This window comes from Panthera leo, chromosome C2 (genome assembly GCF_018350215.1).
Source record: "Panthera leo isolate Ple1 chromosome C2, P.leo_Ple1_pat1.1, whole genome shotgun sequence".
NCBI classification, from domain to species: Eukaryota; Metazoa; Chordata; class Mammalia; order Carnivora; family Felidae; genus Panthera; species Panthera leo.
This window is the reverse complement of record NC_056687.1, coordinates 119,141,819-119,213,907: the sequence shown is the minus strand read 5'-3', so window position 1 is coordinate 119,213,907 and position 72,089 is coordinate 119,141,819. Positions and strand designations below refer to the sequence as shown.

The 72,089-nt window shown below is 38.5% G+C and overlaps 1 long non-coding RNA gene across 1 annotated transcript; it reads right to left on the bottom strand.

Moving 5' to 3' along the window:
* Nucleotides 1–40,822: 40,822 nt before the first annotated feature.
* Nucleotides 40,823–42,077, bottom strand: LOC122198716. Its single transcript, XR_006193116.1, has 2 exons — nt 41,937–42,077; nt 40,823–41,332 (listed from the first exon to the last, which is right to left on the bottom strand). It is a non-coding gene; the product is annotated as an uncharacterized LOC122198716 (long non-coding RNA).
* Between the last annotated feature and the right edge of the window lie 30,012 nt (nt 42,078–72,089).

Below are 72,089 nucleotides of genomic sequence, written 5' to 3'. Positions count from 1 at the left end.
AGGGGAGAGATGACAACCTGGTTGATATGATGATGAGAAAAAATACTAGAAGCAACGGCCCTGAAACCAACATTACATGATGTGGGTATATAACACTCCTCAATGGTAAGAATGTCACTGTAGAATAATTAATGCCAAGGATCTTGAGAAAAATAAAACAAAATACAATCAATGTTTCAAAAGGAAATGTGTAATATTTTTAAGTGGCTAAGAAAAGCTTTGGTTATGAGAAATCTGACAGATTTCCTGTTAATGCTGAGTAAATAAGGATTTGCTATATATATATATATATATATATATATATATATGTACAGTTTGCTGTTTCTTCATAAAATGTATATCTCCTGGGGGAGAAGCTGTATATAATTTATGTTAAATTCATTCCCTTTTCAGCATTTTTTTTTACTTTCTGAAGCTAAATATGTTGGCAATAATCTTTCTGGGTCATATGCTTAGTAGGGTAAACAGTGCTTTAGAGCAGAGCCAATTATACCTTTGTGTGTAGGTTTGGGGTTTCTAACTTACAAGTCGTAAGGTTCCATGAGGTAGAAGCTAAAATGGTGAGAATTTTCTCTATTACTTTTCTCTTGACCACCTTACCCATGCAATTTCTCTTCCAAACATGGACCTCACTTGCATGTTCCAGATTCTTCTCAAGGCAGTAAATGATTGAACTTTGGCCGTTGACAAGGGAAAATGAAGTTAAAGTAATAGGGTGAAGATAATGTGAATCAGGTTGAAAACGATTTATTTAGCTATAAAATTGTTCCAGAATAGAATTAGTTTCTGGCTGTCTCAGAACACAAATTAATATCCCTTCAGCCAGCTGAGTCTGATTCTTTAGTGCCTGGCTTGGGCCTTTTTGAAACGGCAAGATTTCTCTTCAGATGTTGGAAGGTTTCTCTTTATTGTGTCCATAAGTATATTTACTAGTATCGCTCTTAGTTTTTTGTTTTTCTTCAAGAACAAATTTGAAAACGTTTGATCAAGCCCTTCTTTTCTCAGAAGAGTATATAATTTTTCTCCAAATGGTTTTGTAGATAAGAAGTGGAAATTTGATGTGTGTTCAAGGATGAGCATCATGGTATTATAATTCCCTGGGGTCTTAAGCCTCTTCTTGTTAAACTGAATGGCCCTGTATTGGAAAACACTGTCGAGGGATTCTCCAACCAGAGAAGCTCTGAAGCTTAGGCAGCTTGAAATTCTTTCAGCTGAATACTACATGCAGTTATCAAACATCCTCATAATGTGGTAACTACAGAAAAATAGCTGTAACCTGAGTTAGTAGTGTTGATTTCTCTTCTAGGTTGCCAGTAATCACTCATATTTCTCATCGGCAGTAACTTGTTCTCTATTATAGATAAGATACTGTGCTAATTGATTTGAAGAACGTCATAGCGTTATTTTTCACTCGTTCTGAAAGATCTTGGTTTCAAGTAGCCACTTTAGCTTCACAAAATGGATGTAAAAATTGTGTCTCCATTTTTGCTTGTGTTCAGAATGCAACATAATATTGTACTTTAACATGCTTAAAAAGAAATTACATTGTTGATTCAGAGTTGGTTTGTGAATAAGCTTGATATATGTAAATCCTCAAGAAGATTCACTTTCAACTTTTGACTGCTTCTCAAGGTTATCACAGTCTTTTGTAATTCTGAGACTGTGTAGGTTATATCCCTCTTCCCAATTAGTGTAATAATGAGGTTGGTGATATGAGGTCCCTGCTTGCATACCCTGTGAAGCTTTCCCATCAAAGAGGTAAGGAGTCATCTTATAAGCATTTATTTCCAAATTATGTTCTCAAGGCAGATAGCATTCAAGAGGGTACAGCTATAAATATACTGGGGCCATCAGTGGATAGGAATAAATTAGCCTTTTTAGAGGCCATGTTATTATACGCTTTTATTTTTTAATCTTCTAAGGATAAAGTCATGACTATCTGTGTTACTCAGGTAAAAGAACAGATTTTAGTTTATTAAAAAAAGTAGTGTCTGAGAAAGGGATGTTCTTGTACCCAGTAAATAATTGCTTAAGTAAAACTAGGTCTTGTAAAATTTGGCAGTACTTTGATAACGGCAGCGACTCACGCATATAGTCTCATGACACCACAACTAAATTTCAGTGAAACCTTTATCATGTAGACATGCAATCCTTCCTACAAATGATCTAAATTCGTGAAGTCTTACTGTATTTCATAACTAAGCTCTTAGATGTTTCAAAGAGACTAAAGAAGCCTATAAACTGGGCCAAGTCAAACATGAGTGGAATCTCATTCATCAATTGTAGAGGTATCTTTGAAGGATTGGTCTGGAAACATTTTCATGAAGAGATAGTAGTCATGGCATATTTCATTTTTGTTTAGGGGTTTTGGTGAGAACAACAAATAGTATGATCCTGGAAATTGATGGGCGTGTATTGAACGGACTGTAATTACTTTGGAAACGTACAATGGGCACACAATATCTTACCACAACACTTTAGCACATTTCCAATATTTGGTTATTTTTTATTCTAAGGCATTTTTCCAACTATCCTAGAAGAGTTTATGGGAGGTTTTAGCTTTTAGTTATTTACTCCTTTGGGGCAAAGTTTCATGATAAAACCAGCTGGAATGATTCTTCAACTAGAAGGAGGAAATGAAGGATGTTGCATTTGAATACACTATTCCATCATCTCTTCCATCATTTCCATTGCTATTGTTTGAATTGCTTATTTATCTGTAGCTACTTCCAAAAGGGAAAGAAAGAAAGAAAGATGGCAAAAATTGAGTCTACTGTATGATGTTGCCTGTAGCCTTAAACATCTGGTTTACATTTTCTGTCTGCTTCAGAATTTTACTGGCTCTTGTAAACATGATAGGAAAATTAAACCATGAATTTTAAAATAAGCCATTTCAGAATTAGACTGAAGAGGAAGAATGAAGTTGCAACAAAAAGAAAAAGGAGAATGACTTACCTCCTTCAGAGAAGAGAAGAAGACCTGACATTTCTTCCCCAAAGGAGCCTGTGCCTTCACTCAATGTGTTGGCCGCAGAGGCCCACACGCTTGCCTCTCTCTCACTTTGGAATGAAGCCGTGAGGGCAAGCAGTCCTAGCAGTGGTGTTACCTTCTTGCTGCCTTCTTTGGTTACCCCTAAGGAGAAGAGAGAGGGATCTGGAGAAACCTGAGGCATATTTAAGTTGGGGATACTAAAGCATACAGACAAAAAAGTGTTTTTGTCTTTTTTTAAACCTCTACACCTTATTTCACTCCTTACCTTACTAAACTTCTGCAGATCCGTTGTTGTGATACTGTGATTTTACGAAGTGGTACAAAATAATTTCCAATTTAGAAGCGCAGATCAAAAATCCTACCTCCCCCCCCGCCCCAAGCTCCAAAATATAAAAACCAGCCAACAAGCAAAAAAACAAGACAGTGGCAAACAGTCCTTTAAGGAAAAAGTATGTTGAGACTGGGCAAGGACTATCAGAGTCCAACCATGACAAAGGGAAGTACAGCATCTGCTGTTTCTGGATGAAAAGCTCTTTTTTGCAAAGGACTGATAATCATCTAAATTGCTTTAATGAATCATACTATGAGTTTGTGCCACATCTTCAGCAGCATACAACTCAATAAAATATCAACATGGGGACACATTTATTTATTTTCTTTCAAGAAGCACTTCTATTCGGAAATGCATTCAAGTTCCCAAAGGTTAGCAACATTTGGCTTAGCACAGTTTATATCCTTTCTGCACCAGAATTAATGAGCAGTTTTCTGCAATCTCCTCCAGGAATTTGGATATAGACATAATAGCTTGTCTGATTTCTTTTTTCTTTTTTAATTATCATGCCTTGTTTTGTTCTATTTCCTGACCTGGAAATCATGACTGGTCAAGACAATAGGTTTTGTCCATCAGAGCTTTTAATGATTTAGTTTGCCCACTTTGAGTCATAGACTGGTGAAGGCAGAGATGGAACAGCTCTGTTTATGGGCCAGGGCTTCTGAAATAATTCACTCTGACAGGGAGACCTTGGGTTCCAGTAAGCCTGGTTTTCTTCCTCACGAGGCTTATGAATGTTGCTTCAGAAATGGGTTGAGCAGTGCTTCTGGCTCCACTTTGGATCCCGTTAGTTTAATTTCCTTTATATTTTAGTAGGGCTGATAGATACAAAACACACTCATATTTTATCATCTCCTTTGACAGTCTCCGGGTGGTCCATCCTGCAGCACCACCTCTTGTTTCTCTTCTTATTCTGCCTTCTACTTTCCCTCTCCATTTTTCTTTATTTTCCCTTACTCAAGCAACTGACTACCTGAGCTCAAATATCAGTTCTGCCCATGAGATCTTGTGCAAAGATAGGCTTCCATTTCTTCATCTGTACAAAGGGGATGATAATAGCATCTCCTTTTAGAGGGGTATTGAGGGATTACTGATTTGGTACACATAAAGGATTTAGAATAACATGTGGTCCATTGTAAAAGTTGGCTGTGATGGGTGGGAATGGGGACGTGGAAAGTATAGGTGGTGTTTGGAGGCAATAGCTCTACCAGTTTTACTTACGAGCCTCCAGTCATGTTCATGAGAAGAGACTTTTAGGTGCTCTTATTGGGCTCTTTAAGGCTTATTCTGTGAAAGTACAGAACACTAGATGCATTGGCCAGGGGAAATCTACCAGTAGCTAAATAAATAATATGTAATACCAATAACAGGGGGAAGAGGCATGCCCATGAGCTGAGGAATGGCTAGTAATTTAGTACAACCTTTCTCAAGGTCAATTTGGCAATACATATTAAAAGACTTAAAGCGTGCATGCTTTTTGACATAGTAATTCTACTTTTGGGAATTGTTCCTGAGGACATAACTAAGGATGTGGGAAAGACTGAGCTCCAAGAATATTCAATGGAGTGCTCTTTTGAAAAAGCAAAAGTTGGAAATCACCTAACACTCCTTTGGTTAAGCAAATTATAGTTGTTTCAAACAATGGACCACTGTGCTGTAAAAAATATATTTATTAACATGGAAAGATGATTATGATATACTTGTAAATGAAAACAGCTTCAAAAGCATCAGGGTTTGATTTGCACACAGTGCGATGGGGAGGGGAGCTTAAATATTCTGGTGTTCCTCTTTGAGTGGGTAAGATTAGATGTGTTTTTAATTTTTTCTCTTTTGTCTACATATTGTGATTTGTGATAGTAGACAAGTTTTTCTTTTGCTATTTTAACTGAACTGTCAGATGAAAAAATAAATGCTCCAAAAGCCCAAATCTTATGCTTGATTTTTAGATGTTCTGAAAACATTCTCTCTGAGAGCACATTGCATGTAGTTCTTGGCTTCTAGAGATCTAAGTTCCAATCTAGCTTCTGAGACCAGTAGTGAAGGAGACTCTGTACAATTTTAAACAGTCCAGGTCTTCATTTCGTCATCTATGGAATGGCTACAGTGACAATAAAACTGTCCCCGTGAGGCTGTGTGGATCAGATAAGTCAATGAAGGTGAAAGTGTTTGAAGCCTGTACAAGCATCATTTGGAACTCATTACTAATCTCAAAGAGTAATTTGCTTAACCCTGATGAAGAGAGGAATAAGTTGTGATTGAACAGCCAAGATGATATGATCCTTTTCAGCCCAGTTTGTGCAGAACTATTGCTTTTCAGGATTCTTCAGATAATACCCTGTCATCTTGTGAGGAAGGTACTGAAGAACCCAATTGCTTAACAAACTGCCAATGTTAGCCAACAATTTAGTGAAAGTTCAGATTTCATAATACAAGCATAATCAGAGTGAGGAGACACTCAAGTCAGGATTTTCTAGGTATCGACTTAGCAATTCACTCACACTGGCAAGAATATGTGGCAAAGGAGGATATTCATACCACCAAAACCTCTTACATGTCTTGATATGGAGCTTTAATTACATTATGAAAGATAATTAGCTAATGCCAGAACAAACTCTTTGCCAGTGTTAGAGATGATACAACAGATGCTTCATTTCAAAAACTCTAAAACATACTATTTTTGCATTAAAAATAAGTCCAAAATGTAGCTTAAAAATAATAGCTAAAACATGTTTACTGCTTGTTTGCTATTTCCAAAGAATTGTGCTAAGTAACTCAAGTATATATCTTAATTACTGGTTCTCTGGTTTCTAGACCAGCAGCATCGGCATCATCTGGCAACTTGTTAGACATAAGTTTTTGCCCACCCTCACCAACGCCCCCCCCCCCCCGCTTTTTTTAAAATCAGAAATCTCAAGAAATCAGAACGTGTGGATCACTAATTCCTCTAGGTGATACTATTGCATGTTCAATTTGAGATCAACTGATTTAAATTAGCCTCATTCTAACATTTGAGGCTACAGTCACTATCCCTATTCTATAGCTGAGGAAACTGAAGCTTGGAGATTTTAAGCACCTTGCCCAAGGGCGTGTGGTCAATCCTTACTGGATCCAGGGCATGAGATCATGTCTCCCTGTTTCCAAAGCCAGTGAACATTACCACTCTGTAACCTGAAAATTCCTTGATTTTTCTTCTTCTTCTTCTTCAACCTAAGTGGTAGCATGAGCTGTGTTGAGATGAAGTGACTCAGAAAGGGCTGGGGTCTGGGATTCCAAACATTATCTTGCCCTAACACTGACACTTGGTTCCTTCCACAAGTGATTTCTGAGTAAGAAATTGGCCCAGGTGTCTAGGCCAGGTAAGGAATGCTGGCTTTGGCCTCAAACACCAGTGTCAATCTTTGGTTCTGTTGAGCTGGCCTGAATTATGTGGATCTACAAGGACTTTATTAGATTGATGGCAGCCTCAGCATCACAGCTAACACAAGGGGGTGATTTGGGGGAGAATCTCTTTGGCCCGTTTCCTTCTAAGCCCTCTCCCAGATCTCAGCTCTCTCCAACTTCTCACTCTTAATGGCAAGAGAAGGCAGACTTAAGGGAAAGCACATCAATGAATGGGGCAGAAAGTCCCTCTTCTCCAGAAAATGTGCACGTTTTCTAGTCCTGCACTTCTTTCTGCCGATTTTGTAGGATAAGACAGTTTTCAAGAAACCACTCTGAGGAGATTTCCAGAGGGAGAGAAACTGCTTCCATATAGCCCAGAGCTTAAACCTCTTTCTGTGAGCACCCACAGTTCAATACCCTTCACCCTACTTCGGTGTGCCTTCTCTTTTAGCATCTGACCTGTCTGGGCTTCACAGTGGAGCCAAGAGAAAACTTGGGCTCCATCCAGAGGTCACCGGGATGGTGGTCACAAGGTCATCGCTACTATTGCCAGAAGCAGGTAGCAAACTTCTATTTCAAAGTTTATGTTTAGGGAATTAGGAACATTTTTGTTTGGAAGAAGACTTGATAGAGGAGGCTATAGTCGTTTTAAAAGATTTTGTCTTTCAGTTACCATAAATGTTTCCAAAAACCTGATTTGAATGAAGAGGAGGATTTTTTATCCTTTGGAATTAAAATCAACCACTCATCTCTCTCATGGATGTTCTTTCAAGGAACAACTCAGAATAGCTGTGGTATATTTTGTGGTCTTCCTAGCATCCATTTTCCTCTCCCTCTTTCTTAACACAACCCTGCTTTTACTCAGTTTCTCTGTGTGGGCAGGTGTTTGAGCCATTACACGTGTCCATGCCAGGGGTAAATCATGATTGATACAGTCTTAACTACAAATTAGGATCACCTAGGGGAATTTAAACATCTCAGTGTTCAGGCCCCACCCTACTTTAATTAAAACAGGATGTCTAGGGGCGCCTGGGTGGCGCAGTCGGTTAAGCGTCCGACTTCAGCCAGGTCACGATCTCGCGGTCCGTGAGTTCGAGCCCCGCGTCAGGCTCTGGGCTGATGGCTCGGAGCCTGGAGCCTGTTTCCGATTTTGTGTCTCCCTCTCTCTCTGCCCCTCCCCCGTTCATGCTCTGTCTCTCTCTGTCCCAAAAATAAAAAAAAATGTTGAAAAAAAAATTAAAAAAAAAATAAAATGCTTTAAAAAAAAACAGGATGTCTGGTGGTGGGCTTTCTCTGTTTCTAACGAGCAGTCAGGATTTGTTGAGCTAGTCACAGGGTGATCCACCTGCCAGTGATTGGTGCTGTGCTGGTGATAAAATTCTAGCAATGAGACAGTGAGGCAAATGTAGCTGAGAGTTTGTTGAAAAGTTTCCCCTACATTTTTACAAAAGAGGTTTATAAGAAGAAACACCTTTTCTAACTCGGGGTGGCTTTATGTTTGCTTTGATACCTGGAACTCTCACAGCCATCTTGAAACCATGAAGTGCCCAGCCTAAGAGGACAAGCTGATGTGCTGTGGGTGGCATTGAGGAAGAGTCTTTATTCTTGATGATATTGCCCTAGAGCCATGCTATCTTCAGATTTATCTGTATGTGCAATAATACATACCCTTTGGATTGTAAGGTATTTTCCGTTGGTTTTTTTATTGCCTGTGGCCAGAAACATTATGATCAATTTACCTGTCTTTTGTGGACTTAGCAGTAGTACTAATGCTGATGTAATGTATGGTTTTAGTCAAAGCCTAGGCCGAGACAGCTGATTACACAGCAATTAGGGCAGTTTTCGTTTCAGGAGATGGATGGCCTTGGGTGAGGGGAAGGTATAATTATAATCATCTAGGGGGATTTTACAAAAAGAGACATATATCCCATCAGAGCTCTTTGGAAGGGGAGATAGATTGGACTCATAGGGGGTGAATACTATAGGCAAAAGGAGAACTTGGGAAATATTTTGAAAAATTCCCTGATTTAGATATATTTTTACATGCTTATCGTCTGAGACATATTAGCTTAAGAAATACTAATTATTTGAACTAGAAGAGTCTTTAAATTTCAACTCTCTTGTAAGCCAGACCACAAGAAATACCTAGTTTGTATTATGGTCTAGAAATAATTAGATTGTGTTAAACTGATCCTGTCCCATCAACCTCCTTTACAGAGCAGTGATTTAACAAACATTCACAAATATCTATGTACTTGGTTATAAATATGTACTTTGTACAGTTTCCTGTCTCCAAGAATTTCTAGGATTCTTTAAGATACTCAGTGTCTCTTTACAAATCTAATTCTCTTTTTGCATTACTATGGCACCCAGAAAGCCAGATCCCCACAGCCAATGTCACCATGGCAGAATTGCCACAATGGCTGGCTGGAGCTTGGTTCCCTGTAACTAGGTTACTTTTGGTTTCACTGGGGTGTCATTGTGGCCCAGCACTGTTCTCAGTCTTTACAATACTCTAGCAATTTAATCAGCTTTCGTGAATGTAGAAGGAAAGCTTTCTCCTTCTATATTATGCTGTTAGGGTTTGCCACAGTGGGGTGTTTTGGTCATAAACTGTAGAGTTTAGTAAGAGAGTACTTTTAGCTCATGCATACAACCCTGTCTCTTGAGTGTCTCTAGGGTTGTTGGCTGAGGACAGGTTTTCATGGCCAGAAACCACCACTTCCCTTGGACATGTCTGCCTTGGCTGGGGACTGAGAGCCAGGTTTCTTTCTCCCTTAGAGCAAGTTTTCTTTCAATGCTTTCATAGACCTTGTCTACAGTCTGGCGTAGGTTCAGCCCCTTCTGGTCCATTAGACTGGTTGCTGTGTCTGAACATCAGTGGAAGGCTTGTTATTTCCCTCCAGGAAGTTTTCTTGTGGAAGGCTCTTTCCCCCTCTTTTGAAGGTTTTCTAACCCTCCATGCACATCAGTAGACACAGTTGGGTAAGTGTAGGATGAGTGTGTCTAACTTGGCACACCCAAAGCCATTACAGTACCTGCTCTGCCAAGACACCACACTATTGGATTTGCAGAATCAGGATATTGTTGGTCCATTATGCTGTTCAGTGTTGTGTGTATGAAGACGTCATGTGCATTTTTTCATAAGGCTAGGAATACTTCTGTTGTCTTTGATTCAGTAAGCATTTACTGCGTGTCCATTTGCTAGGTCCTAAGGTATATGTTGGTGACGCAAAGTTGAATGAGGGATGGATCTTGCCCTCCGAAAATTCGTGCTGCAGCTTGGAGGCAATTAGAGGATTGTTGAGGAAATGCTGTGATAGGGCACTCGAACTTGTTTTCGTTATTGCCTGGAAACTGCCTCTTCGACTGCCTCTTATTTTGGAAGTCCCCTGCAGCTCACAGCTCAGGCCCATTGTCCGTTCCCTGAGTGGAGCTCCAGGTGAAGCAGGCCGCCACCACCCCTTACCCTCCCGTATAGCCTCATGTGTTATTAACCCGCCGTTATGCCTCCGTGTTTTATTTTTCTGCTAGTACTCACCATTATCTGAAATTATCCTGCCCGTTTATTTGTAATCTAAACTCTTTGAGAGCAGAAGCTGTCTGTCTTGTACACTGCTAAATCCTCAGTGCGTATAAATGTGTTCTGAATAAAATCATGAATGAAATCACACAAATGCACCTACACCCTCTTGGAGGAATTAGGAGAGTCTTGTTAAAGCTGGAGATGCCTGAGCTGAATTTTTAAACACAGAGACAGGAAAAGAGGAGTCTAGGAGGGCAGGCGGGTAGAGAGAGCAGCATGTAAAGGCTCTCCAGGAGCCGCACGAGGTCCAGCATTGTGGGGAGCTGAAGCACACAGTACTAGGGTGGGGGAGGCTGGCCAAGCATCCAGGAACCACATCATCAAACAGTAAGGTCTTACACCAGGGCGCTGAAAGTGGCCACGTTTATATTTCAGAAAAATCAAGTTATTTCTCCAACTGGGGTTTGTAAGACACAGCTTCTTGGGTTTCTCCACCATACGGATCTGAAATTTCTGCCTGGGAATCAGGAGTATGGGGGTGGGGGCGGGGGTGGGGTGGGGTCAAGGTTAGGGGAATCGGTTACCTTTCTTGAGTTTTTTCTCTGCCTTGGTTCTTTTGTATTTTAATTATCTTCCTAACTATCCTCCTGGCTCAAAGAATGCAGGGGCCCTGGCATATTCATCTTTGTCTGACCAAGGTCTAACAGTGCTTTGCAAATCGGTACTTAATAAAGCTGTGTAAATAAATGTCTGCAGATAGGTACTTAATAAAGCTGTGTGAATAAATGTCATGTTTAGAGTTCAGTTTTGCTTTTGCCTATGGTAAACATCCGCACCTGGGTTTTTCCAGGTACCGGTTGGATTCATTGGCTTTTGTTTGTGGTTAACAGTTGTAGTTTTATTGGATCTGTGCAAACTGCCTCACCTTTAAAGTGAAATCTTAAAAAAAAAAAAAAGAAAAAAAGAAAAGCTGGATAGCATGCTGGATGGCATTTTATTTCCTTTAGAAAAGCTCTCCCAGCTTTTCTGTCACCAACACAGGGTAGTGGACGTGGTGTTGCCTTCAAAAGCAGATAGTCCTGTCGTTAAATCATGGTTCTGACATGAACCCGTGATGGCAAAAAAATGGTAAACAATTGCACTACTCTGAGCTTTGGTTTCCTCCTCTACAAGATGGAGGCAATTAAACTGTTTGATATATAGGGTTGTTGTGATCAGAGGGGATCATAGATGAAAGCTTTGCACCCTGCCACATGATGAGCATCCATGAACGCCAATTTCCAAATTTGACTTTCCTCCATGAAAATTGAGAAAGTAAAACATCACCTGTAAGTGGTGTTCCAAGGGAAAAAACTTCATCCTCTGGTAACTCAAATTTGTGAATTTCTTGCTGAATTCCTTGAGGAGTTTCACTAGATGGTCTTCCAAACCTCCCTGACTACTTGCTTCTGTCAACACGTGGGTGAAATATGAGTGTGCAAAGTGTCATTGTTGGTGAGAAGAGTGATCGCCTATAGAGAGCATAATTCTCTCTGAATCCTGAGGATCGAATGTGAGCTGTTGCCTCCCATTTGTAATTCTGCATTGTACATGAGCATCAGATAGGAAAGCAAGCATTCTGCTTAAGACTGCAGAAGTCACAGAGTTTGTTTAATGATTATTACAGCTTGCTTTGTAATTATGATTGCATGGGCAATCCTGCACAATCCAGGGAACTTTTGGAAAGTAGTGACAGTAATTTACGGCCATGTGGTTTTGTCTGGATGCTTAAGTACTTGGTCTGTGGCCTGCTTGCATGCTCCATTGCCTGCCTGATGGACCCATTCCCCACCTGCACTATGTTTCCCCGTCTTGATGGATCATTGTGGAATGAATACTGAGATTGTGTGAAAGACAAAGCAAAGGGAATGCATGTTGGGAAAGGGAGATTGGATCTGCAAAAATTCCCGTCACTGTATTTTTAGCTTTTCATCAATGAAAGTCCCTGTTTTTATTTCATTTTTTAAGACTATGGAATATAGTTAGTGCAAATTACATACCTTGGTGGATGTCTAAGTTTTAAAAGAACATGGAAAATTCCTGTGGGCTTCAGGTGAACTTCTGTGAATGTTGCCTTTTAACTGTGTATTTTTAAATAATTGAAAACTAATTTGGCTGAATTTTGATGGCTTATGGTTACTTGTAAGCATGTTTTATTCATGATGACAAGCTCTTTCAAAAAAGTAAAGTTGAAGTCAAATTCAGATTTTTGGAGAAAGGCAGGAATGATAAAGTTAAGAGAAAACAGTAATTGAGCATCTAGTTTCTGTCTATTGCTTTTGAAAATGTGCCACATCCTGAAAGGAAATTCTTATGTGTGCTATGGTCTCTAAAAGGAAAATGAAGATGTTGGTTAAATTCTTCAATAAGCCGGTCCCAAAGAATTTCCTTTGAAGTTGTTTTATATGCTTTTCTACTGAAAAACTTTAAGATAAGTTATAACTCTGCTTTGTGCTTTGAAAATAAATTCAGCACATTAATTGTATTTATGGGAGAAAGTAGTAAATGTCCCAGAATGAATACACAGCCGTAATTTACTTGGAGGGAGCTGCTACTGCCCATAAACTTCTCCTACTTGCCTCTTCTGGTTTATGACATCAGCCAGCCTCACAAATGAATCACTGCTTTGTGCTCCATCAGGTCCCTGCTCTATGTAAATTTCTACTGAATGCTTATCAAATAGGATTATTACTTATTACATATTTTCTTTGCTAATTTTCCAGGAGATTAAATTTAGTCTATATTTTAAAGGGAGGATCTTGGTTTATCTGCACCGCGTATCTGTTTGGACTGAGAAACACTTGCACACCACCGGCAGAATAAGGGGTGGAGGTCAGGGATCTCTTTGTGTCAGGAGTTGGGAATTCATTACCTAAAAACCTCACCTACAGGGAACAGGACTGGGGACATGGGCTTGGTCTAATATGTAGCTGTGTCTTTGCCATCAGATGACAGAAGTGACTCTAAAGCATTAGAGTGTGTGATGCTAGTCTAGTGGTTGTGTATGCACACTTGAGTTCTAGGGGTGAAATGGCATGTGAGTAAAACAAAACAAAACCGAGCTATCTTTATACACAAAATCTCGGTGGCATGTTGGGAGCAAAAGGCAGCTTTTCTTTGGGGTCAGGATAATAGACGTAACAGTTAAGGTGGAGGGAGGCAGATACCACTTTGGCGAGAGGTGCTCCTGGCTGGGGTGAACTGAAGCTCCAGGTAACCCAGGTGAGATGTAGCGAGGACTCTGGGGCCACAGTGGCAGCATCAGTACTGGAAGGAGATCTGGGTCCTGGTCCCATTAAAGCCGTTCTCTAATCATGTGAAAAGAAATGATAAAGGAAGCATAAGACCTGTGAGAAGCCATCAATGAGAAAGTACAGAGATTTTAGATTCTTAAATACACTTTTGATGAAAATGAAATGTACTAACGTCAAGAAGTGAGTACAACAAAATAAACTGGAGGAAAGTGGAAATCACTAAATAGAAGAGTTAAAAAGATGGGAAACTTCCAGAAAGATGTTAAAAACCAGAACCTAGTGCTTTGAAAATAATCATTAAAAGATATCCTTTTGACAAGTTCCACAGAAAGTTAGAGAACATGAGCAATGAAAAGTAACTGTAGAAATTAAAGCAATTAAAATTATAAAAGAATTCTATGAAAAGCTTTACACATGCAATTTGAAAACCTAGGTTAAACACGGCTTTTTTTAAAAGTTAACATTAGCTCAAGTAGAGCCAAAACACTGATACAGACCAGTGCTATTGAAAAACTTGCAATAGTGACTGAAATCTGTTCCTATATTTGGCACTAACGCAAATTAATTTTCCAGGAAAGGTCTAATAACCAACAAAGACCATATGATTTCCATATGAGATAAAAATTTTGTAGAAATGAACAAAACAGGAGACTTCCACACTCACTGAATGAGCTAAGAGTTATCCTGATTCTAAAACCTAAGGAAAATAATACAGAAAGGATATTATAGTGTGTTATTTTTTTTAGTAATTTTGAGTTTATACTTGACAACTAATTACTAGGTTTGTAAGGGGCTATTGAAAGCTAAGTTTAGGGGCATCTGGTGGGTCAGTCAGCTAAGCATCCAACTTCTGCTCAGGTCATGATCTCATGGTTCCTGGGGTTGAGCCCTGCATCAGGCTCTGTGCTGACAGTTCAGGGCCTGGAACCTGCTTCAGATTCTGTGTCTCCCTCTCTCTCTGCCCCTCCCCCACTCATGCTCTGTCTGTATCTTTCAAAAATGAATAATGTTAAAAAAATTAAAAAGCTAAGTTTACCTAGTACATTTAAAAAGTTCATTTTCTGAAACATTTATGTATATTTTCCCAAAATATACCTGGTTTGCCATCAGTGTTTACTCTTGAACAGGGTCAAGTCAGGGGAGGAGGCATCTGAAAGCAAGCAAGGGTGAATGAAGCTCAAGTTGCCTGACAGAACAAGTATATTTCATGAAATTACAAAAAGACTGAGAAAAATGTATATAAGCACAGGAAAACAAGAAAGTGTCATACACAAGCTGCAAATTTCTGAATGAGAAAGATCAGATGTATGGACAAAAATAAGATGAAATTACAGTCCAAATACATAGGAGAATATTGCTCTACCAATAGGTTAGCTCTAGGAGGTATAAGCCAAGAGTAAATGGATTTAAAAATTCAAGAGAATCAACTGATTAACTCTTGGATTTAATTTTCAAAAGTTTCAGTAAATTTGCCAGATCAATTTACAAAATAATTTATTTTCTTATACACCAGTGATAATAGTTCAAAACGTAATAGAGTAAATGATACTGTTAAAAGCAGCATAATACAATACAAATTACAATTCTAAATACCGAGAAATAAACTTTATAAAATTTAAGAACTTTATGAAAAAAATATGAACCTTTACTGAGAGACCTAAAAGAAAATCTGAATTTAATGAGCAAAACATAGAAAAATTAAAATAGCATTATAGAATTTTGAAAGGATGGTCTCTCCCAACCTAACAAGAAAAAGAAAACAAACAAAATCATCTTTTTTTTTGGATCCATAAAGAAAGTCAAGAATGAGAGGATGTAAATGAGGTTTCAGGGCAACTAACCAGCCAGAAATTTAAAGAAAGACCTCCCAAGGAGTCAGATGACAATACTATTTCACTTGTAGAACAGAAGGAAAGCAGGTTCACCATTAAGGAGAAAGAGTAATCTGATAATGGGACAATTGGTTATCCATATACAAAAAAATGAATTTTGGTTCATGTTATGGACTGAATTGTGGCACACTTCCCATACCCCAATTCAAATGTTGGAGTCCTAATCTCTGTAACTTTAGGATATGACTGTGGCTGGAGAAAGGGCCTTAAAAGAGGTTATCATGTTATAATGAGGCCATTAGGGTAGGCCCTAATCCAATCTGACTGGTGTGCTTGTAAGAAGAAATTAGAATACAGAGAGAGACCAGGGATATATGCTCATAGAGGAAAGACGACCTGCAAGGTAAGGATAGAGGTCTCAGAAGAAACAAAACCTGCTGATGCCTTGATATTGGACTTCTTGCCTCCAGAACTGTGAGAACCTGAATATTTGTTGTTTGACCACCCAGTCTGTAGTACTTTGTTCTGGAAGTCTCCAGGCAAACTGACCTTCATAACTCAAAATAGGTCATAGATTTAAATAGAAAACCTAAATTATAAAACTTCCAGAATAAAATATAAGAGAACCTTTATGACCCTGGGTTAGGCAAAGATTTCTTAGATAAGACCCAAAAAGCATAATTCATTTAAAGAACAAATTCATCATCTGGGCTTCATCAAAATGAAGAACCTCTGGTCATTTAAAGCTAGTGTTTATAGAGTACAAAGACAAGCTACAGACTGGGAGAAAAATACATGCATCTATTAAAGAACCTGTTTCTAGACCATATAAATAATTTTCAAAAGACAATAATTAGAAAACAACCTCATCAAAAATGGGGACAAGACTTGAGCAGGTCCTTCACCCAAGAAAATGTAAGAATGGCAAACCCTTGAAAAGATGCTTAGCATCATTTGCTGTATGGGAAAGTCAAACTAAGACCACCGTGTTGTATCACCCCACATGTATTAGAATGGCTAAGGAAACAAAACAGCTAAAAAATCCAATAATACCAAGTGCTGAGGAGGGTGAGGAGCAATTGGAACTCTCACGTGCTGCTGGTGAGCATGAAAACATAGCACAGTCCCTTTGGAAAATAATTTAGTAGTTTCTTGAAAGTTACACCCAGTTTACCATATAATTTAACCTTTCCACTCCTAGGAATTTACCTAGAATACATGAAGACTTGTGTTGATCCAACAGTCTTATAGTGAGTATTCCTAGTGGTTTCATTATCACCCAAATTGAAGACTACTCAAATGTCCTTCAAGTGGTACATGGTAAAATAAGACATGGTGCATCCATATGCTAGAACACCACTCAGCAGTGCAAAAGGACCATGAACTGACACCATCAACTACATGAGGTGATTCCCAAGTGTACTATGCTAAGTGAAAGATGCTAGACTCAAAGGCTACGGAGTATAAAATGCCATTTATAGGACTTTGTGCAAGAGGTAAAACTATAGGAGCAGAAAAAACATCAGTAGTTGCCAGAGTCTGGGTATTGGGCCAAGGGTTGACAAAAGGGACACCGGGGGATTTCTTTGGGAGACAAAACTGTTCTGTATTTTGGTTGTGGTATTTGTATCATGACTTCATGCCTTTGTCAAAACCTGTGTACTAAAAATAAAATGAATTTTGTTGCCTGTAAATAATATCTCAATAAGCCTGGCTTTAAAAGATAGCATTTGAAGAAAATAGGATAATAATCTGATTAATTTAGGGAAGGGAAAGTCTTCCTAAGCAAGACACAAAGACTGCAGATTTGGTTATGTAAAGATTCAGACTTCTACATAACAAAATGCACTAAAAATAAAATTAAGAAAAACTAGGGTTATAATGGAAAAACATTTACAACATGTTTAACAGACAACAGGTTTTTATCTAGAATAGCTAAACTGTTTCTACAAAGCAGTAAGAAAAATACAAATTGCCCAGTTGAAAAAAATGTCTCCCAACATGAATTTCAGTTCACAGAAGCATAATAATGCAATGAAGATGTGCGAACCTATATTGTTAACCAGGAAGAAACAAATTAACAAATGAGTTCCTTTGCATACCTTAGCTTGGCCCTGGAAACAGGTAGTGAGGTTGAAGGGCGAGCGGGTGGGGTACTCTTACACACTGGTCAGAGCATTAAAATGCTCTGGGAAGACATTGGGAAGGCAATCTTACAATGTCTATTAAAAGTTTAAAGAAACATACCATTGACCCAGCAAGTCCTTTACTAAAATTCTACTTCAAGCATTTATTTTTAAAAGATTTCACCATACCTTTAAGAGTAAAAATTTGGAAATGGCTCACATGACTGTCAATGGAAGTGTTACATAATATACCTAAATATAGTGTATCTGTATTTATACAGACAATTCAAAGACAGGATAAAGGTGTATGTGTTTACATAGAAATCTCTGCAGGTCATATTGTTAAGGGAAAGAATATATAGACTTTCATCTGATTCACATCAAAAACTTTAAAAAGGGGTGTGCGTATGTGTGTGTGCATGATATAAATAAAACGAGGCTAATCTAACTTCATTAGAGGTTACTGCTATCTGTGAGGATCAGGTAAATGTTCTAGGTTTCTGTGTTTGAATTGTGACATTGAGGAAATACTTATAAATTATGTAATTTGAGAAAAGAAACAAAATCGGAAAAATAAAATGTGTAGTATACAGAGTACTGTGCTGCATCATGCCTGTGTTTTGAAATGCTTCATTTAAAAAATGTATAATTGTTCAAATATTTTGGTCTGGTAGTGTTTGAGTTGTGATCACTTAAAGCATCACAAGTTATTACCAAGAATGTCTGCTTCCAGCCTGCCATTGTTTGCACCCTTGTGTAGTAAACAGTTTGTCTCTATAAGAAATTATTTCTCCCCTCTCTTGGGACTTTTCATCAGGCAATGCAGACACTCACATTGGGATATGTGATAAATACAATAGTATGTAGCTAGCTCCTGATAATACCTCTATTACTACAAGGAAAATTCACAGCCAGATTTGAGCTCGTGGGTTTCCTTTTTCCATCAGAGTGAAACAGAGAAGGGAATATGACATGCTCGTATATAATAACTCTTTACGATATAGACAGCCCGTCACGTAGGATTTGAAGCACTTTGCATGTCAGTATTTTGCTTCTTTAGTGTCAGTCACTACGCAGTTCAGGCTTCCATCTGATGGGAAGATTTCACTATTAATCTCAACCACCTCCTTACTCTGCTCAGAAATGTTCTGTCAATCAGTCATCACGTCTCCTTATTTTCTTGAAGGATGGTGTTATTAAACAACTTGCCTTAGGCCACAGAAGATATTGGTTGTAAAGCCTAGACAGAAATACCAATTCCTAGTTTAGTACTTGTGTCAACAAGTCTTGCTACCTTAAAGGAGCCTTTTTCTTCTGTAGATTTAAGTTCAGCTTTGCTACTGAAAGTATTATACATTTTGCAATTCTACAGCAAGTTTTTACCTGCCTGTTTTATAAAGACTCTTGGGGTTAAGAGATTCTTTCCGTCCAGGGAGTCAAAGAGCTAGGTTCTGATTTCTGAATACTAAACTCAGTGTTGGTAGCTACTGGGGCTGTTGCAAATATCATGCTGTCTTTCCTCTTCCAAGTACATGGAAGGGTTGTATGGCTGCTCTCAATTACAGTTATGTATAGTCAGCTGACTTGCCGTAGCCTTTAGCAGGTGAAGAAAGTGACCTATGTCCCTCCAGAGGACAGCTTTAAGAGCCAGTATGTTCCTTGCTACACCTTTCCTCCATCAGAGTGATAGGTGCTGTTGCAGATGGTGGCTGTTCTATCAGTCTCAGTCTTAGAGGGAGCACAGCATGAGGCAGTGCCCCATGTGTGATAACATGTGATGTAGGTGAGGAAAAGACCCACAAACCTATGTTGGAAGCCACTGGAGATGTTTATGACTGCAGCATTCACTACCTCATTGTGACTAATGGCATTTTCCTAATAACGTAATTTTTCCCTAATCTAAACTTAAAAGTTTCATAGTGGGCATTGTGAGCTTAAAAAATGTATGTTGTTGCCCTTAATAATTTTTGGCTTATATATTGGTGTAATAGAATTATGGGTTGAGCGTTCGACTTCGGCTCAGGTCATGATCTCACCTTTGGTGAGTTCAAGCCCAGTGTTGGGCTCTGTGCTGACAGTTCAGAGCCTGGAACCTGCTTCAGATTCTGTGTCTCTGTCTCTCTCTCTGCCTTCCCCGACTGGTGCTCTGCCTCTCTCTCTCTCTCTCTCAAAAATAAATAAACATTAAAAAAAAATCTTAATGATGGCGAGTTTGTTTTTGTTAGCATTTATTTATTTTTTAACAATTTATTTTTTTAAAAAGTTAACCCATGCTTCTAAAATATATGTTTTAACAAGCTCCTATTTAAAGTAACAGTTTTCATTTCAGTTTCCTGATACATATTTAAGAGTTGTAACGAGGACTTCTCCTATCAAGAAATAAAACTAGTCTTTATTGTATTGGCATACATTTCTTTTAAAGGTTGAAGTTGTGACCTTTTATTTTTTTATGGACTCCTAGGGAAAGCTGACTGGGAATTACTGTAGGCATCTTTTTTATTATTCCTTATCTGGGAATTCTAATGGTCCCATGATATCCTCTTTGCTACTGCTAATGGTAATAGTGATCATTCATTGAAGGTCTATGTTCCAAGCTTAATGTTTGGTTCTTGATATAGTGTTTCAGTGAATCCTCATGGTAACTATGCAAGGTAGATGACAAAATGAGACTCAGAGAGGTTAAGTAATTGCAGTGATTCAGATGTGTTAGGAAAAGACTCCCAGCTAAAAAACTTAAAAGGAATATTGAGATAAGTGAGAAACCAGAATGGTATCCTGGAATCCATCTGAAGGAAATTGTTTTAAGAAGAAGAAATGTTTGACTGTGCAAGACATTGCTGATAGTTCAAGTAAGATGAAGACTAAAACTTGACCATTAAATTTGGCAACATAGGGGTCATTGTGACCTTGACAAGAGAAGCCTTGTGGTGGTAGGACAAATCTGCTTGGAATGGGTTAAGAGGGAAGAGGGGGGAGATAAATTAGATTGCAAATACAGAAAACTCTCTCAAGGAGTTTTTCTGTAGCCAGAAATATAGAAACAGGATAGTAGATGGAGAGAAAAGCCATCAGGGAAAGTTTTTCTTTTTTTTTTTCTTTTTTCTCCTCCTCCTCCTCCTCCTCCTCCTCCTCCTTCTCCTCCTTCTTTTTCTTTAGAACAGTTTAACATCAGAGAAATAATAATATGAGTGTATGCTCAGGAATGATCCAGTAGAGTGGGGATGAAGGACAGAGGAGGAGAATTGCTAGAGTGGTGCCCTCGAGCAGGTGAGAAGTGGCATCTAATGTACACTGAACGCCCTGACCTTTGACATGAGTTTGGTGAGCTCATCCTCTTTAACTTTTGGGAAGGTAAGTATGTGTTCCTGTGTGCTGGGTAGATGTGGAAAAGGGTGAGTGAGCTTTGAGCAGTTCTATTTTCTTCGTAATGTAGAAAGCAAGGCCCACTGTGAGGGACAATGGGGAAAGATGTGTTAGAAATTTGAGAGGAGAGGGTGTAACCCCTTTGTCTCTGGGAGTGAGGAGAGCAGACACAGGCAGAGGACATCAGCCGTGAGCAGTGGTGTGTGATGCATTGCAACAACATGGGATTCAGAGATTTTAGGGAAGACAGGGAGAGAATGGCCTGGAACAAGTGCCAAAGAAAACACTCATACCTTCTCTAAACATTGGGATTCAAGGACTGGGGAGAAATAACCGCCTTCGCATGTGAGAGATGCATGGTTTATAGTGTTTTCTGAAAGATGAGGTTTAGGATAGACACACCAAGGGATGGAGAAGGCTAGGGGAAGGCTGGTGCAATGAACACCTGGGGCCTCCTGTTGACCTTTGGAGGTGGAAGGCAGGAGGTGGGTGTTGGCAGGCATTTTCTTTTGTGTGAGACTTACTCAGGAGCCCAGTAATGGGCAAGCCTCACTCAGAAACCCCGATACCTAAGTGTGTAAAGAAATGTTCAACTTTACTTTAACCTCACATTTTCAAGAAATTAAATCATAACAATGAATTCTTCTTTGTTCCATTAGATTCACAAAAATTAGAAGTTAGATATCATATGTTTGAGAAAATGGGAAGAAATGGGACATTTCATGCCCCAGTGGTATGATGGAAAATTGTTGACATCATTCTCAAAAGCAATCTGGCAGTAATTAGAAAAATTAACATACTCCTGCCAATCCTAGCAATCCAATTCTAGGATGCATCTGTCAGGGAAAAGTTTTTACTAGTCCGTGAGGGGACGTGTAGGAAGATGTTCACTACACCACTGGCTGTAGGAGCAAAAGTTGGAGGCAATCTAGACCTACTCACAAAGGATGTGGATAACAAAAATGTAGTATATGCACATGATGGACCTTGACATATCAGAAGATAGGAGGATGTTGGGGTGCCTGGGTAGCTCATTCCGTTAAGCACCTAACTTCAGCTCAGGTCATGATCTCATGGCTCGTGAGTTCAAGCCCCATATTGGGCTATGTGCTGACAGCTTAGAGCCTGGAACCTGCTTCAGATTCTGTGTCTCCCTCTCTCTCTGTCCCTCCCCAACTTGTGCTCTGTCTCTCAACATTAAATAAACATTAAAAAATTTTAAGAAGATAGAGGATGAATTAGACCCAGCACATGGATATGTTTTAAAAGTGTAGTGTTGAGTTGGAAAAGAACTGTTGAAATTTATAGTGCAGTTTAACACATATAAATTAAGTGTCACACACAAGAATACTATCTGTTTCAGGAGATGTTTATACAATAAGGATGTGAATTAAATATATTGCAGCGGTGACCAAGGTGGAGAAGAGGGTTGGGGTTGGAGGTGAAAGGGGAACAAATGCATTAAAATAAAGGAGGAGAGGAGTTTGCAAAGATGATAGCAAGCTAGAAAGGAAGGAGTCTGATTAACTCAACTCTGTACACCTGAAATTTTAAAAAAGAAAAAATCAAAGATCAATCCTTTGTGCTTTAGTTTTTGTTAATAAATTTGTCATTTTGCTAGCCTTTCTGCAAAGGTAAAGACTTTATCAAGTGCTCTAATACTTTCAGACACTGAATACATGTTAACTTAATAGACCTAGCAGAGAAAAAAGGTGAGCTGATTGAGCTTAAGCACTTCTTGCTACTTCCATACTTCCAAGATATTTTTGAATTAAGAGTTTATATCAACACCAAAGTATAAGCAGGTAAGATGATGAGCAATTTAAGACTAAGGACGTTATTATCTAGTCTCCAATACAGTACTAACCAAGATAAATACTTAATAACTGGTTCCTGAACAAAAGTGGATTTTGTACGTTGAGGAAGTAATAACTAATAGCAATGTTTTCAAATGCCAGAGAATTAAATCTTTTGTATGATGTTTTATATGTATATGTGTGTGTGTGTGTGTGTGTGTGTGTGTGTATATATATATATATATATATATATATATATATATACATACATATACGAGGCTACCAAGATACTATATATATATATATATATATATATATATATATATATATATATATGAGGCTTCCAAGATAGCATGAGCCAATCACTGAGTTGTAGGGTTATTGGCTTCTTGTACAAGAAAAGTGTGTCCCATGGAGCTCGTATTTCTAATTAGTACTGCTCCGTTGTACACCTGCAGTAAAAACTACTGTAAAACTTGAGTAGGTTCTGTTTAGTAATTTAGTATTTCACCTATGAATCATGATAAATGAAATGTTGATCCAGTTGCCAAATCTTAAAACCATGTTTATCTGGACTGCAAAACACAAAAACAGTTTTAGGTAAATACATTTTAGGCGTGACACTATATCACACAATAATTTCTTGATTTTTTTTCTTATGAATAGGGCTGTACAGTATCTGCTTTTCTAACCATCCCTGCCCCCATTTTTTAATGGCATTGCATCTTAGTCTCACGTGTAAATCATACGTTGGCTATTGTCCAAAAGTAATACACTACTGACTCTTGCTGGAGACCCAGTCTATACCTACCTGCAGAGAATTCTATAGCCCTGGGAGGAGTCTGTAGAAAGACTGGGAAGCTAGACATTACAAGACTGGAGACCAAATGCCAGAGAAGCTGAAATCACTTTTGTTTGAAAAAGACATTTTATTTTATTTTATTTTATTTTATTTTATTTTATTTTATTTTATTTTATTTTTTAATTTAATTTAATTTTTTTATTTTATTTATTGTGTTTTGTTTTATTTTATTATTTTATTTTATTTAAAAAAAATTATTTAAGAGAGAGAGAGAAAGAGAGCACGAGCTGGGGAGGGGCAGAGAGGGAGGCACTGAATCTGAAGCAAGCTCCAGGCTCTGAACTGTCAGCCCAGAGCCCGATGCGGGGCTTGAGCTCCAAAACTGTGAGATCTTGACCTTAGACAAAGTTGGCCGCTTAACTGAGCCACCAAGGTGCCACTTATTTATCTTATTTTATTTATTTTTAACATTTATTCATTTTTGAGACAGAGAGAGAGACAGAGCGCAAGCAGGGGAAGCGCAGAGTTAGAGGAGACACAGAATCCAAAGCAGGCTCTGATCTGTCAGCACAGAGCCTGACGTGAGGCTCAAAATCACAAACTGTGAGATCATGACCTGAGCCGAAGTTGGGTGCTCAGCCGACTGAGCCACCCAGCGCCCCTGAAAAAGACTTGCATTTTAAACAGAGATAATTTTTTTTTTGGGTTTTTTTTTTGAGGGGGGGGGGTTGGTGGGCAGGAGGAAGAGGGGGTTGGCAGTGCTTGCTGGGTGGCTTATGCCTATGCACTAGGAGCATGCCTATACACACAAGTTTGAGCATTGCTTTTTAACTTTATGCAGGTTTAGGGATCCAATCTAAGGTTGAGGGAAGGTGAGACCAGATAGGAAGTTCCTTAACTGCAGTATCTCCTGACCTTAGAAAGGAAGGGGGAGTCCTTTATAGACAGACTGAGTTCAGTGGTCAGTTTTCAGCTGAGACATGGAAAAAAGCATGATTGTCCTTACCTAGAAAAAGCGGAAATTTAGCCAGCTGGTCCCTAAGTCCAAAAAGGACTTGTAGCAAGCCATTTTATGGTGTCATGATTTCAGATAACATTAAAAATGAGAATTAGTTTAAGCCACCAATAGACTGTAATATTTTGTAACTTGAATATATTATACTTATTAGGCCATCTTTCTATTGTTGGATTTTAGATTATGTTCATAAAGATAGTACTACAATCATTATTTCTCTTAGGTAGATTTCTTTGCTGATGTCAGTAGAAGAAAACGTTGATGGTCTGTGTATATATGGTCAGATTATACTCGAAAAATTTCCAATTTATCTTTTCACACTAGGTTTTTGCTTGTTTGTTTGTTTTCCCTTGGCTAGCCTTGTTACTTCATTTTGCTTTATTATTATTTTAAGTTTTTAAATTTTAATTCCATTATAATTAATATACAGTGTTATATTAGTTTCCGTTGTACAATATAGTGATTTAGCAATTCTGTACATTACTCAGTGCTCATCCTGATAAGGGTACTCTTAACCACCATCGCCTGATTCACCCAGCCCCCCACCTACTTCCCTCTGGTGACCACCAGTTCATTCTTTATCGTTAAGAGTCTGTTTCTTGATTTGTCTCTTTTTTTTCCTTTGTCCATTCGTTTTGTTTCTTAAATTCCACATATGAGTAAAATCCTGTGGTGTTTGTCTTTTTTCTGACTGGCATATTTCACTTAGCATTATCTTCTTGAGCTCGATCCATGTTGCTATAAATGGCAAGATTTCATTCTTTTTTATGGCTGAATAATATTCCATTATTACACATCTTTATCTATTCATCTATTGATGGGCTGCTTCTATAATGTGGCTATTGGAAATAATGCTGCAATAAACATATGGGTGCATATATCCTTTCGAATTCATGTTTTTGTACTCTTTGGGTAAATATTCAGTAGTGCAATTACTGGTTTATAAGGTAGTTTTATTTGTAACTTTTTGAAGAACCTCCACATTCTTTTCCACATGGCTGCACCAGTTTACATTCTCACCAACAGTGCACGAGGATTCTTTTTTTCTCCACATCCTTGCCAACACTTGTTTCTTGCTTTTCACACTATTTTCACACTATTTTAGAAGACAATTATTCTCAACTACATTTCAACAACATGTATCTTTTTTGGTACTTTTGTCTATTGGAAAAATGTTGACAAATTCTTTTGATATTTTTTGAAGAATGCAATTGACCAATTTTTACATGCTTTTTGGGATTATGAACAAGGCAAAGAATTTGAAGAAATACGTATGAATTGCTTTCATTTCAATATTGCCATTCTGTAGTGGTGTATTTGTATTTTTGTTGCTATCTGTGCTATTAATATTTTATAACTACCAATATACCATATTTGGCAAATAGTTTATGTGCATTGTTTTTTTTTAATGGTAGTTCTGCAAATGAATATATATTATTACATTTTTGAAATTACAAAAGCAGTATGTGTACTTATAACATGTCGGATAATATAGAGATCTTTTTCCCTGGCTCACATGCTCACAATGCCACTAGTTCAAAAGATAACCAATATTAACAGCTTGATATGTAGTCTTCTACACATTCTGTATGTCTAGACAAGCATATGTACACATGTTTTTTTCTTAAAGTGTAATCATAAAAAAACAATTTTATGCTTATTTTAGAAAACTTAGTAAGATAAAAAATATATTACTCAGAAATAGGGGCACCTGGTGGCTCAGTCAGCTGAGTATCCGACTTCTACTCAGGTCATGATCTCATGGTTTGTGAGTTCGAGCCCCGCGTCGGGCTCTGTGATGATAGCTCAGAGCCTGGAGCCTGCTTTGGATTCTGTGTCTTCCTCTCTCTCTACCCCTCCGCCATTCGTGTTCTGTCTCCCTCAAAAACTAAATAAACAGGAAAAAAAAATTTAAATATATTACTCAGAAATAATCAAAGTTGCTATATTTATTTCATCTTTGTTATGATTTAGAAAGGTCTAATAATTGTAAATTAATAATACAAGTGGTACTTTAAAATTAAATACTACAAAGCCATTAAAAAGTCATATAAATATTTTCTTTTTAATTATCTGCAACATTGTTTTAATAGTTTATATATAACATAAATATTTCTAAGCCATTCCCTATTAGACTTTTTTTTTAAATTGAGGTATAGTTGACACATAATGTTTTCATTAGCTTCAGGTGTGCAACATAGGGATTCCAGAAGTTATGAGACATTTTTGTAATCCTAGAATATGTAACAAAGGTAATAGGAGCACTTGTGTCTTATTACTTTTAATGGGAAAATCTCTAGTCTTAATTGACATTGAGAATCAAAAAAAAAATACTTCCATTATTTCATATGCTATTGACTAGTGGTTTTAGATGTTCTTTATCATGCTCTATAATTACTTCCTATTTCCACTTCCTAAGTTCTTGATGTCTAGTTAAAACAAAAGGTTTAGTGAAGGATTTTTTAAATGCTCTAACTCTATCTGTTGAACTGATCAATTGCTTTATTTTTTTTAAGTGATCTATTTTCTCTAACAGGTTTTCCAATTTTAAGCCTACTTGTATTTGAAACTTTCATTAAATTCAAATTATTTTACCACAGCACATCATCTGAAGACTCTAAGGTCCCACTAGATCTCATTATAAGTTAAAACTTTAACTGCTGGTAAAAAATAGTGAGTACAGATATTAGAACTCCTATTTACGATGAACTGGTGAACTCCCGCTGTGCTTTGTACAGGATCCCTCTCCCTCCACAGCCGTCCAGGTTCAGAAAGTGATGCCAGCCAGAAACCTGGAGTGATTGGAGGACTCCTCTCATTTGTTTTTCTCTCAGGGATCACAAGTCCTGCCTTGTATAAGGCCCAATATCTATAGATCTATAAAGATCTATAAATCTATATAGATTGTCTAATTTTTTAGTTTTTTTTTTTTTTTTTGGTGGTGAGGCAAGTTGGTTTAAATTACTACATTATGGTCAGAAGTGGAAATCTCACAGATATGAACTTAAAGCAAGATGTAGATGAGTTGGATGTATCAATACTACTTTTATTTTTATTGAATATTCTGTTTGGACAATTGTTAGGAGGACTAGGTACATGTTCTATGTGGTACCCAAGATGAAAAGCTTTTCATAGTTCTAGATTGATCATTGTGCTGTCTTTAAAAATTTTTTCTTAAAATATTTATTTACTTATTTTGAGACAGAGAGAGAGAGAGAGCAAACAGGGGAGGGGCAGAGAGAGCTAGAGAAAGAGAGAGAGAGAGAGAAAGAGAGAATGAGAGAGAGAATGAATCCCAAGCAGGCTCCACGCTGTCAGTGCAGAGTCCCATTCAGGGCTCAATGTCACAGACCATGAGATCATGACCTGAGCTGAAATTAAGAGTCGGACGTTTAACCAGCTGGTCCACCCAGGTGCTTCAATCATTATACTGTCTTTAATCAGAAATGATCTTAAGATGCAGACTATTACCTAGTTATTACATAAAGGAGCAACTTACCATCAATTAAATATAAATTGAAATAATCTGTTGCACTCTTACTAGTATTGAATCAAGATTGATCCAAATAATAGGTTGAGTTCAGGTGGTTATAGTAAGGATAAGTTTTTGAGCTCAGTTATAGTGATGAGATCTTTGGGGTAATGTTATTCTTAATATTTAAGAGGCATACATATCTTTAAGAGGCACGCACTGAGGTTATTCCATGGATGAGAATAACTAGTCACAAAAGAACACACAAGTCATGTGGGCTAAAAAAAAAAAAAAAAAAAAAAAAAGTGAAATTCTTTTCCTTATGTTAGAAGATCCAGATGACAGAGTCTTTACTGAGAACCTGTCCAAGGCCAATTATAAGAAAAACAGTTGTTACTAGGCTGGCATTTCTACTGTTGACGGACTACTTGTTTGTGATGAGAACAAATGTGGCTGTTGACAAAAATGACAAATCTCAAGTAATAACTAAAGCAAGGAGGTTTTGTATTAACTGACAACTCAGAATATTTACACTGTATTTTTTTGTGAGAGTTTAATCATGAACTGACAACAACCTCGTCTCAGCCTGTGTCACCTGAGGAATCTGGAATTTGAGAAAATTTATAGACACGTTCACCATTTCACTCTTTAAAATTACCCCCTATCTTAATTTAAGTCCTGAGACTGTGAGGCTCTGGAATACCTTATTCACCTTCCCTCCCAGATGCTTTCATTAAATTTTACTTTAACTTTATGCTTGCTGTTTTTACGAAGGGTGGTCTGAGTGGGACTCTTGTAATTGCATAATTTTATAATCGCATAATTGAAGTGATGTGTTACTTGGTGTGTCTTCTGTAGGGTTTCACGTTGTAAATTCCTGCTTGAGTCTTGTTCCAGGAAGTAGCACAGACTGCGGAGACAAATGTGTGTACTTTGCTTGTCAGATAATGAAAAGAATGCAGTTCTGCATGTTCCCCTTTGTGTTCTGACTTGGCAGGAAACGGGAAGCTCAGTTCCATGCCCAACTCTAACTGCCACTTCAAGCAAAGGGTAGGGGTGCCTGGGTGGCTCAGTCAGTTAAGTGTGTGACTTTGCCTCGGGTTATTGTCTTAGAGTTCGTGGGTTCGAGCCCCGCATTGGGCTCTGCAGTGACAGCTCAGAGCTGGAGTCTGCTTCGGATTCTGTGTTTCCCTTTCTCTCTGCCCTTCACCCATTCACGTGCTCTCTCTCAAAAATAAATAAACATTAAAAAATTTTTTTTTTAAAAAAAGCAAAGGATAATACCTACTTGCCTTTTACTTAATGAGTATGCTTAAAACCATTTTGTTCCTATCTACTCTATTATTTTATGTTTACGCTGTAAGACAGTTTAAATGTTTTTGGAAGAATGTGGTATACATCTGAAATTAAAAAGGGAAGGTAAGAAGGGAGAGGTGTCCAGAGCATGTGGTCTGGAGTGGTCACAGGCTAACAAGAGAAAATGATAAGAGAAAGTGAATTTAGGAATTAGGGCACGTGCACAAGAATTACATTTAGCAAAAACCACGAAGCTATTAGGAATGGAGCAGGGATCTTGGGATTTGGCCACTTTACTGGATCAGTGTATCAATGAAAAGGTAACCAGATTTCAGGGATGTGCAAAATGAGATGTTAAGAAACAAAGCTCAAGGAACTAGATTGTCTATTTAATTAAGACATGAAGTATGCAAGGAACAAGAGTTGTGAAATACCGTAGCTGTGTCGTTTGTGAGCCAGGGATCTGATTTAGAGAAGAGCAGGAACGTACCATTGTGTATTTTACTTCAATTTCTCATTATCTTGTGCTAAGTATGCCATGTGCTGTTGCCTAAAGCACTTGTACTCCTCTGACTTAATTTTCTTTTAAAGTTTTTATATTTAGGTTATTAAGAAAATCTATTGGTTCCTAGGGTGAATTTATTTTTACAGACTTTGGTGTCATTTTCCAGAGAAAAAGTAACTTGCTAGTGTTTCTAGTCTTTTCATATATGACTAGTTTTTGTTTTATCAGTGCATTTTTTAACCCTTGAGTAAATCTTGGAGATCAGCAGCAGGCAAATCATAAAAAAAAGTGTGCTACAAAGTCCCACAAAGGTGGAGACCATGTATATTGGCTTTACTCCAATATCTACCACGATGCCTGGCTCATTGGACACTTGAGTGAGTCAGTGGATGGCCATATGAACGAGTAGCTTCATGTCAAGAGTCTGTGGCTCAGAGGACAACTGGTATGTGAAGGAGCAGTATCTAAGCACCTATAGGGGATTGGCAACACTATTTCCTCAATCTACTGGTAGTATAACTTTAGGAGTATTGGTCTTATGATGAGGCTTCTGTTTTGGACTAGTGAACCACACCATTCCTGCTGCTTCTGACACTGGACACAGGATTCTGTTAGACACAGGATACACTTGGGAGTATCTTTATGTTCGCACAAGCGTGCTTGGAGTCTCTCCAGAGTGGTTCACATTTGGGTAGTCGAGATCGCTTAGTTCCTGTCATGACTTAGACAAGGGGTTGACTTCTCAGGATTTGCTACTTGTGGATTAAGCAAATGTGTATTGTATATACAGAGACCAGTGCTCTAGGCTCAGATCTGGCCCCTCTTAGCTGAGCGCAGGTCATTCCAGCTTTCTGAGTTTCAGATTGCTCTTCTATTAAAACAAGGAGGCTGCTTTTCTGATGTGTTTTCTAGCTCCAAAGTTTTGTGATTCGATTTCAGGAACCACGTCTGCAATATTTCAGATACTCCCCTGTACAGGGTCCACTCATTCCTTGCTGAACTGAGAAACCACCTGTTATTAGCCACTTTCTTTTTTGGAGAATTAGGCCATATCAGGCCTCTGTTTGTCCTTGGCCCTTATTCTAGGGCACAGATTCTCAGATTTCTAGTGCTTTAGGTGTAAGAGCTGAGCCTTCCATTCTGAGGCAGGTAGTTGTAGTGAGTTCATAACTTAGTTTACTGAGACAAGTACATACCTAACAGAATTGTCACCTACTTGTTTATGAGATTACTATGTCTGCCAGCTGGGTACAAGCTGAAGAGAGCAAACCTGCATTTCATCACCTCTGCAACACAGAAAGTACTTTTGTTGTTTTTAAATTTTTCTAGGTTCCAACACACAACTGTGAGAGAAAAATGTTATGCACAATTGGGTTTAAAAAATTAGGCAAGAAAAAGAATGACTCCTCTGTTCTTGATGATTCCAAGCAAAGTGTATATTTTTGGAAAGAAGGAAGGAAGTTTTCGTTTGTTTTGTTTCTTACTGACTTCTCATGACATTCATTCTGAGCTATTCATTATAATAGAAGAATGAATTTAAAGTGAAACCAATTTTAATAATTTTCATTCCCAGCCTTCAATATCTAATAACCTCTACCTACTTCTCTCCATGTCTTTCGAGTCCTTCTCTCGCTTGAGATTAAGAGGATAAAATTGTCCCTCTGGGCAGAGGGAATGGAGAATCCAAGACTGGAGGGAGGGCAGCTGATGAGGAAGTGATTGTGGTTGTGTTAACCCACGCAGGTGATAAGACTGAGTGAAGGCAGGTTCAATAGGAACAGGAGGGAGGTAGTTTTGAGAAATGCCAATCAAGCAGAAGGTCTAAGCTGAATGACAAGAAGAAATCCAGAAAGACTGTATCTTTTGGTTTGGAGGGCCAGTGGATAGTGGTGACACCAGCTATTGAGAGAGGAAAGCAGAAAGATGGTTTGAGCTGTCTAAAGCATCCAAATGGTGATGTCTAAGAGATAGTTTATTATGTAGATTTGTTGCTAAAAGAGATTTGCAGGACTGTGAGCATGATATTATTGTTTCTATTTTTAAAGTTGGGTAACTGAGCTAAAGAGGTTAATTCACTTAGGAAAGTAAATTTACAAGAGATGATAGATTGGCATTCTGTCCTTGCTTTAAACATCTGGAGTGAGTCTTTAAAACAAAGGTGGTGGGAATCTTCTGAGAAAGCAAAAGCTTTTCTCTGAAAAATCTATATCAGAGTATCTTCCTGTCATCAAAGGAAACGGTGTTTGAGAAAAATGAAAGTCTGGAAGAAGTGTTGATTCTAATATATCCTGACCTTTCCCCTGCCTCCCCAACTTTCTCTTTCAAAATGGGTACTAACTGCCCTAGAGTCAACACACGTGCAACAAACATGGGCTTCGGACAGGATCTGGGAGCCACACAGACCTCAGTGGCTCTGGGGTTTGCTGATTCTACTTCCTATCAAATAAACCATTTCATTTGATGCTGTGGTTCCTGTGGTTGCCATTCAGGTAGGGGGTTGAGAGAGTTTACAAGCAAAGCAGTGAACTCTTTCTCTTCTAGCACTGTTGGAAGCCAGATGCCTTCATTCTGTTCTCTTTTTCTTCCCCACACTCCTCCCTCACAGCCTTTTTATTCCTCTTCCACTCAACACCAGATCTGCTCCAGCCCCACCACTGATCTCTTAACTCTCTTAGTTACTAGCTTTCTACCTGTCTGCTCTTGGTTCCGGCTTACCCTAGAGGTAGTGGGAACCCATGTACCACCTAAGCCCCATCTTGACTTAGTAAGCTAACAAGCCACTTGTAAACAGAGATGGTCCTCCAGAGATTCCTATTCTCACCCTGAGAACAATCCTATATTTTCCCCAGGCCCTAGCCCGTGCACACCAGGACTTGCATACCAGGACAGCCCGACACATGATATAACATCTGCTCACTGCCATTATACATCCTCTTTATGAGATGGTTAAAGCAACTTTTAAAACGAATTTTCCCAAATGTTTTTCTTTGATTCTTAGTTCTTGGCTCTAAATTTTAGTTGTGCCACCAGCATAGTCTCAGTAACTTTTTTTCATTTGAAGCCATTTTATTCCATTACCTACACTTTAATGCTTTGCAACTGCCATGAAAATTTTATAGACTAATTTTTAAAAGTACCACAAAAGTGAATTAGAGGCAGTATATCTTACAATATCAGAATACAACAGTATTACTCTGTATTTTCAGATCTCCTTGAATCTGATTGATCCCATGGGGCTTTATGGAATACATAGTAAATGTAGCCTGGCTTGAAATTTTTGGTGCCCATGCTGGCATTTCTCGTTAGTACCTTACCAAGGGTTTTAGTAACTATATGAAATGGGAGGCTCATTAATGCATATAAAATAAGTCAAAAGCGCCCATTTTCAATGGATAAGTTTGGGATAGATTCTCTTAGCACTGGAACATCTGTGAGAGCATGGTACTGGTTAAGGCGAATGAGGACAAGCCTCACACTACTAAAAGGTACAGTGCAAAATTTGTCAGGTAGGAAATGGATGAGGCAAGAGGTGGAGGAAATTCATTCCAGTGCCTTTCCAGTAATGTACGTCTTTTCTTCCAAGATAAATCCCCAGGCTTTTATTTGCTTATTTTTGATTTATTTCCACTGCAGAATTTTTCAGATAATGCTAGTCTTTTGCTGTAATCAGGCCTGTGACAAAACTTCAACAGTCCTTATGCAGCATTGTCCTGTTTGCATAGGATCAACTGGGCTTTAGCAAATACTGTCCTTCAGTGATGTGGGCGGAAATGATCTGGCAGGAGCTATGGTGATAGGGAAGGTTCTATCTAGGACATCTCATTCCCAGTTCATTGTGCGACCCATCAAGTGCCATTTCCTCTCCACTTAACAAATACTGTTCTGTATTGTTCTAATCTTCTTTATTCCATTGAACTAATATGTCTATTCTTTTGTGAAAGTCATGCATGGCATGAAAATGTTTGACTGTGATTAAAAATTGTTAACCTTCACTTTTACTATAAATAATGATTTGCAAATCTGGTATTTGCAAATGACTTAAATAGGCCTGCTCTAGTCTCCTAACTTTTATACCCCTCTCCCTTTCCTTAGCTTTTGGTTCAGATAGGGATTTAAGAAGAAGACATTGTAAATTGGAATAAAAAGTATAAAGGAAGATAAGGTTACTCTAAAATGTACATACAGCAGAACAACCAGGAGGGCTTGTTCAAATACAAATTGTTGCACCGCCCCCAGCCCTTTTACTTCTGGAGTTTCTGATCCAGTAAGGTGGAATGGGGTGGAGAATTTGTATTTCTATCAGGTTCCTAGGTAAGCTGATACTGTGCCATAGTTTGGAAACCACTGCTCTTTTTGTGTTGAATTGACATTTTTCTCTTAATCCCTTGCTTTTCTATGCCATGTATTTTGTCTTTTTCTATCCACTTAATGCAGTCTCTTTAAATGGATAGTGGCCTCCATGATCATGCATATCAGGAAAACAGCAAAACCTACCCATCCTTAGCCATTTACAGGTAGGCCTTCACAGGTTCTTTGTCTAGCCCCTCAACATGCACTCACATCCCCCGTTTGGCTCCAGAGTTGGGCTTCCACTGTGTCCCTTGTCTTCTTGATGATTCCTTGCTGAAGAATTATCTTGGGTTGACCCAGAAACTCTCCTTAAAATCAAAATCCAATATTTTTACCCTTTTATCTTACACAAAATAGTGGATATGAGACACCTGGTCGTTTTCCATTTCCTCCTCTGAAATACAGCACATGGAATAGAATTGACTAATGAATAGGCTGGAAGCCTGGATGGGTCTACCCGTCCATCTTTCTTAAGGGAAGAGTACTGAATTTTTTATTTATCTCTTTAGTTTCTTTTTTTCCTGCATTTATACTTAAACACAGGTGGCTGTAGTCAATAGGGAACTAGAAAAGCAAATGTAGGGAAAGAAAAGTAAGCAAACCTGTTACCCAGGTACAATAGTCTTGCTGACCTCAGGCTTTTGGTTCACACTATAGTTTGTGTGCACTACAAAGCCTTCATGACATATAATAAATAATTATGATTGCTGTAATTTATAGAAGGTTTTATTTTAATTTTTTTAACGTTAATTTATTTTTGAGACAGAGAGAGACAGAGCATGAACGGGGAGGGGCAGAGAAAGGGAGACACAGAATCGGAAGCAGGCTCCAGGCTCTGAGCCATCAGCCCAGAGCCCCACGCGGGGCTCGAACTCACGGACCGCGAGACTGTGACCTGAGCTGACGTCGGATGCTTAACCGACTGAGCCACCCAGACGCCCCTAGAAGGTTTTAATAAATGCCAGGAGTAGACTAACACTTCTGTGCCTTCACTCTTATACCTGACAGCATGCCATGCAGGTCTCACTGTATTCTCCAAGGAGGAAAGTGAATGTTAGAAATTTAAATAGTTTGCTCAAAATCCCTCAATTGAGTAATTGACAGTGCTGGTATTTGTACTCAGATCTCATGCCCTCAACTCCTCGAGTCCATCTCGTGCAGTCAGCAGGATACTTTAAAAAAGAAAATTACTTTGAGAAGGGAAAATAATTTTGCTGTGGGAAGCTAGTGACAGCTCGTGTAAAGTGATCTGGTAACAATAGTAATGGTGAGAATAACAATACATATAATACATATTTATAACATTTACAGTAGCTGTATTCCAGGCTATGTGCTCTATGTGACTTGTCTCATTTAATCTTTAGAACAACAGTGTGATACAGGCGCTACTACTGTCCCTACAGTGCTTTCTAGGCTTAATGACCCTTATGTGCATTTCAGTGTGATCAGTTTGCTTTTTGACATCATCCAAGTTTCATAAACCTCCTTGGGCTCAAGTTCCTCACCTGTAAAATAAAGTGGTTGGATGACAGGTGGTTTTCATGCTACCAGCTCCACTATTCTCTAATAATGTGATGTCGAGGCTGTCTTATGAATTTTGTCTGCAATTCCAAATTCTTTCTTGCTCTTTTCCTCCTTTCAAATCTTTTCCTCTAGATGAGCAGGGGATGAGAGACATTCTTATTATTTTATGATAAACTTGTACTCCAACAAGTCTCCTGTAAGCTTTTAATTAAGAAAATAAAGCATGCTCATGAAAAAATAAATAGTACAGAATTCTGGAATGTAGACATCCCCTCTCTATTTCTGTCATGCTCCCCATCTCCTACCCAGAAGAAGTTACTTTTAAGTTTATAGATTCTTTAAAATTCTGCATAACAAAATCAATTTCCAAACTTTCTCTCTCATAGATAGCCAGATTTCCTTGTATCTGAGGTGTGAGTAAAACATAAAAACATTCTGAATAGTGGTACGTATGTGGATTTTGTAGACATGAGTGACCATGTATAAAAGAAAAAAAGCATCAAAACCTGATCAGGTCTAGTCACTGGGAACATGTTGAATTTGTCACACACAAAAATGGCTTCAGTGTCTCCCACAAGTTTATAGGTGCTTTCACAGCCTTCTGGGAGTGGGGGGCAGTGGAAGCACCTTATCATACTGGTTGCCCAGCCCCACCCAGTGGGGTAGGGTGAAAACAGCAGTAATGGTGGCCAAGAGTGCGGACCCCAGGGCCAGACCACCTGGATTTGGATCGCAGCACTGACCCTATTTGAAATGTTGCCTCTTTTTGCCTTGGTTTCCCCATGTGTAAGGTTGCTTTGAGTACTAAGTAAATTAATATTTGTCAAGAATTTCAAACAGTGCCTAGAATATCGTAAACATTACGTAAATAAAACAATGCAGAATCCCTTTCTACAGTCATTCTCTTACTCCTGAGAGTTTATCTTGTTCACAGTTGTTCCTGAATGTCTAGCGTAGAGTTTGGCAAATTTTAATTACTCAATTCATATTTTTGAATGAATAATGGTTGAATATTTCCAGAGTTAGGGATCGGAACTCTACAAATAAACTCATTTCCTAGTTGGATAGCTCTAGATAATAGAAAATATTTTCCTTTACTAAGTCAAAAGCTGTGTCACCTCTAATTTCTACTGATTATTCCTGGTTCCAAATTCTGCAGCAACTCACTGTGCCTCCTGCCCGTTGAATTGGTGGCATCTCTTAACATATTTTGAAGATCGTGTGCATGCTCTTTCTCTTTTTAGAGTGAAGCATTCCTCAGTGATTATTCTATAGGTTCATGTCTGGCTGTGTTCATGGACAGTATGCTGTTTGAGCTTCATAGGTATACATAGAGCGCTCAGAAGAATTACATGCAGTAATGCCTGTGCAAGCAGTTAGCTCAGGACTTGCTACAAAGTAGGCCACTTAAGAATTTTAATGGTGTTGGGGTGTGTGGGTGGCTCAGTGAGTTAAACCTGTTACTCTTGATCTCAGGGTCGGGAGTTCAAGCCCTGTGTCAGTTCAGTTTGTCATCAAATGTGGCTCCTATTCTTTAACAGACCTTAGATCAGGCCCTGATCATTTTTTACCTCGATGATTGTGTGTATTTCCCTCCTTCCAATCTTTCCTCTATATTGCTACAAGAATTAAAATTCCTAAGTAGATTTTATCATATTACTGGCCTTCTTAGAAATCTCTGGTGGTATCTATGCTTAAAAAGAAGAAAGTCATTTTTGCTTAACCAGATACATGACTAGCTTTTTAAGCTATCTTCCTGGCCTCATTATGTGGCCATTTTTCCCCTTATATTGTGTGCTCCTAGTCAGACAGGTAGGCGGGACAGATGCTTTTGTGTCTTTGGATCTTTGCACATGCAGTTTTTTGTAACCTAGAATGCCTTCTACTCTCTGCTTTGTAATAACCTTTTACCTTACCAAATCCTTCCTAATATTTTGTATTTGATTCACATACCTCCCTCCTCTATAAAGCCATCCCTGAGTCTTCCAGACAAAATTCATCATTTGTTTTTTTTGTATTGACTTAATGCATGTTTATACCTCTTTGGGTATATAATGCATTGCATTTTAGCTATTCATTTATGTGTAATTATAGTTGTTAATCACATTTTATTTAGTATCTTATAGTTAAAAATGTTTCTACTTCTATTTGGTCTTCATAGTATGTAAATCAGAATTCCTATTTTATGTATAAATAAAGTTGGAGGCAAAGGAGTCTCTGAATATGGTAACACCTCAATAATTTAGATGGCATTTCCTTAGACTTAACATGTAGGAAGCATTATCCTAAGTGTCTTGCAGGTAGTGAATCATTTAATTCCTTACCATAGCCCCATAAGGTTGCTACCAATACTCTATTTCATTGATTTTTAAGATCTATCTTGTTCAGTTAGCTGTTGCTGCATAATAAAACTCCCCCAAATGTAATGATCTAAAATAATAAGTACTCTTGCTCATGAACATATAGAATGTTTTTGCGGATCTAGGTGGGCTCAGATAGTTTTATAAAAGCTTGTTCATGCATCTGTGGTTCACTGGTGGGTAGGTTGGATGCTGAGTAATCTAGCAAGACCTTGGGTAGATTGCATTGGCTTTATTCCACATGATCTCTCCACTTCCTAGCAAGTTTTGGGGGGGGGTGTGGACGGTAATTTTCCTAGTAATAGTGGAGTTCCAGGACCAAGTGGAAGCGTGCAAGGCCTCTTGAGCGTCAGTTTGCAAATAGGCACATCATTTGTCTGTCGTATTGTATTGGCCCAAATAGGTCATAGGGCAAGCAGAGTTTCAGGTGTTGGAGAAATAGACTTCTTGGGGGGAGGGGCTGCAAAGACATGCTGCAAAAGATGTGGTCTGAGGGAAAGAAAGACTTGGTGCCATATTTACAATGAGCTGCCATGTGCCTTTTTTTTTCTGCATTGTAACATCTCTGAAATTGGTCTTATTATCATTGCTGGCTTCAGCCTGGGTTTCCATCAAATTCTTGCAGATACAATTTGTGTTTGCTTCTGCCCGTCACCTGGATCATGACCAACCTAAGGCCACTTTCAATTAAATTCTTTTTTGAGGTTTTTCAGACCATACGGCTAGGATGAATTCAGCCTGCATGGACACGAACTTCCTGTTTATATAGCAGGGAACATATTTCTTCCCTTTGTACTCTATGTCATAGTGGAGGCATGCAAGTTTTCTGGCACTTTTCTCTGTGTGTCATGTCTTTTTCTCATTTTCCTTACATTGAAGTCCTGACCCTTTGACAGGTTCACTTTACACTGGATCTTCCTTTCAGCTCTCTGCTTTGGGTGTTTTTCTTTTGTAGTAGTGTATCAAATACTGGTGTGTTTCACAATGAAAGACATCTTAGATAAAATATGCCATATCCCTACTATAAAGATGAGAAATTTGAACCACGATGAGTTTAATTAAGTTGCCAAAGGCCTAGCTGTTAAATAGTAGAAAAATTAAAGCCAAATACTGTGGTATAGGACCCCTCCTACTAACCACTGCCACTATTCAATATATCAACTGAATATTTAGCTTTAAAAATGCATTATAGCTTAGAAATTTCCATATATTGTGCCTTTTATCACCAATTGTCTTGACAATTCTGACAGTAGACAGGGGTTACATAATTTAATATATATGTATGTGTATAAAAGATCAAATATAAATAATATGCTTTGTCTTTCAGGCAATACACATTATTTTATTAGTGACCTAACTTTATGAAGTTAATATTATATGTAGTTCAAGATCTGAAGTAAGTCTATTAAGAGAGACTTTCCAGCAGCTTCTAAAAAAATATTTCCGCAGTCATACTATTATAATTAGCTTTATCTCCATCCTCATATATTACTGAATCTCCCCAAGACTATAAGGCTCATCATTACCTTTTGTCTGATAAATGTGTCCACCTACTAAATTATTCACTGTTAAGAATAGAGGCCACATAATTATTTGAGTCATTCAAATTCTTTAATTCAAATAATTCATGTACAATAGACAACTAACAAATATTAATGAAAACATAATGAATTAAATCCCCAATAACAAGAACATTTTTATCTGTGAAAAAGCTATGATTTTGAAATTTAATATTCAGTTTTTTAATTTTGCAAAGAATTACCTTGTTGCCCAAAGCTGTTGTTTTTTTTTTCATCTAGCTTTACAGTTTAGAAATATTAAACACTTTTTTAAAATTTCATACAAGTTGAGATAAGCTCTGAAATATTTGCCAATAAAGAACCCCAAGTTTTTCTCAGGCTGCAAAGCAGCAATGGGACATTAAATATTTAAAAACTCTACAAAGTTTTCTCTCTGAGCTGCCAACCTTTTCTAAAGAAATGTATTAAAAGAATTCCCTCCAGTCTCCATAAGATACCTACATTTCATGAATACAGGTAATACCTTTCCCTCTTTGCTGTAAATAAATCTAAAATTTCTTCTTACTGAAACTCCTAAAAGTAAACATATGATGTTTTTCTCATCAAGCTATAAGGAGGTCCCTAAATAGATTTTCACCACCTACAAATAGCCAGACTTTGGTTATTGGAAAGTGCCGTGTGTTTCTCAGTCTGGCACCTTGGTATGTGGGTTTTTAGTTTTCTTCCAGTTGGAGATGTGTGGTGTCAGACTGTAATACTAATAAATAAGACAAATAGTTCAGAATCTTTGTAATTTCTTAAGAGGTTTTCTGGGCATATTTAATTTAACAGAACTGGGGGTTGACATATCCATATTTCATTTTGGGTAAATAAAGCAGTGATCTTCTAATAAATAAACATTTTTCAATTATTTTTTGACTAAGATTCTCTCTGAAATGCTATATTTTACCAATTTTGGTCTCACTTTTTTCCTGCTAGCCCTTTACTTGGTATTTTTCTTCTTTCTCATCTTTTTTTTTTCTTTTTACACTGCATTATGTTCAAAGAGATTTTGTCTTTCTCAAAGCGTGACTAAAATGTTAAATATTTAGCTGTTATTCTTCATAATTATTTGGTTGCTATCATACTATGCGTTTCTCTTTTCAAGTCAGCTTTTCAGGCATCTGTTGCCTTTAAAGTTTCATTTACTTTCAGCATAATTCCTTGAAAATTATTTCTGCTCAGCAAATTATTGGTGGATATCATAACACTAGAAAAAGGATAGTAACTAACTTTTTACTTAGTAGTGTTTTAAATGCTTTATTTGCTTCAAAATAATACAGTTAAGCCAATGAAAATGTACAATGCTTTTTAGTTTTAATGACTAAATGAAGAAAAATCTTAGATAAAACACATTACACTAAGAGTAGGTTTGTTGTGTTGATTTGGAATTTACAGAACTATTACAGTGTAGAGAGACTCTGAAAGCGTGTTTTGCTTAACCTGGTCAGAAATGGAATGAAATTAAGTCTGTGTGATGGTCTCCAGTGATGGCTGACATCAGTTCCTTCGGTCTCCATACATACATGCCACCCTCCATCCAAAAGTAGAGTGTAATTCTTTTTCCTGTAATTCTGCACTGGCCATCTGACTGCTCTGATAAATAAAATGTGGCATACGTGGCATTCTAGGTCTTCTGGGTCCAAGCCATAAGTGGACTGGGGGCTTCCTATTTCCTCCTGTTTGGAATCCAGTGGCCATGCTCTGATGAAGCCCGAGTAGCCATGTAGATAGGTCCACATGGAGAAGTACCAGGGGCTGTGCCTTTCAGCTCCACCTGAGCTCCCAGATGGTGGTCAGCACCAATTTCCTGTTGCATGAATAATGTATGAATAAGCCCTTTTGGACCTCGCACCCATCTCATATGAAGCACAAAACACACCCAGTCAACATGCGTGTGTAGGGTTATATAACTGGTGTTAGTATGTAACTCTGAATAAGAGGAAAGGTTAAGAATAGGTCAGATAATGGAGATGAGATCTGAAGGATCAGGGAAATGGTACCAGGGAGAGCAAGGCAACTTCAGCATTCTAAACTCTGAAGTGTTGAGATTCTCATGGTGAATTGGGGGGCCGTTTTACCATGTTTCTAAAAGTAATGTCCTTACCATACCCTCAGGACTCAGGGTATGTTTATAATCTAAAAAGGCTGTATTATTTTTAGCCAACAAATACACTGAAAAGTCAGAAAGGAGTGGCTAATCTCAGTAATTTTTGTGCATGCAAAGTATACTAGGGATGGATCGGGGGTCAGGTCACTTTCATGCTATTCATACCACTCTCCTGCCTTATCAGGGCATTGATCTCCTCTCCTTTCCTCCTTTAGCATTAATTCTGTTCTGTCTTGTGTCCCTCACCCGCCTGGTTCCAGACAGTGTTCCTGATGCTCTTATTGGGAGAAGAAAGGTTGAGTACCTTAATGTCCTCTGTCTCCAGGACAATCTTGAATTGTACTGCCAGTTTTAATGCCAGTATTGCTTAGCATTTTAAGGGTTGTTATGCGAAAATATTGAGTCTCTTTTTTCTTTCTCAATTGCTTTACAGAAGGCAGTCTTACTTTTCTTTGCATTGTGTATTCTGTATCCTAGGCAACCCCTCTTTGCCACTACTCCCCTCCCCCATACCTCACAACCTGTCACAAAAAGACAGCCTCAGATTCTGAATCAGAGGGTCTTTTTGTTGATTTTTTTTTTTCCAGAATATTTTCAGTCCCTCCACTTTCCTGATGAAATTAGTCTGCTTGTAGAGATTGGAACCCCTTCCCCACCAGCCCCAAAACGAAAAATGATTTTATTTCTGTTACTGAGATACCAGCAAGGCTTTCCTAAATTACTTTCATGCAATTCAGAGTGACTCATCTTACTGGCTAGAGACATTGCTGGATTGATGGAATTTTTCCTTTATTAAAATGTTACCACAAATTCTCAATATTCTGAAGGATCTGCAGGAGAATTTTCAGGGGCATTAGACTGGTATGCGGGTATTCTCTCCAGGTCAGGGTAAAACCTCTACTCACCTGACTTTGGGAGCAAAAGTGACTGCCTGGTATCTGTATTCCTGAATATTGTCTCCTGGCTTCCCACGGGTCTCTGAGGTTGCTACTTTTGTTCTTTTGTTAACTGCTCCTACTGGCTATTTTACACTTTAATGGTTTGGTGAAGTACCCTTGCCTCTGAAGCTGTTAACCTGAGAGAGTAACTTCCAAGAATTTTAAGGTTGATTAGAATATTCACAAAAGTGTGACTTCAGAAAAAAAAATAAATAAAGGTAGTATGGCAAGAGGGAAGTATTTTTGTGTAATAAAACCAAATGAAGTCAGGATTCAGAAATCATTGAAATCCATTAAGTCATCTTAAAGTAGTTTGTGCATTATTGGTATGAGGCAAAAATTCAGACAGTTAATGGCAGGCACTGAGGCCAACACAATAACACCAGAATCCATTTTAATTGTATGAAAGGTTTTATATATTGAATCTAATGGCACCCTTCAAGCTATTTGAAAAACTGAAGCATATTATGAAATTTTATAATCTGAGGTAACCAGTTATGACTTTTTAAATTCTTAGACCACAGTGAATCTTTTTATGGAGTGTTCAGAACTATAGGTGTTATGTAAAAGTAATTCCTTGCAAATGCACAGAACTGTGAAGCATCATCAGTCCTTCTCTAAGGAAAAAGGGAAAAATTTGATCATCCAGATATATAAAAGTAAAAACAAGCTGGCTGATAAAAATGTGGGGTCAGTTCAAACATAGATTAAACTGACTTCTTGATGAATTTGATAAAATGCTCAGCTCTCAAGAATAGAGAGAAGCCTATTTGAAGAACTGGGACCCGTGAGAATATAGAGGTCATTTCTATATTAAAGAGGACAATACATTATTTGCAAAATGCTACTCTTTCTACATGTTTGTCATGAGTTTCTTGAAAATTAATGGTAATCTTCAGAAATAACTAACTGCTGTCAGTCCCTGTGGTTTCTGACAAGGTAGCTTGTACCATACTACATTCATTAGTAGGAGAATTAAAAATATGTCAGCAGGACACAAAAGCTGATTGCAGATGTTTTACCTCTATATTAGGTGTACCAATGGAGGGAAAGAAGTATTTTATTCAGGAAAACAGATACAATGAAGGATGATATGAGAATAATTTTTTAAAAATCCAAATGACCTTAGTTGCAAGTGATCCTAAATCTCAGAACTCTCCATTTCATTTTCATATTATTCATTGATTTTCTTTTCTATTATGCTCTCCCAAATACTTTAAAATACTGAAGTATCTTCTAAATCCTCAAATCAGGATTCAGGAATTAGTGGGTTCATTGTTTTACTAAACTCTTTTTTGTAATTTTTAAATGTTCTGTTTTTATGAGAGAGAGACAGAGTGCGAGCAGGGGAGAGGCAGACAGAAAGGGAGACACAGAATCCCAAGCAGGCTCCAGGCTCCGAGCTGTCAGCACAGAGCCCAACATGGGGCTTGAACTCACAAACAGGGAGATCATGACCTGAGCTGAAGTCAGATGCTTCACCAACTGAGCCACCCAGGCACCCCTGGTTTTCTTAAATTCTAATCATTCAGATATAGTTAGCACATGTGTTTCCTCTAGGTTAACTACCTAATTAACTAAAATACTTTATTCTTTAAGCACGTCAGATAATTAGTGCCAATAGTCACAATGATCACATGTCAATATGAATTTTCCTCCTAATATCAGACCATATACTGAAATCCAAGGGGTAGAGAGAGTCAAAGACATGTTCAGGAAAAGGAGTCTGTGCATAGAAGATGTATACAAATGAAGTCATAGGATCGAAGATAGGGATTTGAGTGTGAAGATTTCTGGACAATACTAATAATCCCTAATGTTTATCAAGCACTTTTCATTTAGTCACTGTGCTCAATACTTAGCACAAATGAGGCAATATGAGATAACTGTTGTAACAGTACAAAATGTAGGCCCATTTCAAGATGGGTGAGTACACTGAATGCTGAGAGATTAAAAGCCTTGCCCAATGCCATACAGCTAGTAAGTGATGGTTGCTTATTTCAACCCAGATTGAATCCAGATCCCGAATTAGGGATTCACAATACAGCAGAGCAGGGCGTGTATGGTGGTACACAGAATTGCAGGCAGAGGATCTTAAGCCATTGGAGAAAGCTGAGCAAATCATTGTCTCCAAAATAAATTCAGAAAGTGCTCTTATTCAAGTCCGTGAGATGCTGGGTAGGTTTACCTCTATATTTATGTGCTCTAGTTTTTCTGCTGTCTTTCATTTAGGAAAATTAGGGCATTGTGGGGCGCCTGGGTGGCTTGGTCGGTTAAGTGTCCGACTTCGGCTCAGGTCATGATCTCACGGTCCGTGAGTTCGAGCCCCGTGTCGGGCTCTGTGCTGACAGCTCGGAGCCTGGAGCCTGTTTCGGATTCTGTGTCTCCCTCTCTCTCTGCCCCTCCCCTGTTCATGCTCTGTCTCTCTCTGTCTCAAAAATAAATAAACGTTAAAAAAAATTTAAAAAAAAGAAAGAAAATTAGGGCATTGATTTGAAACCCAATTCCCCTAGCACTGAACAGGTCCTGCTCTGAATTTCAGGATGCCTGGGAAAAGCTTTGGTTAAGAGTAGATTCTTCCTTTCTCCGTTTCTCATTTCGTATTCCTGTGGCCTCCTGTTTGCTCTCAGAATTCTAACATTTCAGGTTCTGACCATTGTTTAGCTATATTGCCCCTTCTGCTTTCACTGTGAGAGTGACAAGCAGATGACAAAACAGGAAATGTGTAGGTGAGCTATTGCAAAGCTCTCTTCTGAAGGAAGGTGTCACAGATTTTTAGTAGAGCACTCTGAGCCTATATTTAAGATGTTACCGGGCTATTTGATCATAGAAGTGTACAAGCAGTTGTTAACTCTGTTTATTGGTGTATGACTGCAAAATTCATACACCAACTTTAATAAAAGGCTTGGAAAATGTTACCAGCCCCTCAACGCCCACCGCTGCTCAGAGGAGTTCCAAAATCCTATAAATTGATTCGAATAAATGCCCTTCTAGTTTCATAACAGAAGGTACAGTCTAAGGCTGGGACTTTCTGTCCCTTTGTGTTTTTAAAGTCCTACAAAGATAGGAATCTGCATAGAGGAATTGAATTTTCTGGTTTTATTAAGTCATACTAACACAAGAACAACAATAATGATGATAGGTAACATGTATTGAGTCTTGTTCTCTGCTTCTGGGAACAGTGCTTAATTAACACTTTGAAGCATTTATTAGCTCATTTAATCTTTATAACAACACTAAGAAGTAGTATTCTTATCAGTGCCCTCTTACTGATGAGACTTGGAAATTTTTTTAATGTTTATTTATTTTTGAGAGAGAGAGAGACAGAGACAGAGCATGAGCAGAGGAGGGGCAGAGAGAGAGGGAGACAGAATCCGAAGCAGGCTCCAGGCTCTGAGCTGTCAGCACAGAGCCCGACACAAGGCTCGAACTCATGAACTGTGAGACTTTGGATGCTTAACTGACCGAGCCACCCAGGCACCCTGAGACTTGGAGATTTTAAATAGCTTGTTCAGCATCATACAGCTGGTAATAGTCTAGTTTAAAACCTGCAGTCTCATTGAGGTGCTAAATTCTTATCCGTATCTGAGTAAAAGGCAAAAAATCCAGTGATTACCTGGATGTTTGGGCAATTGGTCGGTTACTTGCTGCTAGGATTGCAGTAACAAAATACCACAGCCTGGGTAGCTTAAACAACAGCCATTTATGTTCTCACAGCTCTGGAGGCTGGAAGTCCAAGATCAAAGTGTCAGCAGGTTTGGTTTCGTCTGAGGTGTTTCTTGTAGTTGGCCACCCTCTCGCTGTATCCTCACACGGTCTTTTCTCTGTGTGTGCCCATCTCTGGCATATATATTTGATTAGGGCTCACCTTATGATATCATTTAACCTTAATTATATTTTTAAAGGTCTTATTTCCAAATCTGGTCACATTCTGGGGTGTGCTGAGGTTAGGACATCAACATATGAATTTTGTTTGGGGTATACAATTCAGCCCATAACTCTTGCCATCACAGATATGAAATATCTCAGAGACCAAATTCTCATATTTAGATAGCCAAGTCAGCAAGTATAGGTGAATATAGGTCTTTGCTTTATTTGTAATGTTAGTATAAAATTACTGCCATTCATTAATTGAGTCAGTTTAAAATACAAAGCCTCATGTTATTGAAGGAAGAATAAAGGGAGAAAGAATACCAAGAACTAATCATTATAAACGGGAAGTATGCAGCGTACCTCCATTTCTGCAAAAGGTTTTGAAAATTTTCTAGTAATTCAATGATCAGCCTTCTTCTATAGTCACTGATATTTATTTATTTATTTATTTATTTATTTATTTATTTATTTATTTTTGAGAGAGAGAGAGAGGGAGGGGCAAAGAGAGAGGAGAGAGAATCTCAAGCAGGCTCCACACTGCCAGTGCAGAGCCCGATATGGAACTCAAAGTCATGAACCATGAAATAATGATCTGAGCTGAAACAAAGAATCAGATGCTTAAACGACTGAACCACCCAGGCGCCCATTTTTAAATGAGATGTTAAAAAGTTAACGAAAAGCCTTCAATATGAATAAAGAATTGCTTAAAAACTGTAATTTTTCAGCTGTCTGAGCTATCTTTTCTAGTTCTACTCATTCCCCAATGTTTGAAACTAGAGACCTTATCGTCCAGTATTGCATTTGTGGAAAAGAAGTCATTGTTGTGTCAGTCTTGAATCTCACTTTAGAACAACTGATAAAATAAGAGTCCAGAGCAGTGCAACTCACAATGCATTCTGAAGAAGACAAGTTTATGAGTTATTCCATAACAGAAGTTCTCTTATTGACACATTTGGGAAATCGTACATACTGTGATCTCCTTTTGAAGCTTCACAGTGTGAATCTAACTAAAGGATCGATAAAGTCTTAGAACAAAACCATTTGATCAGTGTTTTTGAAAAGCAATATTAATATAGCCCCAAACTGGTATTTCTTGGACCCAGTAGGTATGTAAGGTGTTATACAAATCAAGGCACCTAGGTGGCTCATTCAGTTAAGCATCTATCTGACTCTTGATCTTATGGTTTGTGAGATCGAGCCCTCGTTGGGCTCTGCATTGTCAGCATGGAGCCTGCTTGGAATTTTCTCTCTCCCTCTCTCTCTGCCCTTCCCCTGCTTGTGGGCTCTTGCCCTCCCTTTCTCTCTCTCTCTCTCTCTCAAAATAAATAAGTAAACTTTTTTTAAAAAGATGTTATACAAAATGCTTTCAGCCTAACTCTGTTAATGAATTAGTAGGGATGATCAAATAGAGAAGTTAAGTCTAATAGAAAGTACTCAGGAAAAGTACAGAAATCAAGTTATGAAAAGTTATGAAGAAAATAAGGCACAGTGTCATGCAAGTCAAGAATGGAAGAGGACAGTTAGAAAATATAAAGTACCTATGTACTCTAGGTACTAGGCTGAACACCAAAGAGATCCAAAATGAATCAAAAATGACCTGTTTACAGACTTGAAAGGAATAAATAAGCTGAAGTTTATAATTGTGATATAGGAAGAGTACAATAGGAGTATAATCTAGGTATCATAGAGTCACAGTGAAAATTCAGTGTTTTTAGTGTGGTTTTGCTTTACCCAGAAGGAATGGGATAAACCATACTAATTTTGCATGTGTGCACTAAGCAAAATTAAGAAAGCTGGCTTTGGTGACATTATCTTAGGGTTATCTAATGTATTCTCTGGGAATCAACTTTTAATACCAAATGGCAGGATATGAACATTAAATCATTAATATAAAGTCTTTTTTCTTTTTCCATTCTTTTTTTGTTGCACTAGATAGAGCCCCGACATCTGAAGATTAAACATTCCTGCCCTTTTGAGTTCTCAGTGATTTGGGATCTGGGATTATTGGGCCATTGATTTCTACTGTGAAAGACCTAGAAAAGAAAAGACCTGAGAAGGTAAAAGAAAGAACTGTTTTCTCAGGAAAAGAAAAATAATTTTCTAAAGAGAACTCACAGGAAGGAGGGATTAGCTATGAGAGCCTTGGGATCCTGGCAGCTGTTTTTGAGAGAGATTCTAAGATATGGAAGGGGCCCAGAAGATAGTTGGATTAGCTCTAGGAAGTAAAGTCCTGAGCGGCATTCTTCAAGTCCCCTGTAGCTTAATGGGACTGAGACATAACTCTTGGATTTCCTGGCCCTCACAAATAAACACCTTCCATAGTCTGAGCTCCAAAGCCATGCCAATCTTTTCCCTCTCATTGTTCATTAAGGACTAATACTTTGTCATCATCTAGTAACTCACTTGTTTCTCAGCAGGAAGGATGCCCATCCATGCTATATTAGTTAGCTATTGCTGCAATAATGCTGTGTAACAAATCACTCCAAAACTTGGTGATTTAAAAACAATTGCCATTTATGATTTCTCATAAGCATATGGGTTGGCTGGGCTTGGATGTTCTGCTGGGCTCCCTCCTGCACTTGAAGTGTGTTGGTAGGTTAGCTGAAGGATGGCTGGTCTCGAATGCCCTCAGCCGGGATGAATCTATCTTTGTGTTTTCTCACCTTCTAGCAGGCTAGCAGGTGTTTGTTGTCATGGTGGTGGAAGGCATCAAAGACAGTGGAAGTGTACAAGGCCTCTTGAGTCCCAAATTCCTATTGTCCCATTGTCAGTTCTGCCCCATTCTGTTGTCCAAAGTAACTCAGAAGGCCAACTAGATTCAGTGGGTGGGGAAATAGATGCCACCTGGTGGGAAGAGCTGCAAAGTCAAGTGCTAGACTAGGCCAGGGGAAGAATCTGGGCTACTTTAATAAACATACTCCACACATGCCTTTAAGAATAGGCTCAGCCCAAGGGCGCCTGGGTGGCTCAGTCAGTTAAGCATCTGACTTCAGCTCAGGTTATGATCTCACAGTTCATTGGTTTGAGCTCTGCGTTGGGCTCTGTGCTGACAGCTCAGAGCCTGGAGCCTGCTTCAGATTCTGTGTCTCCCTCTGTCTCTGCTGCCGCGCCCCCCCCCCCCCCCACTCTGTCTCTCTCTCTCTCTCTGTCTCTCAAAAATGAATAAAGGTTAAAAAAAATTAGGCCTAGTCCTTCTCTGCTTATCACTCAGCAGATCCCAGGACACCGATATATCTAAGAAAAATAAAGTAGAGTCCTGGCTTCTTATAGGGAGTGGTCCCATCCTGTATTTGGGGAAAGATCAGTTGATTGAGCTCAGACTCCCTGACTCTGGACAGGGATTAATGACACTCCTATTTTAAACTTCAGAGCAGTTACTGATACTAAAAATGGAGAGCAATGTGGCACACACAGAAGACAGAAATTTAGGACAAAATCATGGACACATCTGTGGGAAAATAATTTAAATTTTAAAGCCAAAGGCAGAATTCAGAGTCAGAAGAGCAGAGTAACAGAGAGCCAAACCTAAAAAAGGAGCAGCCACATTATCCCTCAGGCACAAGCAAATTAAAAATTCGGTCGAAAAGTAGATGAAGCTCGTTACAGATTCCGTGCCGCATCCTGTGACGGAGGCTGTTGCTCTGACAGCGTGTGCAACTTCAGCAGAAAACACTGCTGTCTCCAACTGGGGGCTCCGTGTCCTGTCAGGGTGCCGGCCTCCCTCCTTCCATCACCGCAGCCCTTAAAGAGCCCACATGGAATATTAAAATGTTTGCCGGTTATATAAAATCTCGGTGGAATATATTGATTCTGTTCATTATTGTTAATCAGAACAAGCAGCATAAGATTCGTCTTCATTTAATCAAAATACACATACTTTAGAGAGATCACCACAGTTTAATAAGGGTCAGGGAACCAGAAATTTTTCCTTCCTGATTCTGGATCAGGCAAATTATAAAGGCAGTAGAATATGTATTAGGAGAAAAGGCTAAAGAAATGAGACTTAGGCTACAAGGCACCAAGTCCTAAAAAATTATTCAAGAATGGGAGAGCTGATTATATAGAAGATGATAAGCATTTGCGACTTAATAGAAGTGAGATCGGTAGAAAGTGGATGAAAACTGTGGAATTAAGGAATCTGGCTGGATGGAAAGAAGATGCTCCTAATCATGACAAGTAATAAACCTCTGAATATCCTTGAATGTCAAAGAGAGTGAATCTAGATCCTCCTAAACATTTGAGATTTTATTTTACTTGTTTGATTCTATGCCTTTCCATTTCACTCATTATAAAAATGTACAAAATACTTGCCTTTCTGTAGTGCCTCCCTGCTTATAAATTTGTTTTATGTTTATTTTCACATACCTTATTTTCCTTTTTCCACAATACCCCTAGGGAATGGGAGACAGGCTTTATCATTTCTTGTGTGTGCTTAAGATAAAGAAACTGGCATCTTAAGTATCTTACCCAGGGTCAACTAGGTAGTATTAAATCTGATGCTTTTTAAATTAAACATTTTGATCCAATTTGCTATTCAACTGTAGTATGAGTTTGCAATAAGGACATATTACTTATTTTTATTTATGGCTACTTGGAGGGTTTTGTGGCATCCCCTTAGGTAGTCTCACCCTCCTGTACAATAAATTCAGTGCCTCCTGGTTGCCTATCAGACAATTTCCAGAAGCCTCAGCCTGGGCTTAAAGGACGACAGATAATCTCTTGTCCTGATCCTCCCAGTCTTCCATTTAACATCTCTGTAAGTGCTCCCTCCCCTGCCCCTCTGAGTACAAGGTAGATGGCATAGAATGTTAGAAATGGGCTTTTCTTCATTCACATTTGGACTTCTGTTAAAAATTATAAGGAATTCTCAAAGAGAAAACTGTCTTCCCCATGTATATCTTTGTGGAAGGGGTATTGAATTAGAAATACCAGAGGGACGCCTGGGTGGCTCAGTCAGTTAAGCATCTGACTTCGGTTCGGGTCATAATCTTACAGTTCGTGGGTTCGAGCCCCACATCGGGCTCTGTGCCGACAGCTCAGAACCTGGAGCCTGCTTTGGATTCTTTCTCTCTCTCTCTCTCTGTCTCTCTGTCTCTCTCTCTTTCTCTCTGCCCCTCCCCTGCTCATGCTGTGTCTGTCTCTCTCTCAAAAATAACACGAACATTAAAAAAATTAAAAAAAAAAACCAGAAATACCAGAGATACCATCTTAATATATAGATAAGCATTTTCAGTGCTTCTCCAAGCACTGCTGCTGCTCTCCCGGAGGGCACTTCACGGGCCAGCAGCATGCTCTCTTTTGTTCAGGCATAAATCATGGAGTCGGAGGTGACAGGGTGAAAGTCTGTGCCTGGGAAAGATCATGGCTAGTTGCCTTTCAGAGAGGAAAAAGGATAGCAGAGGCTAGTATTTCATGCCGTAATTTATATATATTCTCCATTTTAAAAGTCCACTCTTTTTTTATGTCTATTTTACGAGGCAGGGAAAATAACACTAGATTTAGGGTGAGACAAACCTGGAGACACATCTTGGTTCTGCCAGGTGGAGAGTCTTGGGCAAGTCAGAGAGCCTCTCCTAAAACCAGTTTCTTTGCTGTCAAATGAATGCAGTCAGTTAACTAGCAAGGTGGTGGATAGGTTTAAATAAGCTACACTATTTAGAGATGTCCTTTCACACAGTGCTTTCCTGCACCTTCTAGGTACTCAAAGTATAATTGGAAAAATGGCAGTGTTCTTTGTTGCCCCAAATAGCTTCATTTTTGTCAACACTCAATCTCCATTGCTCTCTGTACCTCGTGCCTCTGTATTAGAGTATACTAGAGCACTTCTGGTACTAATAGATTGATGATTTAAGCATGTATTGAACAGCTTTTACGTATTGAACTAGCTGCTGTGGGATGTCAATATATAGGCAACAATGGAGTAAGGCCACAGCTTAAAAAGTGTTCAGTGGGGAGGTATAAGTTGTAAGCTGCAGTAAGATCCTAGTAAAAAGGCTATAAGAGGTTAAGATAGTCTACTGAGATACGGTGGATGCAAGGTGACTTAAGTTGAGGCTAGAAAGAGGAATTGGGTGTCGCGCGGCAGAGTAGAGAAAACTGAGCCTTCCAGGGTGGAGTGTGGCAAGAGTGGAACACAGATGTCAACACGGATGTGGTTGTGCTGTGATGAGAGTCCTCTCCCTGAGCCAACGATGGCTTTGCAGCAATAAGGACGTGTGAGAGCACTTGTAGCTTTGGTAGGGGAGAGGCACAGAATAAAGGGCCTTCAAAACCAGGTGAGATTTAACTTTGACTTAAAAACAGCAAGGATGTAGTATACATTCAAGAGCAAAACAGTGATATAAATGCCTTTTATCCATTGGTCATATGTGGAATAAATCGGGTAAGAAAAGAAAAGCTTATTTAACAGTTTTGGATTCCATGCATGATGTGATAGTGAGAGTCTATAGTTGGTTGCCCTGGGAATGAGGTCAGGAAGACTAGGGGTGGAAATGTGACTAAGAGGCATTTAGGCAAATTACCGACAGGACTTAAGGATACATAAGTTCTATAGGGAGACAGGAAAATTCTAGTGTTTCTGGGTTGGAAGACAATGTAATGGTGAAACTCTCATGAAAAGTTGGAAAGAAGATCTGTGTTTTGGGTAGATCATGAATTAAATTTTGAGAATGCTGGACTAATGTCCTCTAGGAACCTACTCTTGTAGGTACTGGAATCAACATGGTCTAAAGAAAGTTCCTGAATGCTATCCTGAACCTGGACTGAAACACTAAATTCTAACCTCTAGTCTAATCCTTGTACCAGTTTTTTTTTTTAATTAAAAAAAATTTTTTTAACATTTATTTATCTTTGAGAGACAGAGTATGAGTGGGGGAGGAGCAGAGAGAGAGGGAGTGACAGAATCCAAAGCAGGCTCCAGGCTCTGAGCTGTCAGCACAGAACCTGATGTGGGGCTCGAACTCATGAATCCCGAGATCACGACCTGAGCCGAAGTCAGACACTCAACCAATTGAGCCACCCAGGCGCCCCTCCTTATACCAGTTTTATGCGTAAATGGTGACAGGAAGCAACTGGCACAATGAAAAGAGAAAAAAGAGAGCACCTGAATTTTAAGCTGAAGGAGATTGATTTCATTCCCTCATTGCTTCTGGGCAGCCCTTTCATTAATGGATTGATAATTACTGATAGTTATGCTGGAGGAAACGTCTCTTAGGGGTCTCCCTCTCAGACACGTGCTGAGGAATGACATTTCTTCAGGTATCCATGAGTTTTGTAGGGTCCAGCCTTCCCCTATCTTTCATAAACCTTAAGTTAAAAATGAGCGCATCTTTCCAGTTTCTAGTTCACTGAGCACTGAATGGCAAAACAAACAAACAAGCAAAAACACCAAAAAACAAAGCAACAATAACAACGATAAAAAACAAAACCCATGCTATGTCAAGATTCTCTCTCTCCTCACAAATTAACTGAATTAGGAAAACTGAAAACAGGTGGGTAGTTGAGTTAATAAAAATGCAATCAAATGCATTTTTATCCTATTCTGAGTCTTCATTATGTAAGGTTATTTGGCCTTTGCCTGATAAATTCAAGGTAAAGCAACTATAATTTTACACCAGCTACAGAAGTGTCCAACAGCTTTGATGCCTTCTTAATAACAAAGCTAAGTATAAATATCAAGTTACCTGATTTCCACCTTCATCTTCTTAAAACAAGTCAAGCATTCAGAAATGGGCCTTCATAACTTCTGAGTCTTTGCTCCCTTTCAGTCAATAGTCTGTACCTTAGACTTTCCTGCAAGGCCTATTTACTGACCATTAAATTTGTTTTTGAATATTGTCTTGGTTTTCCAGAAGAGCAACCCAGCTCCTTCAAACTTTTTAAGTACTTTTGAGGAATAACATTTCCAGATTTCTGACAAAGGTGATGCAGACTAAAAGCTATGTAGAAGGGCACCTTGAAAGCTGTCATTCGGAGAAGTCCTCACAGGCACGTTCCTAAAGTGGGCTGGGATAAGGCTGATTCCTCTTCTACTGCTCATGGCAAGGCTGTGGAAAACTTCCTGGTACATTGTTACACTGGATTCTGTCATATGCTCGTGACTTTCTCCTGTCAACACACCTACTCCACATGTAGTAAGCACAGTATCTAAGTTAGAAATGATAAAACTAAAACCACAGGCCATTGATGGTCTTAGTAATAGAGGAGAGGGTCATGTGGCCACCAGATAAGTCGCTAATACCATTTCTTGAGCAAAGGAAATGATCTCTTTTAGTAGCTTACAGGGTATCCCACTAACCTTTTTTTCTTTTCCTTTAATGTTTATTTATTTTTGAGAGAGAGAGCATGCAGGGGAAGAGAGAGAGAGAGAGCAGGTGAGGGGCCGAGGGAAAGAGAGAAAGAGAGAGAGAGAATCCCAAGCAGGCTCCACGTTGTCAGCACAGAGCCCAATGCGGGACTCGAACACACTAACTATGAGATCATGACCTGAGCTGATACCGAGTCGGACCTTTCACCGACTGAGCCACCCAGCTGCCCCACCTTTCCTTTTTCTTGTCACAAACTGGGAGGGGAGTGAATACCAAGAAAAAGCTTTTGTTTCATTCCCTGAACTGAGAAGTATAGTGACTCAGTGTTTTCTTGCTGTTTACAACCTGTTCAGTACATTTTTTCTAGAAAACCATGTGTGAAGATTGCTTCTATTTAAGAATGGTTGATGGTTTCTGCTGCTTCACCTGCTATATATCTCTTTCTGATGAATGGCAGTGGAATAATCCCAGGATGAATATGATATAAGGCTAAGAGATCAACATTATTTTCTTGGTGAATTGATTACTTTCCTCTGAATTTATAGTTCCTACCAGGACTGCAAATTAATATGGTTGATGCACTTAGTTATTCAGATTGTGCTATACATTTAAATGCAGGCAGCTTAAACATTAAATGTTCCAAGTTTATAACTCATAATCAGATTGTAGGTCCTGTAAACAAGAGGAGGTGTTTGTATCATGTCTGAACAGAAAATGTTTTTGAAATAGTAGTGGATCACCATGCGGGATACTATATTCTGTAACATGAAACATATGGCTGGCAGCCATCTATTATTTACTATATCAACATGTATTCAATTCAACATCTGACTCTTGGCTTGTACCTAGGAGAAATGAATACAGGCAATAGAATGGGAAGGTTATATGTAGTGTGTATACGCATAAATAATAAATTATATACACATGTGAAATTACTGAATAGGATTGACATAATTTTAAAATTGTCCTTATGCATATGCTAGAAGTTCATTGTACAAGGACAGTTTTCATTTTTTTCAGAGGTAAGGGTGGCCTTTCTATGTTTGAAGGTGAGTTACTGGGAGAGGGCAAAGTAATCATAAAAGTTGTTATTTTTGGAGGGGGTGGCTGTTGCTACTTTTGCAAGTCGTAGTGTAAGTCAAGATTGTCTTTACCCAAATTAAGGTTTTCAAACTAAGAGGACTTTTGAAATGACCTTCCTTCACCTTTTCAGATTCAAGGTCCATCAGTGGAGTGGGTCAGGCCGTTCCTTATGGGCAGAGCTGTGCTCTGATCCAGCTTATTGCTCTTCCTACTTTACATTTTGTAGTTGCTTTAATGACAGATGACTGCAAGGTGACATCACAATTCCTGCATTCCATGGCTATTTAAAAAAAATTATTGTTTATTTACTTTTCAGAGAGATGGAGACAGAATGCGAGTGGGTGGGGCAGAGAGAGAGAGGGAGACACAGAATCTGAAGCAGGCTCCAGGCTCTGAGCTGTCAGCACAGAGCCCGATGCGGGGCTCGAACTCACGAGCTGTGAGATCATGACCTGAGCTGAAGTTGGATGTTCAACCTACTGAGCCACCCAGGCGCCCCGCCATGGCCATTTTTATTATGGTTGTCTTCCTTCAGGACTCTCCTGGGGTCAACGAAAATAATAGTTTGCTGGAATCTCTATTTTTAATCCGGAATTATGATATCCACCCACACAGAAAGAAGACATCATGACTAGGTAGTATCCTTATTTTGAAAAAATATTAAGGAAAAATGATTGTATTTTCCTTAGGTCTGTGGATACAGTTGTGAACAAATGTTGGGTCAAAAATGTCATTTCCTTTCAATATTGATCACCAAAATCATGAGAGATAAAAATCCCACACTAATGAATAGTATTGGACAGTAAAAACCATTATTTTCTCAGTTATGATGGCAGGGAACATTCAAGGCAGGGTCTAGAAGCTGTCCTTTTAAATGAAGTCAATGTTATCCTGGAGCATATTGAATACATTTGGGGATTTGGTGAAAGCATAATTTACTCTGAGTAATTTTTTTTATAGGGGTGTGAAGAAATACCCTTTAACTCTTGAGATAATTGATGTCGTATGGGCAAATGTAATTGTAATAGAAATACATGTGCATATATTTAGATGGAACTTGACTCACGGGCAACTTTATTAGCCCAGCAGCTGCAGGCTGGAATTTATCACTTTCATATGACCTTGTTTAATACCCAAAACATAGAGACTGCTAGATACGATGTGTACACTTTTTCTTAAATTGTTGAGTGACTACACAAATCATATAAGGAGTAGCTGTTCTCCAAAGCTGAAAAGCTAGTTGTATATGGAGGTGGCTTCTTGGACAACATGACACGTTGAGAAAGTGGCAACATCTACCGTTTTGCAAATTTATGAATGGTTTCAAACAATAGTTATGAATCTGCAATGTGCATATCATCTGCTATATTACTTAGTGTTTACCTTTCAGGATATTCTGTTTCTCTAAACTGCAGGAGAAACTAGTTTAACATGATGCCTTATTTAATAGTCCAAAGTTACCATTTGCTGCTTATAAATACTCTAAATGTCTGTTTGCTTTTGTTGTTTTATCAGTTATTACTCCAGAGAATAATTTGACTCAAAATCACTTAAATTTTTTCCCATTTATTTTCTTTGTAGCCCCAAAGAACAAGATGTTTTCTTTTATTAAAAAAAAAAATTTAGAGTTTATTTTTGAGAGAGAGCAAGCCAGCATGAGTGGGGGAGGGGCAGAAAGAGAGAGAGAGAGAGAGAGAGAGAGAGAGAGAGAGAGAGAATCCAAAGCAGGCTCCAGGCTCTAGGCTCTGAGCTGTTAGCACAGAGCCCGACGTAGGGCTGGAACTCAGGAATGGCAAGATCATGACCTGAGCCAAAATCGGACACTTAACCAACTGAGCTGCCCAGGCACCCTAGAATAAGATATTTTCTTAAAATATGAGGAAACTTGTATTCATCAGAATGTCCTTTCCTGAGTTTTAATGTCTTCCTCTATTTATTGTCCATGCTGTGCTGTGGTTTGGAAATGTAAGATGTTATCCAGCTGTTTTCTATCAGTTACTGAGAGCTAAATATGACGGAGGCTACTCTGTCACCCTCAGCATATCAGTGTCATGGCATGATGGGTCTTCAACTCCTAAATTTCTGCTGCTCTGGTGCTGGTCTGTAGTGGACCCAGGGCTTTAAATAAAAAAAAAAGGAGAGGAGAAGGGCTTTCTTTGCAGCCCAGAACTCTGAGGTGCCTGCCTGGCTTCAGACCCAAGAGTCTTGCTGGGAGCTCTGCTATCTGGGAACCATTGCCCGTCATGGGTAAAAGCTGCTGTACTTGGCTCTCTCTTGCATGCACTGAGAGTAATGTATTCTTTGCTTTCTCACTCTGCTGGCAGAAATGAGCAGAAGCTGTTCAGAAGCAACAGCAGCAGAGGGGCCTCCATTTATGGTTCTCCATTTCCTTCTTCATTTCTCAAGTTCAGAGCCTCACTTAATTGTATTGGAGCTTTCAGCGATGGCAGATTATGTCTTCTCCCTATAATCTATTAGGGTTCAGGAAGAACCTTTCATTATAATGGCACTCCTTCCCCAAGAAGAGAAAATAATGCACTAAATGGAAACTCTAATAATAAATGAACACGAACACAGGATTTAAAAGTATATAGAGTAATTCACATAAATTGTTTTTGTTATATTTAGTGCTCAAAACACTTTGCAGTAGGCATTATGATGAAATGGGGGCTAAAATAGCATAAGTGACTTTTCTCCCCAAATTCTACAGCCAGTAAGAAGTGGTTTTAGACCTTGACTCTGTGTTAATCTTGAATCTGTGTAGACCCCAACTTTCACACTTGATTCCAGGGATCATACTCTATGTGAGCTGTAAACCATGTATAACATGAAGTTATTATGCATTGCCACTCTTTTTCTTTATTTTTTTTTAATGTTTATTTATTATTGAAAGACAGAGCATGAGCATGGCAGGGGCCAAGAGAGGGGGAGACACAATCTGAAGCAAGCTCCAGGCTCTGAGCTGTCAGCTACAGAGCTGGACGTCGGGCTCAAACTCACGAACTGAGAGATCATGACCTGAGCTGAAGGCCGTAGATTAACCGACTGAGCCACCCAGGCGCCCCAATGCATTGCCACTCTTATTGAATTAGGTATATTAATGTTTTTGTATGATCACATGTTATATTTAATGAAAGTGTGTTTTAACCAATTTCATTTATTCATAGTTCTGCATTTTATTTCATGCAAATGTCAGTGTTTGGGGCATTACAATGTTAAAATCTTATATACCACAGGCTGTGCCGGGTTTTGTAGGTCATCTCAACTTTGGTTGTAGTAAATCTTGCTGTTGCTATGCAAAAATCTATAATAAGATTCCATCTGTTTTTATAATTGCCTAAGAAAAATACATTATTGGTATCATTTGGATGAAGTAGAATTCAAATGAAATCGTCCTGATGAAAATTATTACTTTTGGAGCTTGCTTTTTATATTCTTATGAATACCTGATTCAGTACAATATATTTTCTAGCACCTATAGTGCTTTTGAATTTAAATATACTCTCTGCAGGGGCACCTGGGTAAGCTCAGTCGGTGAAGTGACCTGACTTCAGCTGGGGTGATGATCTCACGGTTTGTGAGTTCAAGCCCCGTGCAGGGCTCTCTGCTGTCAGCGCAGACCCTCCTTCAGATCCTCTGTCTCTCTCTCTCTCTGCCTCTCCCTCCCCACTCGCTCGCGTGTGCTTGATCTCTCTCTCTCTCTCAAAAATAAATAAGCATTAAAAAAGATTAAAAAAGGGGTGCCTGGGTGGCTCAGTCTTCAAGCATCTGACTCTTGATCTCACGGTTTGTGAGTTCAAGCTCCACACCAGGAGCTTGGGATTCTGTCTCTCCTTCTCTCTGCCCCTCCCCTGCTAGTGCTCGCTTGTTCTCTCAAAATAAAAATAAATAAACCTTAAAAAAAAAGATAAAAAATAAACATGCCATGTGTATTTAAAAGAAATATATATAAATTCTATATAAAACTGTTTTTTTAACCAAAAACGAGACATCATGGTTAGAGAAAAGAATGAAGAATGAAGAAATATATATTCTGATTTCCTCCTAGTGGGCCATGTGAACCTCTCTATCATCCTGTAGTTTTAGAACACTACAATGTAGTGTAGCTTAAGGTAAGCAGAACAAACAGAACCCATGGGATTTTTATCAAAGACATTTTTATTTTCTGTTACTGCTTTACTTTAAAATATATTGAAGGCAGCATTCCTATCATTGGAAAGGACATTTTGACAGGTACGTGACATTTATGGTCATCCTCAGGTTACTGAAACTCTTAAAGTCACTTTGCATTGTTAATATGGCTTCAGCTCGGAAATTAGAAGGACCAGCCATATGTACCAATGAAAACTTTGGAGCTGAATTCCAGTTAAATTTTCTCTCTTTTGTTGGCTGGAGTTCTGCAGCAGGCTGTGGTTGGCAATGAGAAACAGAGAAAGATTGTGTCTCTAGCAAAGTATTTTTTTTTTTGTTTATTTATTACTTATTTTGAGAGAGAGAGACAGACAGGCAGACAGAGAATCCCAAGCAGGCTCCGCACTGTCAGCTTAGAGCCTGAAACAGGGCTCAAACTCACAAACTGTGAGATCATGACTTGAGCCAAAACCAAGAGTCAGATGCCCAAACAATGGAGCCACCCCAGATACCCCTCTCCAGCAAAATATTTTTTAAGAGTTTAAAACATGGCTCTCACGCAATTGTGAAGTGAGCACGTGACAAACAGTTATGTAACTCATTAATGAGGAAATGAGCAGCATGATAGAAATGGTTTAAGAGCGTTTCTGGAACACATATACTCACTAAGGTGAAGAAAACTGAACTAAGTTTCCTAAATTCGTAACAGGTTGTCCTAGAACCGTACCTTTTGGGTTATATTTTCTCGTGGAAAGAAATCTGTTAAGTTAATGTTCACTTCTAGAGTCTGGGCCCTAAACAATAGAGATAGTAAGTGACATAATGATTCCTCTTGGGGAAGCGTGTTAACCACTGCTCCAGTGTGATACTGAAAGGAGAAGCAGTCTTTCTTTTGCCCTTTTCCCCAGCTTGTGAAGATTTCCCCCTGGCATCCTTATTTCAGGGTTTTTATTGATTCCTCCTTTTCCTCTTTTGCTCTATTTTCTCTCTCTCCCTGAATGCTCAGGAAAGAGGAAAACATTATGTAAGAAAGGTTTTCTTGATTCGTAGTGTCACACACTGGCATTTCACCCTGGTAGCCTGGTGGCTGTCTAGAGTTGACTCGGAATGGTGCTATTCTTGGTTCCCAGAGCATGCCCCCCACAACACCGCCCTTGCCAGGCACAAAGGATGGTACTTCCCCTGCTGTGAGTGCTGCTTTTTCCTCTTGTTTTGTGTTGTCCCCCTCCTTCTAATGGTTTGTGCTCTCTTTTGTTAAAGACCACTCCTGGTCAAAGAAAACACTTGTATACTTTTTGCCCATATAAATTCTGGGAGGGCAGACCAATCCCAATACAGAAGCAACTCTCATTCTGCACCATCAAAGTAACTCCCTGGCCCATCCCTTTGTTTACTAAACCTCTTGGGTGGGAGGCAGATACTAGTTTACTGGGTCATCTTCACTGTGAAGAGAGGCCCTTTTGAACCTCCTCCCTTTTGACTTGAAGAGGAATGTCTTCCCTCTCTCCCTCTGGGGTACATGGTTTCTATAGGATCCCTCTTGCAGTACAAATCTTTCCTGTAAATCCTCCTCCCAAATTCTCACTTGGTTCATTCATATTCTTAATTTGGATTTAAGTACAAAACCATTTTAAATTTATACTATACTTGCCAATTTCATTGGAAAATTTATTTGTTGGTCTTGTATCTTGCTTTTGGTGTCTCATGTCTATTTAATCTAATGTCTCCGATGAAACTTCTGCTTTACTAGTTTGCTTTACTAGTTTACTTCTGCTTTACCAGTTTCTGTTACTGGTTTGGGAGGCTAGGAGCTGTACTCAATTGAATTTTTCCCAGAATGATTTTATCTGCTTATTTTTGGAGAACTATCTGTAGGACACAACAAATTGGGGCAGCTGTCTTGGGGCCTATGTTAGGAGTATATGGGGGGTGTGGATGGGGAGAATGCAGGAGTGGGGAGAGGGTCTGGAGAGCCAGGTGATTGTGGAATATTTTACTGCATTCCCTGATCTAAAATGATACATGGAATTAGAGCATTTACACCAGCCCCCTTGCTCCCCCTGCATGCAGACCCTTTTCTAATTCCAAGTGCTCTCAGCTTTTTGACAAAGGGGAGAGTTTAGTGTGCTGTATTGTAATGGTCTGTAGATTTCTCTTCCCCCTAGACAATAATTTCCTTGAAGGCAGGAACTGTATTCACCTTCTTGTATCCCCAGCCCTAGCCGCTTGTCTGCATAGTGTATACTCAGTAAGTATTTACGGAATGAATGATTGAGAGGGATGGATGCCTGTAGGATGAGATATCCCCCCTGGGCTCTGTTTTCTAGAAGTGTTTTTGTCTCTGCTTTTCCCTTTTGTAGAAGAGTTGGAGTGAGGGAGATGGCGGGGAAATAGCAAACTGCTCTCACCATTGTTTGTAATAGCCTTTCCTCTGTTAACGTGATTCACCTGTGCCCTATGAATGTTTGTGTAGGAGGAAGCTATACAACTATTTGTAAAAAATAATTGAAAAATACTGCACCACGTGAATATATATACCCATATTTTTATGAATTGCCTTGTATTGAAAGGTTCTTTAAGGCGGTAATGTCATCTTTCATTATGTGCTGTATTCCTGTTTAGAATTCATTTATTCATTTGAATAAAATGCCATCTATTGTCACTATCCCTGGCTTGGGTGGTTTGGTCTTCTATTTGGGGGGATTATCTTTATTTTTAGTCTTTTATTTGGTACTCTAATAAATACTTTGAAAGGTGTCCCCTTGATTCCTTCTTTTCCTCTACTAACTGCAAAAGAAAATAGCAGCCTATATTTAAAGGGTAGACCTTGTTATCCCTTCTGGCAATTTCCCTCTCTTCCAGAGATTAGAGTTTACTACGGTACAGCAGCCCAATAGGATTGTTCTGGAAATGGATTTTCATGTAAAGTATTAACTTATGGTATTATGTGTAGCAAAAGGACAAGGATCAAAATATTATTAAGAGAGAGAAGCTGCATTATTATTATTTCTAATAGGATTGGTATAATAAATGGCCCTTAAAGACCATACATCTGTTCCGCTCAATGCTTGCTTTCTGAATTTACCATGAAATGTATTTCACTGATAAGACACAGCATTCAGATCCATTATTTCTCTAGAAGCCTGGTTAAGAGATTTAAAGTACAAGATATTGCTACATGGTCTGTGGTACTTCATTGAAAGTAAGAACTTCTATTCTTAAATTGAAGGAAACAAAATCTATATCCCACTGGTAAATGGTTTTAGGGGACTTCCCTTTATTTTTATTACTAAATATTGAGCTTTAACTAAAGACACCTTATGTAAGTTTGTATTTAAACAACATAGCTGCTTGTTTTCTGTCAGAAACAGGGTGAATTTAAAACTTTTCTAATAAAATATTATAGAAAAATTAAAATTCATGAGTGACAAAATCATGGCAACCCTCAAAAAATGGCACTTTTGGGGCGCCTGGGTGGCTCAGTCGGCTAATCGTCCGACCTCAGCTCAGGTCACGATCTCGCAGTTCGTGGGTTGGAGCCCCGCGTCAGGCTCTGTGCTGACAGTTCAGAGCCTGGAGCCTGTTTCAGATTCTGTGTCTCCCTCTCTCTCTGACCCTCCCCCGTTCATGCTCTATCTCTCTCTGTCTCAAAAATAAATAAACGTAAAAAAAAAATTAAAAAAAAAATGGCACTTTTACTTTTCTGCCAGTCTAGAGAGAACTTTGGAACTAGTGGAACTGAGTCTGTTACTGAATACAGGTCTCTCCCTGACTCTAATGCATATTTTCCAAGGAGGGGTCGGGTGTGGTTTTAATACTAGCCCAGGATTAAAGGCTTGATCTCAGGTGGATTCTCTTCCCCACAGTGAAACTGAATGTGCCCATCTGTAAAATGAGGATGAAGGATATGGCTTTAATGTGGACATCAAAGCCCGAGGAGAACACTGACAGGCTAGAGTGGGGTATGTGGCCCTGATTTTGCCCCTTGCTTCTTTTTTCCTGCCTGCTAGTGTACCTGAAGAGATCAGGTTGTCCTTTAGCCCATTGGTGATGGTTTCTCTTCAGTGACATTCCCTTGGAATGGCTCGGTAAAGCAATCCTAGTGACCACAGTGAGAAACGTAGACTTCTGACTCACACCTATTGAGTGGAGCTCTCCTTGGACTTCATACATATATTTTAGAGAAAATTAGCATTTCAGCCAGTTTTGAAGTCCTGACCGTTTTTCTGAGGAGTTGTGAAATATATTTGGACCATATAGTAGACCGTGAAGTATACTTTAAAACCACATCTAAAAAAATAAATATTTAAAAATAAATAAATAAATAAATAAAGCCACATCTACAGACTTGAGGCAATTTGACTTGTGGATATCAATTTCGAGGGCTATTCAGTGTAATGGTCTTCCTCTCCCCAGTAATGTCCACCACCAAGCTCTTAGTGATACATTCACACTTGGCAATACGAAGGACATTAGATAAACTAATTCTGCAGTTTGACATTCAGAGATTTTCTGTTTTCTTATATATATCAGCAATAGAAGTTTTAAGATGGATGGCTCTAAATTTGTATGTTGGAGTAAGAAAAAATCGTGATATTTACTCTAGGGAGATTTAAAGGGGAAGCACCCTGAACTGGATTTCATTGGTTCTGTGGTCAATTTTATATACTTAAAAAAGTTTTTGACTTCTAAATTCTAACCTATTTTCTCTATTCATATTGGTAATCAGTCTTGGTAATTTTTGGTGTCAATTAAGTTTCCAAGAGTGAATCCCCCCAAAAGCATTATAACTATAGGAGATACGAGATTAACTTAAGTGCTTTGAATTGTGACTATTATTACTCATGAAGGAATTACTCCTACATTTGCGATTACAACAGAAGGACCATGGGACTGATAAGAAATTAGAATTCATCATATCTAAAAGGCAGCATAGGTCAACAATAATTAAGCTCTAGAAAAGTTGTAAATACATATAAATATAATAAGGGATGGCAGAGATGGTTGACATAAAGAGATCATGGATGTAAATTAAGGATAAAGTTATTAGGCATAACATGTTAGCTCCCATTAGAAAATGGTTCAGTAATGATTGCTTGGATCTCATCTCACTTTGGCTTCTCCCACTATTTTCTATTCGGTCAATTTCTCACAGCCATTGAGAAGGGACCCAAAAGAAGAAAATTTTACTGTGTTGCGGGCAGAAAGATGCCCGGTAAATAATAAGAATTTTGGTACAGAAGCCCCAGATTTCTTAAATATTACAGTATCTTGACTCAATAATATATTTTTTTATTTTATTTATCTGCAAAGTTGGTGGTTGCCAAGTTCATGTGCTTCCTTACAAAATATGTATGCGGCACAGGAGAGGCAAAAGGCCTCTCTCCATTTTGTGCTCTGACCTGTCTTCTAATCCCAAACTCCAAAAAAATATATTCTTAATATATATTTTAATAGAAATATACAATTCAAGAGCACATTTGTTCCCATGAAATTTCTTTACAATTTTGAACTGCAAGATACCAAGATATTATTTTTTTATTTTCCATCCTTTTGTTTCCAAAGCTGTGTCTTTGTAATCGTAATATCTAGAGAATAAGATATGTATATAGGTTTTTTGGTTCTCTCTGATTAACATCTGAGTTCTATGTAACAAAGAGCTACATAATAGAATCAGACTTCTTCTGAGCTAGACATAGCTGTTAGTGGTAATGATTATACCCTTGCTTGTTACTGCATTTTTTTTTGGTTGAACTATTTCAGTGAAAACTCTTTAAAAATTTTTTTTTAATGTTTATCATTGAGAGAGACAGACAGAGAGAAAGCACACATGAGTGGGGGGTGGGATGGGCAGAGATAGGGAGACACAGAATCCCAAGCAGCTTCAGTGTCTGAGCTGTCAGCAGAGATCCCAGTGTGGAGCTGGCACCCACCAACTGGGAGATCATAACCTGAGCCAACATCAGATGCTTACCTGACTGAGCCACCCAGGCACCCCACAGTGAAAATTCTTAATAAGAAAAACAACAGGTATCAGGGCACCTGGGTGGCTCAGTTGGTGAAACATCCAACTGTTGATCTCAGCTCAGGTCATGACCTCATGGTTTGTGAGTTTGAGCCCTGTGCTGTCTGCACTGTCAGTGCAGAGCCTGCTTGGTATTTTGTCTCTCCCTTTCTCTCTGCCCCTTCCCCGCTTGCTCTCTCTCTCTCAAAATAAATAAATAAACTAAGAAAAAAAAAAAAAGAAAAACAAGAGGTAGTATTTTTTTATCCATCAAATTCCAAATTGTTTAACTTAGGGACTAATGAGAAATACATTTAGGTCCACTGTATCATTTGACATTTGAATGTTAGGTCTAATATTTTTTTGAGGAAGAGTCTTTGTGTATATCATATGCATTCTCACAACTCCCTAAGTTAATTTGGAATTCGCTGGATTAAAAAAAAATACTACCTGTTGTTTTTCTTATTAAGAGTTTCCTTAACAATATTTCTATTAAAAAAAAACAGTGAAAAGTAAGGAAATAATCATTACTAGGGTTAGCTATGTCTGGCTCCCGAGAATGTAAGCTAAAATACACACACACACACACACACACACACACACACACACACACACACACACATAGTTACACCTAATATGCCTGCTGAAGACATTGCTGTACAGTTTTAGTATATAAGCTTCTGGCTTTATTTGCATATTACAAGGAAATTAATATAGAATTACATCTAAATGATACTATGTTTTATTCCTAAACTGCTATGAAGGACATGTTGCATAGATCTTAAAATGGGATAATAAGCACTGTGAGAGCCTTCCCCCAAAAACCAAAAAACAAAATAAACTCTGCAGTTACTAGGTAGTAACTTTTGGGGGACAATATTGTTAAAATGTTATAATATTTAAGAAAGAAAAAGATTTCAAAGGTAAAAATCTCATACACATTTTGCTATAGCTTACATATGTGGCTGAACGGTAATTTCATAAATTATGTTCAAATAATTTGTTGTAAGGTAACATCTATCAAAAAAGGACCTCTATAAAAAGATGTGTTTTGTCTTCTACCTCATTCAAAATAACTTTTTCCCCCTCCATTTTCATTTAAATTCCTAGTTTTACATTGTCATAATGCTTGACTTTGTGTTACCTCATGAAGTGCTTCATGATCATATAATTGGGGCTAAGTAGGAACTAAATGCACCTAAGCTTAATGGTTGCTGCTCACCAACTACATAATTATCGTCAGGGAGGCTAAAAATGCAGAATGTCTGTCAAATAGAAAAGAAGTACACAGGGGTGCAGCGGTGGGGAAGATGGAAATCACAGCTGGAGGTAATGATTACTCTGAGTCTCTTGCTACAGCAAACATAGCATTTGGAAATTCATGAACATTCCTTTTAAATGCTCAAAAGTCTTTGCAAAACAAACCATACATTAACTAAAACACTCATGACTGCACTGCCTACACACTAAGCCACCAGTAATTTGGGGGAAGTTTCTTTCAATCCAACATCAAAAGAAAGAACTGAAAATCTTTTATTTCAGATTTGGCTTTTGTGACAAATAAGTTTGACATAAATAAAACAGATAGTTCCACTTCTCTGACACCTAGCATTCAGTGCTATGCCACATAATTTTCCTAGGAAATAGTTAATTTTAAGTGTAATATACATCCAGTAAGAATGATAATAAAGTGGCCATGTTTTGCTAAACAATACACAGTACGTGAGCCTTAACTTTCTGGAGTTTCTTCTACAAAAAAAAAAAAAAAAAGTCAGTCACCCAGACTCATTCTTTAAGAATCCTTTTGAATTTGTATGCCCCTCTTTGAGGGAGAATAATTAACCTCTTGGCTTATCCAGTAAGAAGGGAGATGGTCTCATATTCATGCCAGTCCACATGCCCCTCTACTGTTCCAGTGCCACCATGAGCCACTGTTCGCTTTGGTGTTGGCCACCCCACTGCCCTCTGGGACATAGGAAGACAGCCTCCTGAACTGGCAGCAATTGAGGATATAGATGGACAAACCTCAATTTCCTTTACTCCTTTGGCTCCTGGTAAGTGGTCAGTATATATTTTATGAATGAATGTATGAATGAATGAATGAACGAACGAATGAATACCCTTTGGGTTTCACTGAAGTGGTGTGGTTTTTGGCCTTTTTTCACTTACCGACTCCTTTCTGTGTACAGTCCACAGGCCTCTCTACCTGAGTAATGGGAGTCCATTGCAAAGCCCTCTATACCATTATAGTGACAAAAGCCCTACAGAGTCTTGGAAAATACTGCTTTTGTCCTGTAGTGAAGATTACATTTTGCAGAAAGTGCTCTGGGTAATGGTGGTTCGGAGATGTTGGCTCTTCTTCTTAAGCTAGTTGCCCTTATTTTCCAAGGTAAAGATTTCATTACCATAAATATCAGGGTCATCTTTATTTTCAGTTGTTTGCAATTCAGATTATGGTATAAGAAAATGACGGGGGTGGTGGTGAAGGGAAAATCAGTCTATTGAATGTCTCTCTTCCTTATCAAGACACTATTGTCCCTGGGAGGCATAAATGTTCTATTTCTCTTTTCCAGAAGAGTACATGAAATTAAAAAAGAAACTAAGAAGGTCCTCAGGTTGATGATTTACAGAGTAAGGGTTGGCTCTCAGGAGTTCCTAATTCTAACTAGTGCTCTTCTCATAGTATAGCAGTTCTTCAAATATTGAGGGAGTGAGGGAAGCAGTAGTCATTTGGAGCACAAGGGCAGTAACTGCACACACCTCTGTGGGAAGCAGAGGGAGATTTTGGGTGGCAGTTTTCAAGGAGTTAGCATCCTGGGGACATGGAAGGGTGGTGTGGCTCTAGCCAGAGAAGGTCTTACAAACTGAGCCATTGTCACTATTGTTCTGATGTCAGATGATTTTCCACCGAAATCATTTGCAGAAATCTTTGGAGTGTTGTGGTTTCCTGGCGTCAAGTTGGAATGGTAATACTCAATTTTAAGATAAAACTTGTTTTGTGGAGCTGTGGAGATCAATGAAAACGTATTTGAGAGAGGAAATAATAAAAATATAAGGAACCATTGAAATACTATTCAGTTATTTTTGCACTAGTTTAGAAGTCTGCACAACAAAGGCTACTCAGGTTTAGCCTCTTTTCAGAGTATATATCTGATCTTAGAAATCATTTGAGGTAAATATTTTCCAAAGATGGTTCTAAGGAGGCTATTTCCGTGTTAGGCAAGTACATGTTATGGGTTGCGTGGTTAAACATGTTTGGGAAGTACAGAGTTCAACACAGTTTACAGAGAACCTTTAGCTTGCTAACGTACACTTTTCAAGGTAGGAAGCACTGTTTACCAGAATTCTTTGAAACTGACCCTTTACGCTTAAAGAATCACTAAAGTGATGAATGGTTTCCAAAGAAGAACTTTATGTCACATATTCAAAACATGAAAATCTCAACTAACAAAAAGATTATTATCCCCTAGAAACACACTGTGGCCCCTTTACTGATAACAACAATTTACTTTTTAATATTTTACTATATAGATGGTGTGGCGTCTTCCATGTGTATCTTAGCAGACCCTTTTTAAATAGCCTTTTCTAAGTTGCTGACATGATTACGAGGTCAACCTTCTCACGGCCTACTCACTGCTGGCCGTGGGTGGAGGTTTGAGGTTGTATGTTCTCATATACACAAGAGATCCTAGTTCTGGTGGATTAGGAACTAGAGTGTGGAGTCTCCAGCTTTTGATGAAAAATGCTCCCCCTTTGTCCTGTATAATACAGGTCTTATAAATAGCAGTATCTTAAAAAAAATTCTGACAGTGAAGTTGGTTATTCAGCACTACAGAGGGCTAGCATCTACACACCTACCCTGAAAACTGCCATTTGATTCTAATGATATTAGTTTTCAAAGGAGAAAAATCAAACCCAGACTATGCGACTTATTTGCTCAAACAAGACAGAAGCCAGCGTCTCTGCTGGAGAGTAGTTATTACTTTTGAGGGACCATAAGATCACCTCAATTTCCTTGCTCTGTCCAAAAGAAAATTAATATCCTCATGACTTAAAGAAGAAAGTGAGCCTAGAACTCAAAGGATGAAATCATTATCTTTGATAGGCTGCAAATAACCAAACTGAAATTTACCGGAATATGGATTTCTGAGCTGAAAAAGCAAAGCCTTATCTCTGGAGGATTATGGGAAGAATTTTTTTTATGTAGCTCCCCCAAGGTTCTACCAATGTAATTCCATGCAATAAAAATGATATTGTACATTGGACAGACTTCTGAAGGACATACCTTTAAATTAGAACTTGAGCCTGCCAGCCTGTTCTCTCTCCTTATCAGGTGATTATTCATGTCCATTTAATATCCCAGCATCAGTGTCCTTTCCATAGGGAGCATTGTTGAGATTGAACTCTAAAGGACATCTGCCAGCCTGCTAAAGCTGATTTTCTGATTCTGATGCTAGAGCATCTGATGACACAGGTGAAAATTCTCCCAAATATTCTTAGCCTGATAACACTGGGAAAGGACATTCCATTAAAGTATTTTCGCTGAGGGCAGGGGTTAGGTGTCCAATTTTAGGACTTACTGTTTGATTCTGTGAGAAGACCCTCTCCAGTGTCGACCATTCTCAAGTCCAAGGTTTCTATCTGTGGCCGGGGTACTGCCATTCTTCCGGAGTCATACCATGGCAGCCCTCTTTCTCTCTTCCTTATCCATTCTCCCATTTGTTTCATGTATTCATTCATCATACATCTATTGAGAAGTTGTTAGTTTCTCTAGTACTAAGAGAAAAAGTTAGAAATTAAGAGAAGGGGTGCCTGGGTGGCTCAGTCGGTTAAGTGTCTGACTTCACCTTGGGCCATGATCTCACCATCCACGAGTTCGAGCCCTATGTCAGGCTCTGTGCTGACAGCTCGGAGCCTGGAGCCTACTTCAGATTCTGTGTCTTCCTCTCTCTCTCTCTGCACCTCCCCTGCTCGCTCTCTGTCTCTCTCTCAAAAATAAAATAAAAACATAAAAAAAATTAAAAAAGAAAAGAAAGAGAAAAAGTTTTAGAGGAAAAATTAAAGACTTCAATCACAGTGAATCATGGAATCTTCAGATGCTTCAAGCTTATCCCCATCCATCGTGAAAGTTCACTCAGCTTTAGTTCTCATCATTAGTACTTGACTTTTGACTTCCCAATGCAGGATGTTAACCCTCTTTATATTGCAATAGTATTTTTTGCATGAGTAATATTTCAGGTATAGCTATTTTTTGCTCTTTTATATATGCCAAGGAAATCCACACCTAGGTTTCTTTTATAGATCAAGAGGCAGGTCTTAATTCATACATCCTCAAGTTTTTTTTTTAACTTTCCATATTAGGAAATAGAAAATCTCAAGTTCTTCCACTCTAAAATAAATAACACTATTTAGCTCCTTCTTCACAACCCACGCTTGATTCAGAATGTCCTCTCCTTTGCAAACTGGACCGCATGATATCATCTTAAAACATAAATTATATTTTATGGATTTCTACATGGTGCTCTCATTCACCTAGATTTCTATAGATGCCCAACACTAATACCAATAGTAGATTTAAACCTTAGAAATATATTTGTTAGAGGAGAAACATTCATAAAACATTGATAGAATTTCACATTCCAGTTTTGAGGGTTAATCTCTTATTCCAAACTCTTACAGACTAGTAAGTTAAATCAAGGAACTACTCTACATTATTTGTTGATTTATATATGAATTTATAGATCATGGGATGTCAGTCACAAGAATTTAAACATTGTAACAAGTTACTATATTTTATTTGAAGAATCAGCTGAAATGTTAATATGCTAAGTAAGCACAGTGAAACTTATACCTGTATTCTTTGATTCATTATTCCTTTTGGGTTATAGCTAAAAGTTTATGATCTTTATGTTCAAATAGACTTTAAACATTTGTCTCTCAATTCTACTACATTTCACTGGATTACTCTTCCTTCCTCCTTTTTGGATTTTAAAAAGGAATATATTTTTATTGAGGTAAATTTTTTATAATATACAGATCTTACATACATAATTTAATGAGTTTTGACAAACGTCTATACCCACATAACCACCATCTCAACCAGAAAATCCTTCCCCCAACTT